The 72,089-nt window shown below is 42.3% G+C and overlaps 1 protein-coding gene across 3 annotated transcripts; it reads left to right on the top strand.

The window, feature by feature from the left end:
* The first annotated feature begins 14,257 nt into the window (after positions 1–14,257).
* On the top strand, positions 14,258–51,560 carry HS3ST1 (heparan sulfate-glucosamine 3-sulfotransferase 1). Of its 3 annotated transcripts, XM_005554487.5 has the most exons (3): positions 15,169–15,362; positions 42,994–43,165; positions 44,844–51,560. In XM_005554487.5, the coding sequence occupies exon 3, from the start codon at positions 44,952–44,954 to the stop codon at positions 45,873–45,875; it is 924 nt and encodes a 307-aa protein (XP_005554544.2). In that variant the 5' UTR covers positions 15,169–15,362; positions 42,994–43,165; positions 44,844–44,951; the 3' UTR covers positions 45,876–51,560. The 3 variants fall into 3 exon arrangements, with proteins under 3 accessions (XP_005554546.2, XP_005554544.2, XP_005554545.2); XM_005554489.5 differs by lacking the exons at positions 15,169–15,362; positions 42,994–43,165 and adding an exon at positions 14,258–14,638; XM_005554488.5 differs by lacking the exon at positions 42,994–43,165.
* Positions 51,561–72,089: the final 20,529 nt, after the last annotated feature.

Genomic DNA, 72,089 nt, shown 5'->3' with positions numbered 1-72,089 from the left:
CCCATCAACTCGTCATTTACATCAGGTATAACTCCCAATGCAATCCCTCCCCCATGCCCCCACCCCCATGATAGGCCCTGGTGTGTGATGTTCCCCTTCCTGAGTCCAAGTGATCTCATTGTTCAGTTCCCACCTATGAGTGAGAACATGCGGTGTTTGGTTTTCTGTTCTTGTGATAGTTTGCTAAGAATGATGGTTTCCAGCTGCATCCATGTCCCTACAAAGGACACAAACTCATCCTTTTTGATGGCTGCACAGTATTCCATGGTGTATATGTGCCACATTTTCTTAATCCAATCTGTCACTGATGGACATTTGGGTTGATTCCAAGTCTTTGCTATTGTGAATAGTGCCGCAATAAACATACCTGTGCATGTGTCTTTATAGCAGCATAATTTATAATCCTTTGGGTATATACCCAGAAATGGGATGGCTGGGTCATATGGTACATCTAGTTCTAGATCCTTGAGGAATCGCCATACTGTTTTCCATAATGGTTGAACTAGTTTACAATCCCACCAACAGTGTAAAAGTGTTCCTATTTCTCCACATCCTCTCCAGCACCTGTTGTTTCCTGACTTTTTAATGATTGCCATTCTAACTGGTGTGAGATGGTATCTCATTGTGGTTTTGATTTGCATTTCTCTGATGGCCAATGATGATGAGCATTTTTTCATGTGTCTGTTGGCTGTATGAATGTCTTCTTTTGAGAAATGTCTGTTCATATCCTTTGCCCACTTTTTGATGGGGTTGTTTGTTTTTTTCTTGCAAATTTGTTTGAGTTCTTTGTAGGTTCTGGATATTAGCCCTTTGTCAGATGAGTAGATTGCAAAAATTTTCTCCCATTCTGTAGGTTGCCTGTTCACTCTGATGGTAGTTTCTTTTGCTGTGCAGAAGCTCTTTAGTTTAATGAGATCCCATTTGTCAATTTTGGCTTTTGCTGCGTTGCTTTTGGTGTTTTAGACATGAAGTCTTTGCCCATGCCTATGTCCTGAATGGTACTACCTAGGTTTTCCTCTAGGATTTTTATGGTATTAGGTCTAACATTTAAGTCTCTAATCCATCTTGAATTAATTTTCGTATAAGGAGTAAGGAAAGGATCCAGTTTCAGCTTTCTACTTATGGCTAGCCAATTTTCCCAGCACCATTTATTAAATAGGGAATCCTTTCCCCATTTCTTGTTTCTCTCAGGTTTGTCAAAGATCAGATGGCTGTAGATGTGTGGTATTATTTCTGAGGACTCTGTTCTGTTCCATTGGTCTATATCTCTGTTTTGGTACCAGTACCATGCTGTTTTGGTTACTGTAGCCTTGTAGTATAGTTTGAAGTCAGGTAGCGTGATGCCTCCAGCTTTGTTCTTTTGACTTAGGATTGTCTTGGAGATGCGGGCTCTTTTTTGGTTCCATATGAACTTTAAAGCAGTTTTTTCCAATTCTGTGAAGAAACTCATTGGTAGCTTGATGGGGATGGCATTGAATCTATAAATTACCTTGGGCAGTATGGCCATTTTCACGATATTGATTCTTCCTATCCATGAGCATGGTATGTTCTTCCATTTGTTTGTGTCCTCTTTGATTTCACTGAGCAGTGGTTTGTAGTTCTCCTTGAAGAGGTCCTTTACATCCCTTGTCAGTTGGATTCCTAGGTATTTTATTCTCTTTGAAGCAATTGTGAATGGAAGTTCATTCCTGATTTGGCTCTCTGTTTGTCTGTTACTGGTGTATAAGAATGCTTGTGATTTTTGCACATTAATTTTGTATCCTGAGACTTTGCTGAAGTTGCTTATCAGCTTAAGGAGATTTTGGGCTGAGACAATGGGGTTTTCTAAATATACAATCATGTCATCTGCAAACAGGGACAATTTGACTTCTTCTTTTCCTAACTGAATACCCTTGATTTCTTTCTCTTGCCTAATTGCCCTAGCCAGAACTTCCAACACTATGTTGAATAGGAGTGGTGAGAGAGGGCATCCCTGTCTTGTGCCAGTTTTCAAAGGGAATTTTTCCAGTTTTTGCCCATTCAGTATGATATTGGCTGTGGGTTTGTCATAAATAGCTCTTATTATTTTGAGGTACGTTCCATCAATACCGAATTTATTGAGCGTTTTTAGCATGAAGGGCTGTTGAATTTTGTCAAAAGCCTTTTCTGCATCTATTGAGATAATCATGTGGTTCTTGTCTTTGGTTCTGTTTATATGCTGGATTATGTTTATTGATTTGCGAATGTTGAACCAGCCTTGCATCCCAGGGATGAAGCCCACTTGATCATGGTGGATAAGCTTTTTGATGTGTTGCTGAATCCGGTTTGCCAGTATTTTATTGAGAATTTTTGAATCGATGTTCATCAGGGATATTGGTCTAAAATTCTCTTTTTTTGTTGTGTCTCTGCCAGGCTTTGGTATCAGGATGATGTTGGCCTCATAAAATGAGTTAGGGAGGATTCCCTCTTTTTCTATTGATTGGAATAGTTTCAGAAGGAATGGTACCAACTCCTCCTTGTACCTCTGGTAGAATTCAGCTGTGAATCCATCTGGTCCTGGACTTTTTTTTGTTGATAGGCTATTAATTATTGCCTCAATTTCAGAGCCTGCTATTGGTCTATTCAGGGATTCAACTTCTTCCTGGTTTAGTCTTGGAAGAGTGTAAGTGTCCAGGAAATTATCCATTTCTTCTAGATTTTCCAGTTTATTTGCGTAGAGGTGTTTATAGTATTCTCTGATGGTAGTTTGTATTTCTGTGGGGTCGGTGGTGATATCCCCTTTATCATTTTTAATTGCGTCGATTTGATTCTTCTCTCTTTTCTTCTTTATTAGTCTTGCTAGTGGTCTGTCAATTTTGTTGATCTTTTCAAAAAACCAACTCCTGGATTCATTGATTTTTTGGAGAGTTTTTTGTGTCTCTATCTCCTTCAGTTCTGCTCTGATCTTAGTTATTTCTTGCCTTCTGCTAGCTTTCGAATGTGTTTGCTCTTGCTTCTCTAGTTCTTTTAATTGCGATGTTAGAGTGTCAATTTTAGATCTTTCCTGCTTTCTCTTGTGGGCATTTAGTGCTATAAATTTCCCTCTACACACTGCTTTAAATGTGTCCCAGAGATTCTGGTATGTTGTATCTTTGTTCTCATTGGTTTCAAAGAACATCTTTATTTCTGCCTTCATTTCGTTATGTACCCAGTAGTCATTCAGGAGCAGGTTGTTCAGTTTCCATGTAGTTGAGCGGTTATGATTGAGTTTCTTAGTCCTGAGTTCTAGTTTGATTGCACTGTGGTCTGAGAGACAGTTTGTTATAATTTCTGTTCTTGTACATTTGCTGAGGAGTGCTTTACTTCCAATTACGTGGTCGATTTTGGAGTAAGTACGATGTGGTGCTGAGAAGAATGTATATTCTGTTGATTTGGGGTGGAGAGTTCTATAGATGTCTATTAGGTCTGCTTGCTGCAGAGATGAGTTCAATTCCTGGATATCCTTGTTAACTTTCTGTCTCGTTGATCTGTCTAATGTTGACAGTGGAGTGTTGAAGTCTCCCATTATTATTGTATGGGAGTCTAAGTCTCTTTGTAAGTCTCTAAGGACTTGCTTGATGAATCTGGGTGCTCCTGTATTGGGTGCATATATATTTAGGATAGTTAGCTCTTCCTGTTGAATTGATCCCTTTACCATTATGTAATGGCCTTCTTTGTCTCTTTTGATCTTTGATGGTTTAAAGTCTGTTTTATCAGAGACTAGTATTGCAACCCCCGCTTTTTTTTGTTCTCCATTTGCTTGGTAAATCTTCCTCCATCCCTTTATTTTGAGCCTATGTATGTCTCTGCGTGTGAGATGGGTCTCCTGAATACAGCAGACTGATGGGTCTTGACTCTTTATCCAGTTTGCCAGTCTGTGTCTTTTAATTGGAGCATTTAGTCCATTTACATTTAAGGTTAAGATTGTTATGTGTGAACTTGATCCTGCCATTATGATATTAACTGGTTATTTTGCTCGTTAGTTGATGCAGTTTCTTCCTAGCCTCGATGGTCTTTACATTTTGGCATGTTTTTGCAATGGCTGGTACCGGTTGTTCCTTTCCATGTTGAGTGCTTCCTTCAGGGTCTCTTGTAAGGCAGGTCTAGTGGTGACAAAATCTCTAAGCATTTGCTTATCTGTAAAGGATTTTATTTCTCCTTCACTTATGAAACTTAGTTTGGCTGGATATGAAATTCTGGGTTTAAAGTTCTTTTCTTGAAGAATGTTGAATATCGGCCCCCACTCTCTTCTGGCTTGGAGAGTTTCTGCCGAGAGATCTGCTGTGAGTCTGATGGGCTTCCCTTTGTGGGTAACCCAACCTTTCTCTCTGGCTGCCCTTAAGATTTTTTCCTTCATTTCAACTTTGGCGAATCTGGCAATTATGTGTCTTGGAGTTGCTCTTCTCGAGGAGTATCTTTGTGGCGTTCTCTGTATTTCCTGGATTTGAATGTTGGCCTACCCTACTAGGTTGGGGAAGTTCTCCTGGATGATATCCTGAAGAGTGTTTTCCAACTTGGTTCCATTTTCCCCCTCACTTTCAGGCACCCCAATCAGACGTAGATTTGGTCTTTTTACATAATCCCATACTTCTTGCAGGCTTTGTTCATTTCTTTTTCTTCTTTGTTCTTTTGGTTTCTCTTCTCGCTTCATTTCATTCATTTGATCCTCAATCGCAGATACTCTTTCTTCCAGTTGATCGAGTCGGTTACTGAAGCTTGTGCATTTGTCACGTATTTCTCGTGTCATGGTTTTCATCTCTTTCATTTCGTTTATGACCTTCTCTGCATTAATTACTCTAGCCATCAATTCTTCCACTTTTTTTTCAAGATTTTTAGTTTCTTTGCGCTGGGTACGTAATTCCTCCTTTAGCTCCGAGAAATTTGATGGACTGAAGCCTTCTTCTCTCATCTCGTCAAAGTCATTCTCCATCCAGCTTTGATCTGTTGCTGGTGATGAGCTGCGCTCCTTTGCTGGGGGAGATGCGCTCTTATTTTTTGAATTTCCAGCTTTTCTGCCCTGCTTTTTCCCCATCTTTGTGGTTTTATCTGCCTCTGGTCTTTGATGATGGTGATGTACTGATGGGGTTTTGGTGTAGGTGTCCTTCCTGTTTGATAGTTTTCCTTCTAACAGTCAGGACCCTCAGCTGTAGGTCTGTTGGAGATTGCTTGAGGTCCACTCCAGATCCTGTTTGCCTGGGTATCAGCAGCAGAGGCTGCAGAAGACAGAATATTTCTGAACAGCGAGTGTACCTGTCTGATTCTTGCTTTGGAAGCTTCCTCTCAGGGGTGTACTCCACCCTGTTAGGTGTGGGGTGTCAGACTGCCCCTAGTGGGGGATGTCTCCCAGTTAGGCTACTCAGGGGTCAGGGACCCACTTGAGCAGGGAGTCTGTCCCTTCTCAGATCTCAACCTCCGTGTTGGGAGATCCACTGCTCTCTTCAAAGCTGTCAGACAGAGCTGTTTGCGTCTGCAGAGGTTTCGGCTGCGTTTGTTATTGCCCTGTCCCCAGAGGTGGAGTCTACAGAGACAGGCAGGTTTCCTTGAGCTGCTGTGAGCTCCACCCAGTTCGAGCTTCCCAGCAGCTTTGTTTACCTACTTAAGCCTCAGCAATGGCGGGCGCCCCTCCCCCAGCCTCGCTGCTGCCTTGCCGGTAGATCACAGACTGCTGTGCTAGCAATGAGGGAGGCTCCGTGGGTGTGGGACCCTCCCGGCCAGATGTGGGATATGATCTCCTCGTGTGCCTGTTTGCTTAAAGCGCAGTATTGGGGTGGGAGTTACCCGATTTTCCAGGTGTTGTGTGTCTCAGTTCCCCTGGCTAGGAAAAGCGATTCCCTTCCCCCTTGCGCTTCCCAGGTGAGGCAATGCCTCGCCCTGCTTCAGCTCTCGCTGGTCGGGCTGCAGCAGCTGACCAGCACCGATCGTCCGGCACTCCCCAGTGAGATGAACCCAGTACCTCAGTTGAAAATGCAGAAATCACTGGTCTTCTGTGTCACTCGCGCTGGGAGTTGGAGACTGGAGCTGTTCCTATTCGGCCATCTTGCTCCGCCGCCAGCTAACCTCATCTTAATTTCGTTACCTCTGAAAACACGTATCTCCAAATTTAGTCACATTTTGTGGTATTGTGGGCCACAACTTCAACATATTAATTTTGGCAGCATACAGATCAATCCATAAAACCATGTAAAGTAACATTTCGTAGGTTCTGGAGATCCAGATGTGTATGTCTTTGTGGGGGCCATTATTCTGCCGACATCAAAAGTGAATGATGAAAGAGAAACCATGGGGACCTTCCTACTGCTGCAGTATGAATGGCATGTCACCCCTGTGAATGGGACACAGCTATCAACTACAGAAATAAAATAATGTGCTCTGCACAAGGAACACCTCCCAGCCTTGATCATTCAAACAAAAATGGACCAATTGTTTGGTTTTCCATTGAGGGCCTCTTCTTCTTGCTCTGCCCGTTCAAGGTCACTTGCTTTGCAGGTAAATACAAGTCAACTCAGGAAACATCCACAGCTCTGGGTAATGGCACTATTTGAAACCAGTGGCAGAAGGAATATTCTCTGGATTCAGTTATTCAACATATATTGATGTACAATATGAATACATATTGAACCATGAACAATGAATAATGAACAATATTGAATACAACGTATATTGATATACAATACAATATATTGATGTACAATATGCCATAGGCCATATACTATTAGTGACTTTCAACTGAACATTTACCCTAAATCTCAAAATATTCTATTATATGTAAATATCATTGTATTATTTTATTTAAAAAATGAGGTTCAGGGAGGATATGTAAGTGGATTTGAAGGAAAGAGATTCAAACATAGCAATATCTGACCCCAAAATCTTGTTCTTTGACAACATTCTTCTTTCACTATGATTTTCAAGCACCAGTGACCTCTGGAGCAGATGTTGTTTGTTCTCAAGAACTGTTCCCTTAAAGCAGGTGTCCCCAGCCCCCGGGTTGTGGACCAATACTGGTCTGTGGCCTGTCAGGATCTGGGCAGAACAGCAGGAGGTAAGGCAAGCCAGCACTGCCTTCCTGAGTTCTGCTTCCTGTCAGGTCAGCGGCGGCATTAGATTCTCATAGGAGCCAGAACCCAACTGTGAACCATGCATGCGAGAGACCTAGGTTGTGCGCTCATTTATGAGAATATAATGGTAAATGTAATCAGCTTGAATAATCCCCAAACCATCCTCCACCCCACCCAGGTCTGTGGAAAAATTGTCTTCCTCGAAACCAGTCTCTGGTGCTAAAAAGGTTGGAGACTGCTGCCTTACAGAGTCTGCAATACAGAGGTCATTCATTCAGAGTACTTAAGAGAGTTGAGGAGCTTTTTTTTTCTGTATTAATTCTTTCTGAGGAAGGTAGAACCATCTGATTTAATTCCTTTTTGTAATAACAGCACACATACATTCAGTGTGTACTCTGTGTCGGGAACATTATGTGTGATAATATGAGAAGGGTATCATTATTTTCCCCATTTTCCAGAGGAAGAAACTGAGGTTAAGTAATGTGGGTGAAGTTATAGAGCTAATGTTGCAAAGCTAGAATCTGCTGGTTCCAGAACCTGTCCTCTTGGGGTTTGTGATGTTGACTGCATGTCTATTTTGGGGGAGCTCACTTCCTGTTCTTTTTCTACTTATAAGTAGGACCTAAAAGACATAGGCTACAAACACGATAGACTCACAAAAACATCAAGAAAAAGCCATAGCCATGGTAACAATTAAAGAACAGGACAGTGCATAATGAGTGCTAATTATGGGCAAAGGATAAGTGAATTAGGAGCCAGACAAGAAAGGGATACAGAAAGCTCATCGGTTTTGCAGCTTTAAATCAGCCACAATGAATGATACCCCTCTTTCCTGCTAATGCAACAAAGACTGAGACAGATGAGAGCTAAGTATCTCCTTTATTACCAATAGAGGCTGTGATGGAGGGTATAACCGTGACAGAGCCAAGATACCCACTAGCTGAACCCCAGAACTAGGCACACTGACCCAGGGAGGAAGAGGCCACCCCAGACCCAGGTAGATCTCTCTCCTACAGGGAAGCATCCCTGAGGAGCAGCAGAGAAGCCTCGCAGGCTAAATGCTCCCTGATGCATCTCATTCCCAAGAGGAAGGACAGAGCTGATGGAAGCATTTATAGCCATTCTTCCCCAATTTATCAATAAATAAGTCCCGCTATCTCCTGAGGCAGGCACAGTGTTTCTGCCAACTCAAAGTGGCTTCCAGGAAGAGGTGAATCCATAAAGACAAGCAGACTCCATAGCCGGAAAGGGCATTATATACTCCAAAGAATACACCAATACTTCTCTAATGTTTAGCTCCATGAGAATAAGGATACTGTCTCTAGCTTGCTTATGCATCTCCAGGGTCTACTCTAGTGCTGGACGGAGACTAAGAGCTAAAGAGTTAAGTGATGCTGGAATGAATGTGTGACCCTCGACAAAAAAGCTGATCTGAAACACCACATAAAATCAAGGGCCTCAACGTGAGATAAAGTTTGCTGGAAACTGCATCTCTATAACAGCTTTTATGTTTAAAGGATGATTATATGTGGGGAGAGAAAAATAATTACACTGAGAACTGAAATTTTAAGCATAGCATTTTCCTTTGTCAATTAGTTGACTCACGGCAATTATAAAAATATCATGAATATGGGATTTAAATACCTTATGGATAGTTAAATTCCTGGAATGTAAGTACATGTTGAAGGTGTGAAGAACTCAGATCTCTTCTTCATTTGAAGAAATGACGTAAAATATAGTGGAGTCCTCTTTCTAGTTTTAGGAAGTATATATGTGCAGGTAGAGAATGGAAGGAGAGAATTCTATCATGAGACAGGAAGAAAGCATAGAACTTGACTTTGACCTGTTTCTAAATCCAACACTATTAGTTGCAAGCTGGAACATAAAACCTTTAAGAAGTTACTTCTCTGTACGTAAAACTAGGGGAAAGGAAAGGAGAGTATTCAAATCTCTCAGCATACAGCTACTCAATAAATGTCATGTTTTTATTTGCCTCTTCATTTCTCTTTCTTGTTTCCCATACCATCTAATAGATTTTTCTAAGATTGCACAAAAGAGTTATTTTTCATTAGTTTACAGAATTACTTTACAATAATCATTATGGTGCATATATTGAAATATCCTAACTTGATTATTTTAAATATGAAAGCTTTTTTTTTTTTTTTTTAATTTAAGAACTAACTGCTGGTACATATACACCATGGAATACTATGCAGCCATAAAAAGGAGCCTGACAGTGTCCTCTGCAAAGACATGGTTGGAGCTGGAAGCCATTATCCTCAACAAACTAACACAGGAACAGAAAGCCAAAAGTCACATGTTCTCAGTTATAAGCGGAAGCTGAACAATGAGAACATGTGGACACAGGGAGGGGAACAACACACACTGCGGCCTGTCAAGGGGGTGGAGGGAGGGAGAACATCAGGAAAAATAGCTAATGCATGTGGGGCTTAATACCTAGGTGACGGGTCGATTGGTGCAGCAAACCACCATGGCACACGTTTACCTATGTGACAAACCTGCACGTCACATCCTGCACATGTATCCTGGAACTTAAAAGAAAATTAATTTTTTTTTTTTTAAAAAAAGAACTAATTGCCTAAGCTTCAAAGCATTCTACAAAATATTTATTTCCACCACAAAGCAGGTTTATATATGTATATAAACTATATATATGAACTATATATATAAACTATATATATGAACTATAGATAAACACTATATATATATATATATATATATATATGTATATAGCCAGCTCTTATAAGTGTCATTGTAAACATTTCCAAAAGAACAGTGTTCCAAAGTCTATGGAAAGAGAACTCTACTATTGTCTAAGAGACTTCTTGTGGCATTAGTGCTATTTCAAATCTAGAATTAAAGCAAGGCTTTGAAAGGAAAAGCCAGCACCAGTGGTTTTCAGGGACAATACGGACATACTCTAGAGGACTTCAGTGGGGACTCCAAGACAGAAGGCAGCTGCTAGAAACAGCATGTGCTGACTGAAGCTGAGAGTTCAGAGTAGGAGGTAAGGGTCTGAGAGTCACAGTTCAAATGCTCCTTGGACCTTCCTATTACAAACAGAACTGGGAACTCATGAGAATGATTAGACTGAATTGTAATTTTTCTGTTCATGCACATCTGTGAGCTCCTAAATAAGGGATTGAATTTCATTCTTCTTCATAAATCTCTACCCACGTACCTAGCACAGAGGCTGCTGTTTGGGAGGTACCTAATACATATTGATTCAACTGAACTGATGGGCCTGCCAGGAGAGAAAACTTTTTTTTCTTCCTGAAGAGTGTGAGGTTCCCAGTATCCTTGAATAAGGCCTAAAAGAGCAAATCATCAAGATCTACTCATCAAAAGATCAGCCAGCTTTGGTCCCAAAATCTAAAATCAAAGAGAGTACCACAATTTGCCATTGCCCTGAAGGTATTCCAGCACTCAGCAGGCGCTAGTAATTTGAACAAGGGGATCCCTTCAAGCCTGCAATACTGCAATTTTTGTAGCACTGATATGTGTAATTTTGACCACAGTTTAACACAGGATAACAAATAAAAGCAGTATTTTATTTGTCTATGGTTGTTTATCTAACACAATAGACTATAAGCTTTTTTCTGAAATTGTATTTACTGTGATACTTTATCTAAATTAACTAAGTGTTCCTCCTCTGCAGTATCATCTGCACAGGGCCAAAGTCTCCATTAGAAGTCTTAGGCACATTGCCCAGAGCTTATGGTGCCTTGAATGCTTCCCAAAAATGATTTAATTTCTTTTAAAAATCAGAAAAATATAAACTTTTAGGTTAAAGAAGATATTTAAATAAAGAAGAAAATATATTCACCTGTATGCTAATGCAGTCATAAAATATAATTTTAACTTGGCAAGGCAGGGAGCGGGATTCATAAAGGAAAACATCATAAAAGTCATAACTGGACCTTGTAACCACATCTGCCAAGATGTGTCAAAGTTGGTGTTATAAAGTAGATAATCTTGAAAATCCTGTTTTTGGGGAAAAAAAGTCAGTCCATTTGTCACAGATGGATGGATTGTTGTTACATACACAGAGACAAAATCGGGAGTTGGGATGGGGTGGTGGGGGAGGCAGGAGATGGGTGAGCTGAGTTGGAAGGAACAATGATCCTCCGTGTTTTATGACTGTGACCCTCATTTCCTCTCTCACTAGCAGACTGCTGTAGCTAATTAGCAAATCAAAAGAAACAGAAACAATTCTAGACCTCAGCACAATCAAATTAGTGGAGTTATTTGAGAATATCATTTTCACACAGTGCAATCATGCTCTCTTTGTTTTGGTCAAACGAGTGAAAATTATCTTTCAAACCCGACGCCCTTCCCTCTACCCAACTGGCTCTGTGGATAGTGGCATTTCCTATCTGCTCTCATAAGTTTTACAGATGATCTTTTTCTATTAAGACAGGAATGTACAATGTACAATTAAACAATACCCAACAAGCTTCCCTTTTAAAAATACATTTGACTTTTAAGGTGATTCAGCAGTAAGAGCCATTAGTACATCATCTAAATCAGGGCTTGGAAAGTTTATTAAAATTGGATTTTTAACCTGATCCCAATTTCCTTTGCAGATAAAGAATCCCACTGGAGTCTTTAATATTCATGCTATTAACCTGAAAGATTCAAACAACCATGATGGGAAGAGAGGCTATACAGGGCTGCCCACTAGACTAAGGTTACAAATAAAATCCCATTGAGTCTGGGCAGGTAGACTACTGTGGATTCTGTGCATCTTCAAAAGGAGCAAATTCTCTCTTTTTCTCCTCTCCGCTTTACCTGACTTCCCCCTCTCCTATTACATATTTTGGGGGAAAGAGAAAAACTACAAAAATAGCAAACATAAGCACACTACTCAATTACATAGAGCACTGGACTAGGAGTCTAGTTTTTACTGGAAGGGTGCTTTCCTCCTCTAGGGCTGTAATAAACTCCCTCAATTATAAAACAGGGAAGTCTGGGCTAATAATCTCTAAGATTGGTTGAGAAGATGCACTTTGGAGTCAGGTGAGAACTATTTGAATATCAATCCTACCCCTTATTAGTATGTCACCTTGAATGTGTCACTAAACTCTTCTAAAGCTCTGTTTCCCCATTTATAAAATGAACAAAAGGTGCAGCTCATATGATTCATTTTGCATCGTACCTGGCACTGGAAGCCTTAGATACACGTTAGCTGGTATTATTACTGATCACTGCCCAAACACATAGGTCAGTTGCTTTTGTTTCTATTTCATGCCTTTTCACTCCTTGAGCCTTTATCTTCTTCAGAACAATTTACAACTGTGTTAACTGATGCCTGTGAGTTTCTGTAAAGATAGGCTATGAGTGCTAGCCTTGTTTTTCCTTGACATAAGATTTTATGCTCCCTTAGGGCAATAGAGATGTCTTAATTTTTCATCTCTCCCTTGGTAACTGGCATAGTGTTATACACATACCAGGTGCTCAATAAAGACTTGGAGATCTTAAAATATTAGCAGTACAGAGATCTTCCATGAAAACCCTCTCATTTTTCAGTTGTTGGCACAGAGAAAAAGAGTCTTGGGCCACACATCTATGACTGACAGCCACTTCGCCAGTCCACTACCACCGTGTCTTCCAGGAGCCTCTATTCTCATGCCTCTGGCTTTGAAAGGGAAACATGTTTGACTCAAACCCTGCCTCCTCGAGGGAAGTTCCATTTACAAACTTTGTTTTTTCTTGAGAGCATAGTATATTTCAGATACCATACAGGATTCTGGGATTCAGATACCATGCAGGATTCATCATTAAATCATGATACCAGAGCTCAAAGCATTTATAATCTATCAGGGAAGACAGATCCCTAAATAGATGTTTCAATAATGTGCTTGTGTTGTTACAGGAGAGCTAACCTCTGGTACTATATGAACTTCTGGATAGGAAACCTAACTCATGACCAGAAGACTTCAGGAAAAGCTATTTAGGAGCAGTGGCAAATGCCTGGACTCACACACAAAGCTAAGTAAGAACAAAATAGGCAGTTGATATTTTTATTTATCTGAATGTAAGAACATTGATTATTGAACAATGAACAATTGCTCAGATTTTAAAAGAAATGAGGAAAAGTAAAATGCTAGTCCTCAAATTCCTGTCACTTCACACATGTGCCCTACAATCATTTCCTGCAAATGGAAACTTCTAACAAAAACTCTGGGCTGGAAACCTGGGGTTCCAGTTTCTTTCAAGGTCTTGTGGTAGGGAACTAAGTAGGTCAGTAACCTGCGTTTGGCTTCCAGGGTGCAAACAGAATCATTGCTAACCCCCTTTGTGTCTCACAATGGGTAATGAAATTCATACTATGGCACCAAAGCACTTTGAACTCTTTAGAAAAAGTAATCATATCAACTTAGAGCATCAAAACTGCCCCGTATTTTGAAGGACTCATGATCTGCACTGTGCTTGGCTGCTGGTGGAAGCTTAAAGACACCAGTAATTGGCAGAGCTTTATCTTAGACTTCCATTTGACCCTCACAACCTCACACATGATTTTACACAGCTTCCTGTAATGGGGGAGAAAAGCACTTCTTTTAAATCTAATGTTAGTTGAAATGCTAAGGCTTTCAAAGCGGGGCTTTAAAGTCACTTTTTAGAAATTGTATTTTTTTTTTTTTTTTTTTACTTAAAATAGACATGCCAACATTATTCTGACTGAAAGAAGTAGACAAGGTCATTCAACTCCTAAAAGCTTATTTTCCAAAAGCACAGTTAGGTCTCAGCTTTCGGGGTGCTTCCGGCTTTATCAAAAAGACAGAAAATACTGGTCACTGTGTTTCTTTCTCAAAGTGCCGACGGTAATCTGTGTATGAGATAAGGGGCCAATTTCCTATAGGAACCTTCTCTTAGATGGGAGAATATTTTTAAATTAAACAATGTTAGTGTAATATATTTAAAGGTAAATCACAAATTCTAAGTCTTCCAACTATTTATTTACTAATATGTAAGACATGGAAACTATAGAAATCTCATTAAAGGAAGTTACTTTGATGAAATTTGCTTTTTGGGGGGTATGATTGCTGTTCGCCCTTGAGGGCAATTTGCTTTGGCTCAGGTAAGCAGGCAAGCCCGTTTCTCCAAGGCGATTCCAACTCCACGCCCCTCAAAACCTTAAATCTTCAATTGAGTTATTGGGTGCAGGTCGGTTCTCCCACAGAACCTCCCAGCTTCCGGAACAGAGGGGCGGGGAAGAAAGACTGCTTTTTATTTCAGAGCTGACGTTTGCAATCCTAGTGCACTAGCAAAAAAAAAAAAAAAAAAAAAAAAAAAAAAAAAAAAAAAAAAAAAAGAAAAAAGAAAAAAAAAGAAAAAAGAAAAAAGCTGAATTTTCCGCGCTCTTCTGGCAAATTGGCGTCCACTCTCTGACGCGAAACCAAAGGAGGAGTATTCAATGGCGACAGGGCGCTCTTTGAAGCCGGCTCCTCGCGGGGATTCCGGCCCAGGCCGCCGCCGCGGTCCCAGTCCGGCTGCAGAGAGAATTGGAGAGGATGGAACCTCCTGCTTCCCGCGGGGCGGAAGGAGCGCCAGCGCCTAAGGTGGGTCACCTGCCGGGAAGGGAACACTGGTGGTGCAGACGCACGTGGGAGGAGCACAGGTCCCGGGTACAAGTGCCGAGCTGGCGACTTGGGGAAGAGGTAGGCTCCGGCTCAGACCAAGCAGGCGTGAGGGAGTAGACCGGACGTCCCAGGTTTGCAGTGACGGCGGAATCACCCACCCAGCCGCCTCACCTTTCTGGAGCGCTGGTCCTTTCCCTTGGACTGAAACCCGAGGGGCCGCCGCACCGGGTGGGTGGGACCGACTACTCCAGGACCCGCTGTTGGAGCTGCGTGCCAGGCGGGGCTGTGCCGAGCAGCTGAGCACAGAGTGGAGCACCAGGCACCTAGCGGGCCGGACTCGGGTTGGCACCCAAGCCGGCCGGACAGCAGTGGGCGCTCGCGATCCTCCTCTGCCCAAAGCGCTCTCCCTCCGGGCCCGGCCTCCTCCGTCCCCTCCTTCTGCTCCTGCTCCTCCTCCTGCTCCTCCCCTCCTCGGGATTGAGCACCAAAACGCCCGCCTGCAAGGTCCTAGGCGCGCTGGCAGCCAGGAGTCGCCGCCACCACCACCGGGTCTCAGTGGGTGCCTGCGCCTTTTCCCCGCCCGCCTGCCCCGGGCCGTTCAGAAACTTGCTCCACCCGCCGCGGGTGCTCGGCAGTACTGCCCATGGCCCAGCCCAGGAGCCTATTTAGGGCGCCGGACGGGCTGGACAGAGGCGCGGCTCAGGTGAGTGCGGCGCGCGCGGGGTGGGAGAGTGGCAGGACGCAGGTGTGGGGGGCTCCGAGGAACCTTAGTCTGGCGTTCTGGACTTCGGGCAAGTGCAGAACCCAAGAAGAATCGGGGCTGGAGCAGGTGGAGTGGATGCAGAGGGAAGCAGGAAGAAGAGGCTGGGGATTTTCCCATCCTCCTCACCTCTTACCCTAGCACCTCTGCTCTGGAAGTCCCGAGGGACCGGTTGATCTGTAAGGACAGGGATCCGGATTTCTGACTCTTACTGGGTTGGGTGTTTTTCCCCCCAGCAGAGTCGGGAGGTTCGCTCCTGCCAGCTGCTTGGCGACCGCAGCTTCAACATAGGACCCTGTGGGCCAGCGAGAGCGCAGCACTCAACGGAACCTGGGTACCACCTGGGGCCAGAAACTGGGGCGATGACACAGCCCGCAAAAGTAACTCGGTCGAGGGAGCCTTTGGAGGTGGAGAAGCCTTGGTCGGGTTTGCCTTTGCATTTGGTTGGAGATAGGCATCTCCCAAGCGAGAAATTGAGGCGACAGCCCTGACAATAAGTAATCCCCAATGCTAATTACGTGAGGGTCTTTTTTTTTTTTTTCTTGTTACTTTTTACTGATATTTTTTCCCCTCGTGGGTTTCTATTTCCGGGCCCTTGGGCAGCGGATGGAGGTGAGGGATGGCGGGGCGCGAACCTGCGGTTGGAGCGCCTAGCCCCCAGATCCCAAGAAGGGTTTTATTCGCGGAACTTGACCTCGCCAGGTGCGCTCTACCAGCCAGGGGGCGGACCACGCGCTGCTCCTCCTTCTGGCCCCAGCCCGTCCCGGGAAGCGGAGGACAGACCCAGAACGTAGGCGGATGATGGGAAGAAGCAGCTAGAGCCAAAGCCGGGTGCCGGCGCGGGATGGGGTGTGCTGGACTCTTGCAGTTATTTGCCGGCGCTATAGGGCTTCCATCTCTTTCCCTCCCCCGGGAGCCAGCGATTCATCGCACACTCAGGGTGCTCTCTTGGGCCGGGGGTTGCATCCTTCTCTCTTCCTCCTCCTTTGCAGAGCCAGTGGTACCCTTGCCTCGCCTTGCGCGAGTCTCGCTCCTCCCTTCCCCACAACGTTATCATGAGCTATTTTTTATCTACAACTTATGCCAAGATGCTTTTGGGGGGATTCTAGGGAGGCCACTCCAAATCCACTGTCTTTGCGCTGCGCTCCGAGAAGCAGTCCCTTGCTAGCATGGAGCAGCCTCAAGGAGTGGCGGGGAGGGGAGCCGAGAACGGAGGAACCAGTCCGCCCTCTTCTCCTCCCTCAGCGCTAGCCCCGGAGGGAAACCCCACCACCACCAGTTCGGCTGCGCCTTCCGCCACTAGCCCAGGAAGAGGGTCCCCAGACGAGTCCCCACGCTCTCGCTCTCAGGCACTGGGTGCTCGGGGACTGCTGAGGCAGCAGCCTGGCACAGGCAGGATCCTTCATTTCCACCCGTGCGTTCTCGCTTTGCAGGCAAATCTCATTTTATGTTGTTGAAATGCTTCCACCCAAGGGTTAATTCCAGGAATTCCATCTTAAAAAAAAAAAAAAAAAAAAAAAAAAAAAAAAAAAAAAGGAGGGAGAAATAACCCAACTTCTTCTGCCGCCCTGCATTTCTAAAGCAAAGCGCATCCTTTGGCGTTCGGATTTTTTTCTTGCTTTCTGCATTCCTGGTAATTTTGGGTAACACTGGGTGCAATTAGAATAAGACTTACCTACTAAAATTCCAAGAAACGCGCGCTTGGCTGCAAATCCCTGCCTTACCCTTCCCTTTGTATATCCAGCGCTTAGATTTTCCCCCACAGGATTGCAGAAATAACATATTGAAATGGACCATTGTGTTACATAAGGTTTTCTCCAGCGTTAAGCGGAGAAAGAACAGCTTCTAAAAGAGTCTCTCCAGGTTTTTGGTTAGCCCATCTAACTCTTTCAGCTGAGTTTGACAGGGATGGACAACTTCATGACTAAGCACTCTTAAGTGAAAGTGGTTAATTACAACAGCAGCATAGATGAAGATTCCTTAGTGAGGCTTATTAAGCTGTGCTTCTAGACTGTGGATCCTCTGTGAAGCCACAGGGTATACAATGCTCTGCAGTTTTAAGATGGGAGATTTTTGTTCTGAGAAGCTGGTGAGAAAGTGGCACCTTGAGATGGCATCGGAAAAAGCAAAGGGTTCTTTACTTTCCTGTCATTATGTCTAGGATGCAGCCTCAAGTCCTCCCAGGGTTCCCCCAAAAGTTGGAGCATGTACTTTTCTTATTAAAATAAGAAATTATTTTACTGGAAAAATCCGGGGGGCGGTGTCTCTGAAGGGAAAAGTCACATGGAAGCTTTTCTTGCCTTGAATTGAAACTTGATGTTGACTAGGAAGGGGCTGGAAAGATGGCCTGGGTGGTGTAAATGGTTTCATCCGTGCACAGTGCCTTTCGAGACCACGGCATCTACCCATGATGGCATATCCCCACTGTGGTTGCTAAATCGTGTCTGTCTATGGGGGCTAAGGTTTGGAGGAAGGCACGATAAGATGTATTGGGTGTCCTGATGAAATTGAGCCTGTCCCCTGGGTCAGTGCTCAGGCACCAGGTTTCGGGGCCTGCATCTAAGCCTGGGTCCCTGTGTTAGAGACAGTTGTTGTAGGAGGAGTGGTAACATTTTAGCAGCTTCCAGGGAAATGCAGTAACTTTCCAGCTAGTGTTGGAAAAAATCAGGGCTAGTCCTCATTTTTTCCCTCAACCTGGCTACTTGACCTCGTGCTTTCAATTGAGGCTGCTCTTTTCTTACGGCAGAAGGCAAGAGAGTGCTAGCTGGATTTAAAGTTAACTTCTTAGCCCATGACCTTGGGCAACAATTTCTCCCTCCCTGAGCCTAAGTTTCTTCCTCTGCAAAATAGTGATGAAAAGATTATTATAAGAAAGTGAGAAAATGTATACGAAATGCATCTTGCTGATTATAGGACACTTGTGCAATTGTAAAGGGTAAAAAATACAAAAAAAAAAAGTTTTATCGTAGATCTATTTTAATGTTCATTTTAATTGTAGTTTGCATATGTCTGAGTAAATTACATATGCTAAACATTAAGTGGGAGAGATTTCATATAATTGGCCAGTGTCTTCTTGTGATCACCCCACCTGAATGCTACAAGCAGCGGACCTCACTGCTTCTCAGAATGATTCCTTTCTTGTTTTCAGGATCACAGTCAATTTTTCGAGTTTTTTTCCTTTTAACATAATACATGTGACGTGTCTTAAGAAAATCTATTTGAAGAGAAGGCCCTGATGTTAATTAATCAAAAAAAGGAGAAAAGTCATAAATGGGCAGTGACTCCACTGGGGAAAAGTAAAACACGACCAGTGTCACGAGATGACCCGGGCCCCCCTGGTCTAAATCTTTCATCAGTATAATGCACTGACTCCCCATTGCATTTTAGGTGTTGTTCCAAACTGTCTCCAGAACCTAACTCAGTGCCTGCCTGGCACTTAGACATTCAATAAGTATGTTTGGAATAAATTGAATGAATGATTGGACTGAATCTTCACAGCAACCCTGGAGAGCAGATGGCGTCATTTCTATTTTAAGGATTTGGAATCTGCCGATTGGAAAACTTAATTAATTTTCTAAAGGTACAAAGGATTCCAGACTAGAATTCAGGCCTGTCTGTTCTTATTCCACTCTGCAGTCGTGCCTGTAGTGCCCTCTCTCTTCAGACTCACTTAAAATCCTTCTAAGCAGTGGGAACCAAACATCCTATTGAGGAAACACAAGCTTCCCTTCGTAGAAGGGTTTTTTTTGATGGGAGATGGGCCTCTTTCTCCTTGTCCATATCTCCCAGCCCTGAACTAGGGCTTAGTTGAATGATCCCACCTGGGGCCTGGAATCTTGAAAGACTAGCTAAAGGACACAGGGACACTGGAGTGTTTGTTTACCACCTTGGGTCATGGATCAAGTGGCATTGGCAGCGGTAGGCATGTCCCAAGCTGTGGTCCCAGAGGTGCCTTTTCTGCAACACCATCTTGACGTGCCCCTGGTGCCCAGGTTCCTTTCATTCCTTGTCATTTTCCAATCCTGGCTTTTCAGCTTCTCGGCAATTCCTAGAGGCAACCCACAGTCTTCAAGTGAATTCCCTTTCTCCCTGACTTAGCCAGAATTGCAACCTGCTGATGTACAGCTTCTCCCCATTCATCTTCAGGCCTGTCTCCAGCATGAAGCATCCTTACCTTCCTTTACCCTTGGGGAATGAAGTCTATAGCTTTTTCAGATCGTTAGAATAATATCTACTGGGCCGTAGTTTGTCAATAGTTATGTGCTACTACAAGAGGTCTAGAAAAATGAATACATTATTCTTCCAAGCGATAGCCTGAACATAACAGAAATAGATCCCTGTGGGCATCTTTCTTTTTCTCTAATACATGCTTTTTGGTATTTTCCAGCAGGGGTCGCAAACTCTAATGCCTTCAGCCAGGCAAGTAACAGCTTGAGTGGAACAGGACTTGGGCCCTGTGCCTGAGTAAGTGGGGGTTGTAGTCCAGATCCAGCACAGGGGTTGCAGGCGGGACTTCAGGTCTGCTCTTGCCAGATCTGGTTATGTTTTTTTTTTTTTTTCCAAGATAGACTGTCAATTCACAGTTTTATGTGAAATCTACTCACTTTCAAGTGCCAGCAGCTAATTCAATATTCCTCAATAACACCATGTGGGCCAAACCAAACATTTCTGTGTGTAAGCCTTATATCTGTCACACAGGCCTCCAATGTATGGCCTCCCAGTTTCCAGGGACATAAGGGAAATTTGGAATATGAAATTCAGGAGAGTATGTTATTCAGAATATCGAGGCAAGAGTGTAGGGGCATGGAGTGCAGACGGTGCTCTGGTTAGTTACTGTTTACATTTACAGAGTGAACCTCTGTTCGGGATGTTCCTTCTTCCTATCTCTGTGACCGGTTACAGCAATCGCATTTACTCCTTTAACACATGTTTATTGAGTTCCAGCCATGTACCGCGTATTGTTCTGCTCACTGGTGACACAGTAAGGAACAAAACAGATGGAAGTCCTAGCCCTTGTGCTTATCTTCCAGCGGAGGAGACAGACAAAAAGCAAGACAGATAAGCAGAATCTCTCCTAGTTAGATAGTGATGTGCTAAGGATTAAAAAATAAATAAAAACTCGGGGAAAGTGATAGGAAATATCAGGATACTGGGGAGGAAACTTAGGCTGTTAGCCAGGGAGCTTGCAGTTCAGGCTCTGGCTCAACATAACCCAAAGTTAAGTTTCATTATCCAACATAAATATTTTCTATGTGGGAGTTTGATTGTCTCCTGGGACTATCATCTGGTGCGTAGTTTTGGATATTAGGCTATACTCTCAATTTTAATAAAATTGACTATTGAGCACGTTTATTATCTGCCATGTACCTGGCATTGCATTACGTATTAGAGTACATTGATGAACAAAACCAATCAAGGAGTACTCTGCAAGGAAATTACAGAACAGCATGAAATACATTAAACATGATCTCAAATGATTAGGCAACTAAAGTGATTGAGGACTGTGGTAAGGATGCCTTAACTGTTGAGTTTTCATACTCAGAACTCTGACGTTCAGCAACCTTTTTTGACGGCATCTCACTCTTGTCGCCTAGGCTAGAGTGCAGTGGCGTGATCCCAGCTCACTGCAACCTCTGCCTCCTAGGTTCAAGGGATTCTCCTCCCTCAGCCTCCCAAGCACCTTTTTAATTGATCTTTTATTTTGTTCCAGGAACAGTTTACGTCTGTGCTTATTAACTTACTTTAGGCCTGCTCCCATCGTCCATGGAAATTTTTTTGAGGCTTCCATTTCTTTATCTGGCAATGATATTTTTATTATAAAGTTTCATTTTGCATTATGAAAAGTATTTAGTTTTTAAAATGTGTTCCAAGTGTAAAGTGTGTTTGTGCCCTTTGAGACTCTGGTACACCTTCTTCCAACTCTGTCCCCACCTTTGCTATTGATTGCTGTTCACAAGGCAGTTGTGCAGGAGATTAAAAAAAAGTTCTTGTCATTGATGAATCTGCCGTTGAGTATGGGAGTCGGATAAATAACCAAGTCTCTGCCTGTCTCATGAGATGGACCATCTCAAGAATATTTCCCTTTCATCACCCTATTTCTTTCTTTCATAGTAACAATTTCTTCAGTAATGTAATTTGGTAGCAAGTATGTTTATCTGGAGTCACCTTTTTACTTGATTAGCTTATTTGCTTACTTTCTCACACTCTCCTATCAGAACATGTGCTCCAGGACAGCAGGGGCCTGGAAGTATATGTTTGCTCCAGTTCCTAGAACAGTATATTGCTCAGAAAAGAAGAAACAGGCAGCATTTCTGTCTGGGGGAGTTAGGAAACGCTTCAAGGTGGAAGAAATATTTAAGAAACGAGAGAGACATGGTGAGAACAGCCAAAGAAGAATGATAAAACACAGTCAAAATTGCATAGCCCTCAAGCCTTTGTTGAAAACTCATTTGTCTATTTTAGGGATTCCCAATACGGTCAGTCCAGCTGAATAACTGGCGTATTAATACAAGGCCTTTGCTGAATAGATCCTGGTCTGCTTGTGCAAAAGCACTCTGGCATGAAAAGAATGTGGTAGATAATTCCTTACTTTCACATAATGTGACAATACCCACCGCCTATTTTATCTCTCGTACCCAGTCCTGCGAGGGCCACAGGGGAGCCCTTACCATCTTCATTTGGTATTGAGGGAAACTGAGGTACAGGACTGAAGAAACTTTTCTTAGAGATGCCCAGAGTAAAGGGGGCAGACTTGATCCAGGGACAAGATTCTCTACCTGCTGTGAGCAGTTGGCTCAAGGTGGAGATTTGTTAAATCCCTGGAGAACTGAGTAGCCTACATTTTCTATAGGCAAAGAAATACATTTAGATGTGAAATATTCACATCTCCTTTCATCCCTCAAGAACTTCTATTTCAGCATTTTAGGTCTTGTCGAATTTCCCCTAGAATTCCTGCAGATGAAGTACTTGTACACCCTGCAGTAGGTTGTTTTATGTAAATGTCTTCATTCTTTAGTTTAGGAGGGTAAATCAAAGTTCTGTATCAGCAGTTAAAATACAGGGAGAGAAAGGTGATTTCAGATGCAGCTGAAATGAAAAGACACGCTTGCCTAGCTGTGCTCCGGAAAACACATACTTGTGTGGCAGGGAATGAGAGTGGGCTGGGAGCCTCCTCTGGAAAACTGGCTTGCACTTTACTTGAATTACTTCTAAAACCAGATCTTTCCCAGTGTCCTGGGTAGGAAGGAGGGGGAGGGTGTTGGTTACAGATTTCTGAGATTAGATTTTGCAGCTATTTTTGTGGTTGAAAGAGCATGACTTTGGAAGTCATTTATATTTGAATTTCTGGCCTTGTTCTTACTGGTTGTGTCACTCTGAGTAATAGACGATTTTTCTGGGCCTCAGTTTTTTTCCATACTCCCATGAGGATTGAGGGAGATGGCCAATATGTAGTGCCTAGCACAATGCTCAATGTGTTTTGTCTTGTGTAGATTTGCCAGATTTAGCAAATACAAATACGGAACACCTAATTCAATTTGAATTTAAGACAGACAACAAATAATGTTTTAGTATAGTATGTCTCAGATACTAAAAAGTAAGAAATGTGTCATGTTTATCTAAAATTTCAATTTAACTGGACATCCTGTATTTTATTAGCATCCCTATTCTCCTAGCAGAAGTTCTGAAAGATTCTTTTCTGAAAGTTCTTGTGCCATAGGAAGATAAAGAAAGCAGTGTAGTCTTCAAGATGAAATGACTTGTCCAGGGAGTACGGTCCAAGGGGAAAGAGAAGGGCTGTTTTCCTTGGTGAGCTAAGCAACAGAACAATCAAACCAAAGCAAGCTTATTTCTTTGCTTAAAAGGACCAAAAGAAGTGTAGACCAAAACAGAACTCTGGGCATTGAAGAAGTGAGCCCGATTCTTGCCTATGTCACCAAAGCACAAGCCAGATTATTCTCAACACCCTTCAAGAAGAAGGTATTTCAACCCTGTGAGGCCACCAGGGTAGTGTTCATTCCGCTAAGATAGAACCTGATTAAATACTAACATTGCTCCAAGCTCGTTACTGTAGGGCTGGAATCAGGAAGACTAGCCTCACACAGGGTTCCACTAAGTACACTGAAGGGATCCTTTGTGCTTTGAAAACTCACACCTGAAATTGCCCCTGCAATAAAAGCTAATAAAACTGTTAGAGAGCTTTTCAGACTCGCTCCCCACAAATAGATGAACACAGATTATAAATTGAGTCTGAGATCTCTCCTGACTCCATGCTGTTCTGAGGAGGGCTGTGAAAATGTTGCATTTCCGTTTCAGGCGATAGTCTAATGCGGAACTAAATTAACAAGAGTTTTGTTGCATGTGGACTTTCCAAAGCAGAGTTTCATGCTTTCTTCAATAGTGAGGTATTGCTTATGCCAAAATAACGGGTTCCTCTTGCGTGTAATATCAGTGACTCCTCGTTTAACCTGAACTTCTTACTAGCAGGGTGTTTACGTGAAATATGGGCCAGAAAGAAGGTAGAACAGCATTGTGATTAGTGTGAAGGCTTTACCAGCCAGAGAGATATGGTTAGAATCTGCTATGCTCCTTTGCAGCCATGCCGTAAGAGGCGAGCTACTTTACAGCTCAACATCTCAGTCTCCCCCTCTGCAAAATAGGCTTAATTAAAATTATAGCACAGATTTTATTTCATGTGCATTAAATTAATAAGTTATGTCATGCACTTATACAATGTCTGGTTCACTGTCAGAATTTGTTTTTTTAAAGATGCCATTAATGATGAGGGAAAGCAAGGAAGGCCTCTGGATTGCAAACTCAATGTTCTATCACAAAGACCACAGACTAATTTGTTTTATCAAATTATATTTTTAATGGGTTAAACGTGCCCCTACCATATATGTTTTCTTACTAGAAGGCCCCTACTTTTTCTTTTTTAAAAATTTTATTGTATTTTATTTTACTTTAAGTTCCAGGATACAAGTGCAGAACATGTAGGTTTGTTACAAAGGTAAATGTGTGCCATGGTGTTTTGCTCCACTCATCAACCCGTCATCTAGGTTTCAAGCCCTGCATGCATTAGCTATTTGTCCTGATGCTCTTCCCCGCTCTCCCGCACCCCCAACTGGCCCAGATGTGTGTTGTTCCCCTCCCTATGTCCATGTGTTCTCATTGTTCAACTCCCACTTACGAGTGAGAACATGCGGCGTCACAAACTAAATTTTATGCGTCATATTCATGGGAGAGCGTCTCAGTCTTTTGCCCTTTGTTTCTTTAGTCTTAATTTATATCATGCAAGTAAGCACTGTTATTCATTTTCTAGGCCAACAACTGAGATGCAGCAATGTAGCAAAATATGGAAGGAACAGTGAGAGGAAGATGCAGAAAAAGTACAGGGAGAGGAAGAGAAGTGGGGAGATAAGATGAGATGGACGGAGGGTGAGAGAAAGGAAGAGATACAAGACAAGAGAACAGAAAAATCATGAAAAGCAGAAAGAAGGATTTGAAGAGCATAGAAGTCCAGTGACGTTTTGTGACAGGGTGGGCTTCAGCAGCCCCTGAGTAAACCCCAGTGCAGCCAGGCCACTCCCTCTCCCTGCCTCAGCAGAGCTTCTCAGAACCCCAACACAATGCCTCATGACCTTGAGGGAAAGACATAGAAACTGTCGGACTCCAACTAGAAAGCATATGGAGCATGATAGGAAAGGGAGCCATGTACCTTCTCCACAGTCTGTTTCTGTGACAGCTGAACATCACAGAGGAAAACTGAAGACAAGGAACCTGAGTGCCATCTTGTGGAGGGACAAGCCATGGTGCCCCTGTGGGTCCTCTCACTGTGTGTGGGTTTGGTTTGGTTTTAATGGTTTGCATGGTGTATCCTGGCCTTCCTCCTGTCCCTAAGCCCCACCTCCTGCTCCGTGGGAACTGAGTCTTTCTGGGGTGATGAGTACATTGATGCCAGTCATTCTGTGATGCAGGATCATTCTTGGGGCCAGAGCTCCATTCGCAGTTTGAAATTCATGGTGGCTCTGGGCACAAGAGACTTTTCCCTGATCCAAAAGGGAGTGTAGTATTTGAAGCATTTGACGATGGGGAAATGACTTGGCATCATTGAACTTTGGTCGCCTTATCTGTCAAATGGAATTATATTTCCTTATGGACTTTTGTTGTGGGAACCACATTTTATGATGTATGCAAAGCACCCGTGAGAGAGCTTGATATGTAGTTAAGTGTCTATAATGTGGCACTTAATAGTAATGATTATTTTTCTTGCTGGTAAGCCTGATTTTGATTGAAAAGCAGATTACAAATGTCATCATAGATCTATCTGCTTATTGCCTTCCAGTCCACCGCTGCCTTCTGGCCGATCCTCCCCTCCAGGTGGCTAAAGTGCCACAGTGTCCCAAAGCAGCCGATCTCATCACTCTGCTCTAAAGTAGGAGGAGAGCAAGGTGCAGGGGGGCTGCGAGGAGGGGGGCTCTCTTTTAATCGCAGAGGAAAATCTTTCTCAAATGACAGAATATTTTCCCCTTGTGTCCCCTTGGCCAAAAGCTAGGTCACAGGCTCATAGATAAAATAATTACAGCATAGGAAACTGAGGCAGGAAGACATTTGAAGCAATGAAAAAGGAAAATGAATCGACTATGGTAACTCTGAATTGATCCTTCTTGCCTTCGGGCAACAATTACACTTCTGTTCGTATATTACAATTGGAGATTGATCCCGCTTAGCTTCATCACTTCTCTTTTACTGCCGTCTTCAGCTAAAACACAAATCTTATATCTTTCTGGCTTCTGTTTTGTTTTTCCTTCCCAGCTCTGTCATTTTTACAGCCATTTGCAATCTGCAATATTTCTCTATGTTAATCTCTCTTGCTAACCGGAGAAAACTTTGTAAAACACAAATATAATCAGGTTATTGCCCAGTCCTGTAATTCAGAAAGTTCCATGGATTTCCATTATTCATAATATTAACGTTTAACTGCAGGACTTTTAGATGCAGGAAGAGGTCAAGTCCCAGCCACATTGCTTCATCACAATATCACCTTGGGCGGGTGAATAACCTCTCTAAACTTCAGGTATTCTTCCATGATTTTTAATTATGAATTTTTCATACACTCATTTATTAACATTTAATTTGTTCTAATAGATAAAATTGTGGGAGGATGGGGACTTTGTCTAGATCTCCCCACTCCAAAAATCTGTCTCTAATCTGAACCAATGCCTGGCAGACAGTAGTCACCCAGGAAATAATTGCGGAGTGAAAAACCATGCAACCTAATGCCCTCCATTTCGTAGAATAGCCAGGATTAAATACGATAATGCATTTATTTATTATTTTAATTAGAATGCATTTTATTAACTTAGAATGTTTAATACACATAGTGGGTGCTTGAAAGCTAGCTCTCCTTTTAGTTTTTTTTTTTTTTTTCAGTAATAAAAGTATTGCTGAAATTCAAGTTCTGCAGGATGGCTCTCACATTCTAATTTATTAAGCCTCATCATTAGCCACTCTCTGTTCTGTACACATACCTCATCATCTGACCTCAGGACCACCCTTTGTTCCCAGATAAATCAGGAATGTGAGCATTCACACCCCTGCACATGCTGTTTCCTATGCCTGGAACTTCTGTACGTTCTCCCTTTTCTTATCAGGTTCAGACTGTATCATTCTTTACGGGCTGTCTAGCTCTGTCCCAATACACTGCTCCCTCTCCATGGTAAATCACTGCCTGTGTGCCTTTTGCCTTGGATCGCTCTCTTCCAGGTACTTGATGGAACGTGCTTTCCTTCCTATTTGGAGTTCAACAGGGCCATGCAAAAGCGAGGGGAACTGATATGTGGTCACCTGGCCTGAAGCTTTTAAGAGCCAGCCCATGCTTTGTGCCTGATCTCCTCCCCACCGGCCTGGTGACTGGCACTACGCCAGAGAGTACCTGCTCTGTCTTTCTGCCTCTCTGAGAGACAGAGCGGTGTCCTGCCACCAACCCTCATGAGACAAACAGCAAAGGGGGGAGGGACAGAGATGTAGGTGCTGATCTCAGGCTGACCTGACATACCCTGAAGGAGGCACCACCTCTCCAGTCCTGGAGCTCTCCGACTTGTGCAGGTGGCATTGTTGTCATTGCTCATTGACTTGGCTGCGTCCCTCAGGAGACAGCTCCCAGACAGCAGGACAGAACCCCGGTCATGCCCCTTCATGCCCCTTCACACCTCTTGTCCAGAGTATAAGTCCTCGATCCCTGAGTGAAATATGGATTTATGTATGGATTTATGTGGTGAGAGGGGATGAAAGGAGGGGTCTTTGGTCATGGTTGTTAGGAAGTGAAAGTACCATTATGATAAACAGAATTATCAGTCTTTGAGGGGAGGCGGATCTTTTCGCTCAGATTGCCTGAGTTCAGATTGGCAGCTGTCTTTTGTCATCTCATGAAGGGTTTAAAGTGACCTGAAAAAATGTCACCTGGGTAAGGTCAATGCTACCTGCACTCTGCCCTTCCCTGGACTCTCTCATAGGAGTTCGTATGTGCATCAGCCCTTCCCCAACCAGGAAAGCACCTGTTCTAGGAACGTTTTACACTTTCAGTCGTACTGGAGCAGCCTGCTCCTGCTGGCTTCTCACCCCCAGACAAGTCTCCTTAGCTGCACATATTTCCGCAGAAACACTCTCTCTGCAGTGTCATCGGGTCATGTGGTGACACAGACCACCAGGCCCTATTCATTTAGCCAAACCCATGTGTTTGGTTTAAGATTGTCATCACCTGCTACTTTTTCTTACTTTAATTCTTAAGGTTCTCTGCTAAAGGCAGCACAAAGGCTAATTACCTTATAATAGTTGTCCTTTAGAAACACTAGATTAAGAGCCACTTTATGCTTTTTATTCTGCTTTTCCTTTGTCATCTGTCTCTGCATAGCTATCAATAGAGCAGCATTTTTGTGCTTTCACTGGAGAATGTTTCTTTCTTACTCATCAATTTTCAGAATGTTGTTTCTTTCTTTACTTATGACAATTATTTAAGCAGACAAAAATAGCTGTCGTTAAACTTAAATTATTACTGATATTTTTCTTTCACTTTTCTCTTCAAGTTAGTATCATTGAGCTATTATTGATTGAGTGAATACTATTGAGCAATTATTTACTGTGAGTCTATCACATGTCAGGTGGGCTAAAATGTTTTTTCTATAATATTTTACTTAATTCCACCTAAGAAAACAGGCAAGACAGGGAAACTAGGCCCAAAGTGAAAAATAGCTTCTTCAAGGGCATGTAACTAACCCAGAATGTAAACCCAAGATAATTTAAACATGATTGCTTTGATCTTTCTGCCCCATCCATTTATTTCTCTATTTCCCTATTTACATACTTTAGCATGGACATTAGTTCAAAGCGTTGAACTTTGTTTTTGTCCTCACCAGACCCCTGAGCTTTCCTCAGGTGCCTTCTCCATGAAGCATATTCCAAATTTCCTTGTCCCAACCTCCTTAACGTTGATGAAATAGTGTCTGTTCCACAGTTTCCTTCATCTGCTTGGAATGGTAGCGTTTGCTTACATATCCATCTTTCCCCCTTACACAGTGGGTTCCCTGGGATGGGACCTAATTTTCTTCCTGTATTTCTGGGCTTGGTTACCTATGACCCAAGCAAGTAACATCTAACCCTCGGGAGTGTCTGAATTTGCTGATCTTACATTGTGGGAGTGAAGAAAGGGGATAATAATTGTAGAAAGAAATCCTGGATCCTAACTTAGTGACTCACAGTATTAAAATTCTCTCTCTCTCTATGAATCTAAGCATTGGAAGAAAAACTGTGAAAAACCAATCCAGAAATTTCAACACAATTTCCAAGGCTTTATTTAACATGAACTACTGTTCTTTGGCCAAGCCTACTCATCTTCCTTGGCATGTTGGACACTAATCAATCTGTTGGTTTAGATTTGATATCAATCTGCAATACAAAGCCAGGCCTGAGTGTTCACACTAGCTAGTGGGGGAAGTAAATATGGTTGTTAAAGCATAAAAGCAATGGGACTGATTTGACCAAGGCAGTCACAATCAGTTTTATTCTTTTTTTTTTTTTTTTTTTTGAGACGGAGTCTTGCTCTGTCACCCAGGCTGGAGTGCAGTGGCCGGATCTCAGCTCACTGCAAGCTCCGCCTCCCGGGTTTACGCCATTCTCCTGCCTCAGCCTCCCGGGTAGCTGGGACTACAGGCGCCCGCCACCTCGCCCGGCTATTTTTTTGTATTTTTTAGTAGAGACGGGGTTTCACCGTGTTAGCCGGGATCGTCTCTCTATCTCCTGACCTCGTGATCCGCCCATCTCGGCCTCCCAAAGTGCTGGGATTACAGGCTTGAGCCACCGCGCCCGGCCAGTTTTATTCTTTAGACGCCTCTGAAAACTCATCTTTATGGTAGCGTGCTATGGGCTGGAACATTTCAGGACCTCTAGGCATTGCTTCCTTCATTAATGTACTGATGACCTTGAGAAGGTTGTGAGAAGCAGGAAGTCTTGAAAACTTAGTTCATCATTGGAACAATCACACACACGTGTATATGTGTACACACACACACACACACACACACACACAGAGACACAGCAATTATATGCCACAGGCCCCTCCTGAAAGGAGATGGAACCAGGACTTGATGAGTGAACCTTGCTGAGGTCCCGTCAAATGTAATGAACGTGATAGAATAAAGATCTACATAGCCAAGGCTCTCTTGCCTGCAGTTATACTGCTCTGCAAGTGCCTGAGTGCAGAAGCTAAGCATGGTCAGGCCTGGTTAGTACTTGGGGTGGGAGACTGCTCAGGAAGATCCATTGTTTTATGCTTTAAAAAAAAAGAAAGGAAAGAAGCCTATCTCATGCAGCCTCCTGATTGTCCTTCATTTCTCCTCCCAATATCTTTGCTTTTCCTTCTTTCTCATTAAGAGTTAGAGGAAGAAATGCAGTTATTAACAGATGATAACTCATGTTCACATGGTTTTTGTTTTTATTTTGAAACACAAAGCAATCTATTTCTAATTGTAGCTCTGCTATCATTCTTCTTACCTCATAACACATGAATAAGACCAAAATGGTTTTCATGCAGATCTCTCAGTCCATTGTCTATGAGTCTCTGTGTTCTTCCCACAAGCATCCTGTCCTTAGCCCTCTCACAGCCCTAACCCTAATGTGATCATGGCTGTTTGTGTTTTGTTTTGTACCTTCTCTCTCTATTGTTCCCTCTCCACACCCTATACCCTGCATGGTCCCAAGCTGTTTGAGGGAAGAGACAGGGTGGGTGTCAACCGTGTCTCTAATTTCTTAGTGCCTGATGCACCGTACACTTATTTAGGCCTTGACTCTGAATTGTGGATACTCTCACACCCTGATACTTTACAAAGTTTGCTTCTCCATTTGCTAAGGAAGAGGCTGAGTGTCATATGTGGCACAAACCAGGAAACTAGACCCCCGTGGCAGCTCTCAGTCCTCGGCTCTTGTCCTAAGCAATTCTACTCACTCCCAATCGTCCATACCTCATTTAAGCCAGCAGAAGCCTTAGAGCCAACTGCCTTCCTCCAGCCTAAAAGGTGATTAAGCTGCATGTTTGGTGTGGGGATAAGGGAAATCTTATCCCACCACATGCCCCAGGTTGAAAGGATTCTCTTCTAATGGTTATTGTCACTGATAAACTTTTTATAGAAAACTTATCTTAGTTAATTAGGGCTACTATGACCAAGCACCATAGGCTGGATGGCTTATGAACAACAGAAACAGACTTCTCACAGTACTGCAGGCTGGAAGTCTGAGGCCAGGATGCCAGCATGCTTGGGTTCTGGTGAGAGCCCTCTTCTGGGTTGCAGCCCCTGCTGAATTCTCCTTGTATCCCCACATGGCAGAAAGAAAATGAGCCAGATTTCTGGCCTCTTATAAGGGCACTAATCCTATTCAGGAAGTCTTCACCCTCATGACCTAATTACCTCCCAAGGGCCTCACCTCCAATACCATCATGATGGGGATTTGATTTTAACATATTAATTTTTAAGGACACAGACATTCAGTCCATAGGAGTACAATGCTTTCTTATTTGCCTTGTTTCATTCTAGTAATGGTTAAGCATTCTTCATAGATTATTTCTCAGTCTAACTGATCCACCTCTCAATCAGGTCCTAGGTTCAATGAATATTCAGTGAATGAGTGCTAAGTATGATCTGAGTAGAATCAGAGCAGCAAGTGCAGGTCGAGAGGACCTACCCAAGGAAACAGCCTCTTTTCCACTAAAGGCTGTATTCTTCCCCCTCCCCATCAAAAAGAACTCAGCAGCTTAGAAGTTTGATATATGGTGCTACCTTTAACTTATAAAATGTTAGACTGATGCCCACACTGGTGACAAAACTCTGTGGTTAGCTTTTAACAACAATCACTGTGGCTAGGAATTTTGGATTCCGTAGCTCTTGGAAAATCCTCTTGAAATTTTGGATTCAGGCCGGGTGTGGTGGCTCAAGCCTGTAATCCTAGCACTTTGGGAGGCCGAGACGGGCGGATCACGAGGTCAGGAGATCAAGACCATCCTGGCTAAAACGGTGAAACCCCGTCTCTACTAAAAAATACAAAAAACTAGCCGGGTGAGGCGGCGGGCGCCTGTAATCCCAGCTACTCGGGAGGCTGAGGCAGGAGAATGGCCTGAACCCGGGAGGCGGAGCTTGCAGTGAGCTGAGATCCGGCCACTGCACTCCAGCCTGGGGGACAGAGCAAGACTCCGTCTCAAAAAAAAAAAAAAAAAGAAATTTTGGATTCCAAGAGAGCTAAGCTCTCTTGGGGTGATCAGCCCATATGTTTCTCAGTCCTCTAAAGCATTCATGTTTTAGATTGATCTTATATGATCTTAGAATTTATGACCCAATCATTTTACTCTGTAAATAAGTCTTAGAGTATCCCTGTGTCTTGCTCACCGTCACATGGAAGTCAAGACAGAACCAGGGACTAGACCCCAGCTCCTATTTCCCAGTTCAGCACCCTATTTACCCTGGTGCTTTGGCCCTTTCAAGCAAAGAAGACTTCATGGATATGCATATTATGTGTCTGAATTATTGATGACCTGAATTGAAGCTTTATCAGTTATTGGGATATGGAAGTCTGACAGTGACAAAAACTGAAATTTGGTGGGAGTTTTCTACGCCAGCCCTGCTCTTTAACAGTTTACACAGTCACATCTCCTTTGATCCCCATGACAATCCCACGAGGTTGGTGCTGTTACTATCCCCACATTTCAGATGGGAAGATGCACATAGAGGTCGCATGGCTTGCTCTTGGTCATATGGAGTCAGTATGGGTGCAGCCAGGACTCAAACCCAGGCCCTTAATCACCAGCCTCCCCACTCTGAACTCCTGTGATTCGTCTTGATGATTCCTGAACTTCTCCTTCTGGCATTACTTTATTTAAGTAATCATAAATAACATTTTAAAAGTATAAAATGTAAATCATTTTGCATCCACATGCAGAAAGAACGAATGACCAGGCCACTGATGGTTTAACTTGACATACACCATTGCATTTAATCTGAAGATAGTGTAATTATAGTAAGAGATAACAAGAAATTACAGAGAGGGCTGTGTGGAGTGCACGATCTAGGTGTTGTTTCTCTGGATAGATTACATGGCGTTTAAATATTTCAAGATTAGCAAGATGAAAAAAACAAGCATCTCCTGTTTAAAGTAAAGCTTGAGTCAGAAGCAAATGAGATACTAATTTATTTGTAGAACCTGAGCATCAGTATAATGAAATATTCAACTTGAATGACACTTTAAAAAAATTTCAAGCAAGGGACAAATGGAAATCACAGTGGTGTGTATAGGTAGGTGGGCCAGAGGAAATAACCATGTACTATTGCTTTATTCAGTGCTATCATATGAACTGCAACAGTGTTTTCAGAAAAGGAAAAATGTGGTCAATATAAAATCAAAACCCACTAGGGAATTCTACTTGTATTATTTCTATGCCAGTTTTCCCTTTGAGCTCTTTCAGGCATAGATGCCGCTTTGTCATTGCTCTACCCCTGGTGTTTTTCATGGTGCCTGACAATACGAAGCACTCTCTTAAATGTTTGTTTTTAAATGATCATGATAAACCAAGACCACACGTATCTAAAAAGAAAGATAATGAAAAGCTCCTGGGCCAAAACTGAACAAAAGTTTCCAAGTTACGCCATTAACTTTTCTCAAGTCAGAGCCTGTACATAGTGAAGCGACATTGCTGAGATTTAAGTTCAGGACTGTATGCTTCATCCTAATGCCAGGGCTATTTTTCCTCTCCTTTTTTTTTATTTTTCATTTTTTATTTTTTATTGTTTTTTTTTTTTTTATTTTTTTTTTCTGGAGATGGAGTCTCACTCTGTCGCCCAGGCTGGAGTGCAATGACGTGATCTTGGCTCACTGCAACCTTTGCCTCCCTGGTTCAAGCAATTCTCCTGCCTCAGCCTCTGGAGTAGCTGGGATTACAGGTGTGCACCACCACGCCTGGCTAATTTTTGTATTTTTAGTAGAGACGGGGTTTCACCATGTTGGTCAGGCTGACCTTGAACTCCTGACCTCATGATCCACCCGCCTCAGCCTCCCAAAAGTGCTGGGATTACAAGCATGAGACACCACTCTCGGCCTCCTCTACCCTCTTTCTAAATTTCTAGGCAGAGGACTGAAGCTTCTCAAGCTGTGGGTCCTGTAGCCTCATCCACACCAGCACCTGCCATGGCAAATCTTAGCATAGGCTGAGGTTTTCCTTGTACCCCATTTAGCTTTGTCTCCTACTGCCCTGAATGAATGCTCCCATGGGACTTTCTTCTGAGCACGGCCAAGTCTTCTCCGAGATTGTGTTCCAACATGGCCTTTGCTGTGAGGTCCTTCCAGGCCCTCCCTGACCCTCTGCCAGCTCCCATCTCTCTCCTCTGGGCTCTTGAGTTTCCACGGATGGATCTATGTCTACTCTGAAGTCTAGTCATTCATTCCTTCCACGTGCATCTTCCACATTATAAGGTGCTCCTTGAAGACAGGGACGGGATTATTTCGGTGTCCCCAGGAACTCAGTACAATTTTAGAAACATCGTAGATGCCTTGTAAGAGTTTGAGTGATCACCTACGGGCAATGCATAGACCTTAGGCATTGCTCTCTGCAGACTTGCCATTCAGTCTTTTTTATTTTTATTTTTTTCCTTTTCTTCACTTTACTTGGCAAGTTATATCCATTTATGAGATTCCTAAAAATCAGCACTTTTCACATAAGTATCCATAGTTGAGTTTTGAAAAATGTGAAGATCAGACCACTCTGGTCCCTGGTCTCTGACAAAATCTGCCAGAGTTGGCAGCACCTGCTTCTTTAGCCAAACCACACACACAGCTGCTTGCCACCATCTCCCACCAGCCAGCTGGCTTCATACATAGATGTCACCTGCCTAAACCTGGAAGCATTTGAGTGCCGCCCCGGAAAGACACACAATGGAGGAAGTCCCAGCCAAACTGTTTTGCTTTCCTATTTATTCTGAGGACCACGTACTAGTCAGCTAGGGCTGCTAACATCAAATGTCATGCAATGGATGGTTTAAACAATAGACATTTATTTCCCACAGCTTTGGAAGCTGGAAGCTCAAGATCAAGGTGTCAGCAGAAGTGGTTCCTCATGAAACCCCGTTCCTGGCTTGCAGAGGGCCACATTTTGGCTATGCCTTCACATGGTAGAGAGAATGAGAGAGAGAGACAGAGTGAGCTCTGTTTTATCTTCCTCTTCTTATCAGGACACCAATCTTGTCAGGATCGAACCCTGCCCTTACAACCTTATCTAAACCTAATCATCTAAACCCCCCACCTCCAAATACCATCACACTGAGGGTTAGGGTCTCAACCTATGAATTTGGGAAGGGAAAAAACATTCAGTCCATAACAACCTGGCTCAAGGAATGAGACAAATCATCTCTCCCTATTTGCCCATTTCAGGGGAAACAATTTACTTCGGTTTGTATAAATTTATTTTCAGCTGTGAATTATTCCAATCTTCATTGCCCCCCAAAAAAGGACAGATTTTGGAGGGCACATAACCTCCATGTGTATGGAGGTTAGTAAGATGCAAATTGGGAGACCCATGTTTCTGAGTCAGTTCAGTCCCTGCAGGCCTGACCTTGGGGTTCTTGTTCTCTGCTTACCTCCGTTTCTCTATCTGCAAAATGATGAGACAGAACAAGATGATGGCACGTGGCTGTTTTGCCTCTGATGCTTTGTGTGTCTTTCCTGATCATTTCTGGGTTAACACAAAAGATTTGTGGGTACTCACCATCTGCAGTGTGATCGATGACCATCCACCCCATCCAGGGGAGCTTCTTTAGCTAAGATGGCACCTCTCAGAGGCTCAGTCACCCCTGGAGCAGGGGCTGAAGCCATGCACCCCAGAGTGGGCCCAAGGCAGCCCAGCTCCTGTCTCCTGTCTGTTATGGGGTCCCTCTTCCACTCAGTCGCACTGAGTAATAGGAGAAGCCCTGTCTGTCCGCCCTCCTGTCACAGAGCTCTGCTGCGCAGTGCCTGAGCCAGTGTGTTTCTGCTTCTAATGAAGGATTTATTTAGGTCACTGCTGCCTTCTGCGCACAGCAATGCAGATTAAACATGTTGAGAAGTAACTCTTCCTCTTCCTTCACTGGGGGCCTGCCTCACCACTGCACACACCTGGCTGCTCATCATTCATTCAGGAGCCCTTTCTGAAGGACCCACGGCCACTGCGTGCCCTTCCACAGAGAACTGAATTATTTCTATGTGTCACTGTCCTTTCTTCTTTGAGCCTCTGTCTGGTTGAGTCACTGCAGTACTTTGCATCATGAACAAATGTGTTTGACTAATTATCATCCCAGGATCCCATTTATAACACCCAGGATTTTTCTTTTTAAGGGACAAAAATAACTACCATGATTTGAGAGCTTACCACAGGCCAGACAGTATGGCAATACCCTAAGCATGCCACATGTACTATTTTATTTAATCCTCACAGTAAATATGTAGGGCCAGTGCATTCAATCTCAAACTCCAAGTTTCAGGGCTGTCTTGCAGATTTTAAGTTACAGAGCTAAGATTTGAGACTGGGTTTTTGGCTGTAAATCCTGTTAATTCCCAGAGTCTTCCCTCCATCTCCTGCCTCCCAAAATACAAACTCGGCAGCCAAAATCATCCCTGTCTATTTTGTCTACCACAATTGTTTTCAATCCTAGAATTAAAAATATACTACCCCAACAACAGTAGGAAACAAACAAATAAAAATCAAAAGACCTTGCCCATCTCTCCCCCGGGCCAAGAGTATCAGAATCTGAATTGGCACCGATATTCTAAGCTCACAGGGCTCTAGCCATTCCAAAGACTATCGAGGGTTAGATTAGCTCCTCTGGAAATTTATGAGGAATACAGAATCCCAGGCCTCTGCTCAGGCCTCTTGCATGAGAATCTGCATTTGTAACTGGCTTTCTAAGTGGCATGCGTGCATATGCATGTTTGGAAAGCACTTTGCCTGATGGTTGTAACTTGCAGCCACAAGTCTCTCCCAGGAGGAAATCTTTAGTTACCTCTCATGTGAACTTTTTATCCAAATCCTTGGGCCCTAATCCTTCACCTGATCTGGGGAATAATGTTGTGTGCGTTGACTTCAGACTACCTATGGGACAGGTTGCATTTATCATTCTCATTTTATCAAGGAGCACTTAGAGGTTCACAAATAACACTGAGATGGGAATCCTTCTCCCAGTGAGCACACCATGCTACCTTCCTTGGCTTGCCAAGGCATCTCCTTCCTTCGATTTCAGAGAATTCAATTTATTATCCAGTTAAACTTTTGTAAATATGGCACCTCTCAGACATGCAGAGAATTCAAGGAAGCATAGAAGTCTAGAGGAGGAGATATTCGAATAGTCCTCCTCTTTTTCAAGGAAACAATGGGGCCAATTACTCTAACTTATCCCCCACTGCATAGTAAATTGGTCCAAGAAAGCTTATTAACATTATGTGGCCTGACTTATGATCCTTTCTACCCTAAACTCTTTTCACCCCATCCCACCTCACAGCAATTACCATAAGGAAATCCAAACAAAAGTGAATGTCAACATTCGTTGAAGATTGACATGTATAAGCAATTTCAAGAAAATAAATATTTATGTAGGTCTTGAAATATCACTGTCCTCTCATAGACTGACAGGCACAAACTGAATCTATTTCCAATTTCACTGTTTCCAAAATGACTGTCAAGGATGAAAATCTGACACCACTGCGAGGTGCTCTTCAGTAGCTGTGCAAAGATGAAAGTGAAGACATTTCTCGTTCTTAACAATGAAAAAATAATCTTATACTGTTGATTGTCCAGAAGTTTGGTAGACTAAAAAAAATGACAGTTCTGTTGTTCAACCTGTCTTTCTCATGTTTCAGTGCGTTCCAGAAAATTAAATCACTCAACACCATGGGATTCTTGGAAAGAAGCAGTTCTTGCATAACAGTATAATAAATCTCACACTTCTTCTATCTCATTGTGGTTTTAAGTAAGCTCTCCCTCGCCTGGAATGCAATCCCCACTGCCCAAGGGAAAGCATCACAATTCAAAGGGGACAAAGGCACACCATGGACTTTGAGGATGGCCAGTGGAATATTTTAGTTTGATATTACCAGGTTCTGTGACCTTGAGGAGGTCATTTAACCTTAACAGCATGTTTCCATTTCTGTCATGGCAGATATGAATATGAAAGGCAGGCCATTAACATTTGTTGAATGACTGTGTGCCAGACACTGTGCCATGTATTTGGCATGGGTCATCGTATTTAATTATGATGACACCCCTATCAAGAAGATTTAAGCTCATACTTGCAGAGGGGAACATGGAGCCCCAGAGAGGTTAGACATTGACTGAGGTCAGTTAGCAATAAGAATTCTAGCCTGGATCTACCTGATTGCAAAAATCTTCTTTGTTCATCTACTACTCTCCACCACATTTTTATTGCTTAAAAATATAAAATAAAATGAGAACAATCACCTCTTGTATTGTTGCAAGTATTAGAAGAAATAATTTATACTCAAGTGCTTGCCACCTGGCACCCAGTGAGTGCTCAGCAGGTAATCTCTTCCCTTCTAACCCTTTTGTTAAATCCTATAAGTGACTTATGGTTGTATGTTTTGATCATCCCTGCTACCCTACAGGAGATTCCTACCTGTGACAGTGTGTCATCATCTCTTGTTGAGGGGCTGTGAAGGTGTCCTACAGACCGACAGATGGCAGGCATCACTGTTCCAGATTCATTAAATGTACCTCTTGTAAAATATCCTAGTTATTTCATTTCATCTATGAATATGTTCCAGCAGTGGGACTGAGAGAATATATTATAGTTAATTACATTTGAAATCTAGGTCATGATGTGAATTATGTAATAAGGAGACATAAGGAGAAAATGAAAATATTTTTGAAGGGTTGTTTCATAGCTTCCCGTCCTTTTTTAATCCAAATATTTTCTAGGCTCTCAGGTGATGTCGCCCAATCACGATTAGAAATGCTGAGTCCCCCTTTCAACTTCTGCTTTCTGCTTGACTCTCTAGAGACAGAAGTTTCAAACCCTTAAAGTTTCTCTTGCTACTGTGTTAAAATATGTTCCCAGTACCTTCCAGCTATTTGCCCGTCTACTGCATTTGACAAGTTCATTCAGCAAACAAAATGTCTAGAACGTGCTATATACCAGAAATCATGCCAGGCCCTAGAGGATAGAGTAGAGCAAGGCAAGACCTCCATTTGGAGGAAAGGCCTCCTTGGAAAGGAGTTTGGATTTAATTCCAAGTGCAAGGGAAGCCTCCATCTGGAAGATTCTGTGGACTCTCCATTGGGTTTCCCATGCCTGGCATGTGGCTACTGTCTTCACAGTGGGACTTGAGGAAGTTCACTGTTGCTGATAGGAAGGACTTTAATCTTCTCAGTTCATGAAACTCAGGCCTTGGGTTTTCACCGTAGTACCCAGAAAACAGCCTCCCTGATAGAGGGAAGTAAACAGAGAGGTAGCTGGATCTCCCTTTGGGACCTATTAACCTATCTATAAAAGGAAGGCGGAGGTTCATTGTGCCCATCTTAGCAAGTCTCAGGTTTCATAGAAATTCCGTCCTTCATCAAAGAATTGGTGCAAGGCACAAATATTCAACAGGACCAAAGAAGTCGAGCCAAGTTCATTAACAACTTGCTCACTATCTCTAGACATTGCCAAGAAAAGTGAAAGGGACAGTGAAGTACCTGGCTAACTTTCTAGACACACGACTTCATTTCTCTGAACCTCACTTTTTAAAATAATAACATGACTTACCTTGAGGACTTGCAGTGACGATTACAGCAAGCCCTGCATGGAAAGTTGCCAGCCTAGTGCCTGCTGAGTAGCAATTGCTGCAGACGGGAGCTGCGATCATTGCTTTTGCCAAGGTTGTGGCCTCTGCTTCAGGTGCTATGGAGAATTCTGTATCCATGCCCATGTCAGCCAAGGGCTTCAACTGTCAAAAGTTCCCATTTGTTTACTTTTATCTGGTTTGTTTCTTGAGGGAGAAGATCGAATTTGCCTTTGTGCTGCCTGCAGGTTCAAACCTGTCTTCCTGGTTCTTCTCCTGTTTAGGAAGCTCCTAATCTGTGAATGGGTAGGGAATCTTGCTTTCAGGAAAGTGTGTTCCACACTTAAAGAGCTCTCAGATCAAGAATTGCAAATGTGCTCAGTGCTCTCTGTCTCTATGCTCTCTAACTCAATTGCCACCAGTCATATGTGTCCTTGATATGTGCTACACAGGTAAATATATACACACTTGGATTTCGAAGACTGGGTAGAAAAAATGCAAAATCCTTCATTAATTTTATATAGTGATTAGGCCAGGTATGGTGGCTCACGCCTGTAATCCAAGCACTTTGAGAGACCGAGACAGGTGGATCACTTGAGGTCAGGAGTTCGAGACCAGTCAAACCCCATCTCTACTAAAATTGTAGTACAAAAATTAGCCAGGTGTGGTGGCACACAACTGTGGTCCCAGCTACTTGGGAGGCTGAGGCACAAGAACCACTTGAACCCAGTATGCAGAGGTTACAGTGAGCTGAAATCATGCCACTGCACTCCAGCTTGGGCAACAGAGGAAGACTCTGTCTCAAAAAAGAGAAATTATATAGGTGATTATATGTTACAGTGATAACATTTTAGATATGTTAAGCTATGTGAAATATATGTTTTAAAATGTGACCCTTAGAAAATGTCTGAATGCATATGTGATACAAAATATATTTATATTGGACAGTCCTGACACACATTGTTTCATTTCCGTCTCAAAGTAATCATTTGAGGCAGGTGGAATTATTACCATTTTACAGATGAGGCAACTGAAGCTAAGAGAGGTTAAGTCACTTTGACCAGGGTCCAAACTGGAGACAGGAATCCTGACTCCAGAGCCTGTGCAATTCATTTGGACCCTTCTACTGACCAGAACAAATGAGCAAGTTTGACCCTGTACTGCATGTACCCTGTGTGTCAGCTGACACTGGAAGTTGGTGGTCAGGGAGTTGTCATTGCTGGGTAGATTTTGTTGGGTTTTTCTTCTTTGGAGTCCCCAATACATTGTCATTATTTTACATTACAAGCACTTACTCGAAAGACAGTAATAACAGCAACTAGACTACAGAACTGGAATTCAGGAGCCAAAAGTCCTGGGAACAGATTTACTATGTGACACTGGGCAAGTCATCTTGGGGTGTGAAAGGCAGGGACTAAGTGACCCCCTTCTTCCCTGATGTTTATAATTTCACTGTCAAGATCAAGGTGGCCCACAGGAATGGCTTTATAGGTTCACCTGAGCTTAGGAATCTTTTTGTTTCTGAGAGTATTACAAAAAGGACCAAAAATCCTTTCTGTGACCCTGGGAAGTCCAAATTATAAAACCACAAGAGGAAGTTGGCTCCCAATGCCCATGGTGTGCATGTAATATAAAACAGGTTACACTATATTTCGATATTAATATATGTGTGCATACATTTACACACACACATATATACTTACACACGTTTTTACATATATACATAAAAGATACACATGGGGCATATTTATAAACATGATATATATGCTATATATAGTATGTGTGTATGTATATGTGTGCATATATACTTGCATATGTGTATATAAGATGTTAGCCAATTTCTTTCTCTATAAGTCTCAAATATTTTTGAATGAAAAAGGTCTAGACATAAGTAAATACATTTTTAGAAAGGATTAAAGTACAAACAAGGAACTTTTAAGCTACTTAACTTCCCAATATGTTGTTATTGTTTTCTTTCATGAAGGACAAACTATATTTAGTTTCTTCTTTACTGTGTGCTGGTAATTCCCCTTCAGGAAAGAAACCTCAGATGTACACTACACTAACCAGGATGCCTCAGGTTAGAGTGGAGGGAGCATAAACAGTCAGATAATAGGAATTTCAGATCTGGCCTCTGCCTCTACACTTAGGTATCAAATAATATGAATGTGTTGTTCCCTGAGTCTGAACATGGAACTATAAGATGGGGATAGCAGGCCGGGCGCAGTGGCTCACGCCTGTAATCCCAGCACTTTGGGAGGCCGAGGCAGGTGGATCACGAGGTCAGGAGATCGAGACCATCCTGGCTAACACGGTGAAACCCCGTCTCTACTAAAAATACAAAAAAAAAAAAAAATTAGCCGGGTGTGGTGGCGGGCGCCTGTAGTCCCAGCTACTGGGGAGGCTGAGGCAGGAGAATGGCGTGAACCCGGGAGGCGGAGCTTGCAGTGAGCCAAGATCACGCCACTGCACTCCAGCCTGGGCGACAGAGTGAGATTCCGTCTCAAAAAAAAAAAAAAAAAGCTGGGGATAGCAGTGAGCAACACACAGCATAGCTCTCTAAAGGGTAGTAGTTTGTCCGTCTCTCCCTTGACCAACCTGTTATACCTGCACACACACACACACACACGCATACACACATACAGACACACCCAAACATGCACATACAATTGCATACATTCTCACATCTCAAATATGTAAGAGCCAAGCACAACTGGTACATTTGGTTGAACAACCTGGATGACTTGAGAAGGAAATGAAATTCAACCGAAACACCCTGAAACCATCAGTTGACTAAAGCAATTGACCCGTTAAATTGAGCTCACCAATCGGTAGAACCAACCTGAAACATCATAGTTCGTGGTTATCCTTTCTAAAGCATTCTTGATTTTTTCTTAAAGAGTTACATCACTGATCCCTCAGGTCCCTTCTCCAGTGCACTGTGGTTCTCTAAAGGCTTCCGTCTGTTTGATTACTTGCTCTTTAATATGTTTTTCTAAACAGATAACACAATATCTGAGAAAGATAGATCAGCTGGTTGATCATAAAAATGGATGTCCTGGAATTTGTTCTTCCTTTATTCATTCTGGACAAGTTTTAAACTGATGAAGTAAATTTTGAAGCTACTGTACAAAAGATGATGGGTCCTCTTGATGGAGAACATTTTTACTACCTTTGTAAATCCCACAGTCCCCAAGCCAGGCCTGTCTCTTACCCTTCCCTTAATGTGTTTTAACAGAGACGACTCAAGTGAGAGCATCCAATCACTTCTTTAGAGGACAACATGACAGACTGAGTATCAGCTCCTTGAAAACATAAACCATGGACTGGTCTGTCCTGTGGAACCCTGAAACATCTAGGCCAGCAGTTCCTGTGTCCTTTACTGCCTAAATGTTATAAATCTTAAATAGGTAAAGAGGAGAAGTTTTGTGAAAAAGAGGTGGTTGTGGATAAAGAACCCTGAGTTTAGAGTTTTCAATTTGGGCTCTGAATTTTGAAAGACTAATAGAATTGTGTCCTTAGACAAGGCTACCCTCTATAAAATGGTGGTGACAGGCCAGGTGCAGTGGCTCATGCCTGTAATCCCAGCACTTTGGGAGGCCGAGGCGGGTGGATCACCTGAGGTTGGGAGTTCAAGACCAGCCTGACCAACATGGAGAAACCCCATCTCTACTAAACATACAAAATTGGCCAGATGTGGTGGCACATGCCTGTAATCTCAGTTACTCAGGAGACTGAGGCAGGAGAATCACTTGAACCCCGGAGGCGAAGGTTGCAGTGAACTGAGATCGCACCATTGCACTCCAGCCTGAGCAACAAGAGCAAAACTCCATCTAAAAAAAAAGAAAAAAAATGGTGGTGACATCTGCCCTGCCTTCCTACCTTACAATGTAGGATTGTAGAGACAATAGCTGAGCATAGTATGAGACCACATTATCAATAGTAAAGCTTTGGACACTTGAAGGCTTTTTTGTATGTTGTAGTAATTTCACTTGTTTATCCCTCCAGGCCTACTTCAAATGTTTCCACCACTGTGAAACCATCCCCAATTATTTCAGGCAAAATGAATGAACATGTGTCTTCGTAGTACCCTACCTAAATTACAATCATAACATATATCACCCTGATGCCTATAATCAGGCTGCATCAATTAACTTTTGCCAATTTCCTGCTGCAATACAAATCACTCCAAAACTCAGTGGCTTAAAACCACAATCATGCATCTTCGCTTATGAGATGGGATGGCCGTATGTGTCTCTCATCCTCCCCCGGGACCATGGGCTAGCCAGGGCATATTCTTCTCATGGCAAAGGCAAGAGTGAAAGAGGGTGAGCCAAAACACACAAGACCTCTTGCAGCCAGGCTGGGGACTGATATGTTGTCACATCTGCTCATATGCTAGTGGCAAGGCCAATTCAAGGGTTGGACATAGGGTGAAGAATTGGGACTAATCATGAAGTCTTTCATACTAATTTACATGCTTTGTTAGATTACAGCCCCTGGCTGGAAGAGCAGGGGGCAGGAACAAAGCCTGCTTCTATATCACCTACCCCTCTGCCAGGGACTGGTGAGTAGTAGCTATTTTATTGATTTTTGCTGAGTTCCGAAGGGTCTTCCCAACCCTTTCCTTTATAGTAAGGGTTAGCACGCTCTGACTGGGGGGCCAAACCTGGCCCGGTTGTATGCAGCCAAACAGCTAAACATATAAATGATTGCAAAAAATAATAATAGTAAAAAGGAAAATAATATTTAATGACACGTGAAAATTACATGAAATTCACTCAGTGCCCACAAATAGAGTGTTCTTGGAACACAACCACACCCATTCCCTTGTGTGTTGTCTATGGCTGTATTCCATCTATAATAGCACGGTTGAAGTTGGAGTTGGCCTAAAGTATGTCCCTTAAAGCCTAAAATACTTACTCTCTGGCCTTTTGCAGAAAATGTTTGCCATCTGCTCCTGTATAGGATAAGAAACAGAGTCCCGGGGGGTTGAATATAGTCCTCACTGCAGAGTGGCTACAGAGTCGTTAGTTGAATTATTCCTGTCTTTGTTATATGTTAATATCTTCCCTTTTTGTTCCCTAGTAATTGAAAGCCTGAAACTCCCATGTGCCACTGACTAGGAGGCTTCCGTCCTGCTGCGCTTCATGACCCAGCGACGAGCGGCCCAGTGAAGCCACCGTGGTGTCCAGCATGGCCGCGCTGCTCCTGGGCGCGGTGCTGCTGGTGGCCCAGCCCCAGCTAGTGCCTTCCCGCCCCGCCGAGCTGGGCCAGCAGGAGCTTCTGCGGAAAGCGGGGACCCTCCAGGATGACGTCCGCTATGGCGCGGCCCCGAACGGCTCTGCCCAGCAGCTGCCTCAGACCATCATCATCGGCGTGCGCAAGGGCGGCACGCGCGCGCTGCTGGAGATGCTCAGCCTGCACCCCGATGTGGCGGCCGCGGAGAACGAGGTCCACTTCTTCGACTGGGAGGAGCACTACGGCCACGGCCTGGGCTGGTACCTCAGCCAGATGCCCTTCTCCTGGCCGCACCAGCTCACGGTGGAAAAGACCCCCGCGTACTTCACGTCGCCCAAAGTGCCTGAGCGAGTCCACAGCATGAACCCGTCCATCCGGCTGCTGCTCATCCTGCGAGACCCGTCGGAGCGCGTGCTATCTGACTACACCCAAGTGTTCTACAACCACATGCAGAAGCGCAAACCCTACCCGTCCATCGAGGAGTTCCTGGTGCGCGACGGCCGGCTCAACGTGGACTACAAGGCCCTCAACCGCAGCCTCTACCACGTGCACATGCAGAACTGGCTGCGCTTCTTCCCGCTGCGCCACATCCACATTGTGGACGGCGACCGCCTCATCAGGGATCCTTTCCCCGAGATCCAAAAGGTCGAGAGGTTCCTGAAGCTGTCGCCGCAGATCAATGCCTCGAACTTCTACTTTAACAAAACCAAGGGCTTTTACTGCCTGCGGGACAGCGGCCGGGACCGCTGCTTACATGAGTCCAAAGGCCGGGCGCACCCCCAAGTAGATCCCAAACTACTCAATAAACTGCACGAATATTTTCATGAGCCAAATAAGAAATTCTTCGAGCTTGTTGGCAGAACATTTGACTGGCACTGATTTGCAATAAGCTAAGCTCAGAAACTTTCCTACTGTAAGTTCTGGTGTACATCTGGGGGAGGGGAAAGAATTTTAAAAAAGCATTTAAGGTATAATTTATTTGTAAAATCCATAAAGTACTTCTGTACAGTATTAGATTCACAATTGCCATATATACTAGTTATATTTTTCTACTTGTTAAATGGAGGGCATTTTGTATTGTTTTTCATGGTTGTTAACATTGTGTAATATGTCTCTATATGAAGGAACTAAACTATTTCACTGAAAAAAAAAAAAAAGATTTTTCTGGAGACGCTATCTTTTTTTGAATATAATTAACTTGCCCCCAACTCAAAATAGCTGTCTGTGTTGCACTCATTGCAAAATCTAAATTCTTTTGTTACTTAAAAAAAAACCACGTTTTTTATGGCTGTTATAGTCGTCTCTCTCCCCTCTCCTTTCTGCATTGCTCTTTTTAATTTTCAATGTCTCATTGTGATCATCAGATTTATTTTTACTTGGATTGTAAGATTTATCTCCTTGATGATTCCTTGCCATTTTTGGAGGTCACGGTTTTACCCATTCCCACGTGTAAACTTCAAGTAAACGAAGCAATATTCAGGATGGAGAAGCAGTTAGTGACTGGCTAGAAGTCCCTTGGGATCCATCTTGACCTCAAAGAATATTTGCATACGCTTCTGATCTCAGCAGTGGTTGAAACCTACAATAAAGAGGATTAAACCCTTGGCCTTCAGAACGATCTTGGGCCTGGGTACTTTGCCCCAAGTGGCAGTTGGCCTCCAGAAAGCCAATTAGAATAGAAAAGAGAAACTGCAAAATCTATGTGTGTCTTCATCCTGTAGGTTCTGTGAAAGGCTGACTAAAAGGGTAGTAGTCTTTTGCTTAGTTTAAAAGTGCTTACTTCCTGAAAGATACATTGGCATTATAGACATATATTCCATATGCACTGAGACATAAATATGTGTATGTTTCAAAATCAACTCTAAATTTGGAGTCCTGAATGTGAAAGAAAATGTAAACTCCCAAGGGTTGAAGTTAAAAAGAGAAAAGGGCAGAGTTGAGGGTAGCACCGAAGAGAGCCACTGTACCTGCCCCCAGAGGAGAGGCTGGAGTTCATTTTCACTTCTGCCCCCGAGCAGCCAGGTTGTTGGAGATGGTCACATAAACCCGTCTTATCCTCAGTTTTTTCATGCATTCTTCATGCAGTCAGCCTTTTACAAAATTAAACACATCGGATTTTAGTAAAAATAAAACATTTATTACAGTAAAAGAGAAAATACAAACAAGCAAAATAGACTGGTTTCCTGACATAGTTTATACCGAAGGAAAATGACAGAAATGGATATTATTAATCACCTCCTACACTTAAGAACTCATTGAAATTTCTCCAAGCCACCCCAGGATGCAGATATTATTATGGAAATTTCAAATAGGAGAAAATAGGTCCAGAGAACATGAGAAACTTGCCCAAGATCACATTGACTATAAACTCAGGCTTAGAGGCTACTCAGAGTCAAAGCACAGGTTATTTATGTATTTACTTTTTACCCAACTCTTTCTGAGCTCAGAAGGAAAAGCCCAGACTCAGAGCCAGTTCTTCCTGACCTGACTTGACATTTCTTCCCAGGTGCCAAGTATCTTCCATCCTAAGAGGTGTGTCCCAGCTACAGGAAGGGCAAGAAGCAGCCTCCATTTTTCTCAGCAGTGTTATCAGGGAAGTGAGTCACCTTGGTATGTTTCAGCAGCTCCAGCCTGACCTGACCTTAGCATGGCCTATGCCTCACCCATATCATGCACAGAGAGCAGAGAGGATGCCTTCCTCTTTATAATCCATTAAAGTTGTCATTAAACCATCATCTCCCCCGGAGGAAGTAGCGGAAATATTTACAGCAGGCCCCTGGTGGACTGGGTACTTCTCAATAGGCAGACAGCCTCCCTCTGCAGCACATCGTTGGACCTTGCTTGTACCGTACTCGTTGAAGAGCTGAAGAAATAAGAGGGCTCAGAAAGGTTAAGTCGTTTCCAAGCCTGTTCAGGAATATGGTGACTGAAAGGAAACTGCAATGAGAGTCTCTGACTCTGAAGAAGATGCTCTTTGCAAATGGCCTGTATATTCCTGTGCCCTGACAGGGATGGTCTGGTTGAAGCGTGAACTGTTGTTGCAAGAGGCAGCGGGGAGGAGTGGAGGAAGACAGGACCGGCACATGGAACATAATCTAGCTGCTGGGACTGGCATAGTTGATGGAGGGCATGGTCCAGTGTAAAATGATTAGTGAATGTAAATCCAATGTTTTCATTTGGGGGTGCAGAGCTGTGGCTAAAGGAATGTTCAAATGAGTCTACCATGAGCAAGGGGTCAGAGGTCCTAGTGGCACTGTATGTTCATTCATTTTTGGTACAACCCCAGCCAGTCATTGAGAAAGTACACAGGGTAAGAAACCTTCACTCCAGATTTACCCAAGGTATTTATTAATAGATATCACCGAGCACTGTCAAATTCAAAGGAGGCCCTGAAGTAGACCCTGGCCTGTCCTGATAGGGCCAAAATGCAGTGACTCGGGAGCCTAATAGACACCCAGTCCCTCCCAAACATGCCTCCTACCAACTCCATTAACAGAGACAGATGTCAGTGGAAGGGGTGGGGCTCCTGTCCAGACCACTCCAGCCCAGGGACAGCCTGGGGGATCTAGGTGGGTCCTTCCAGAGAGGCAGCTGAGAGCAACTGAACCAAGCCTCAGCTATTAGATTTGGAATATTTACACACTTGACACTCCAGAGTCAGAACAGCACCTTCCATTTCCCTTCCTCCTGGAATCAGATAGGGTTGAAATCCTTTTAACACTATTTGGTTATCAGCTCACAGCCTGAAGGTTTGCGAGTTTAAGAAAAGTGACATGCCTCTGAGCACAGGGTGCTTTACTCCTTCTGTGCTGGGAGGCTTACCCAACTGAAAGGAGATGCAGGGTAGGGGAGGCCAATGCCTAGTGTGCCTGCTGCTTACAGGGGTGGAGTCACAGGTCACCATTATCCATTAAAATTTTACTTTTTTGAGCCCCTACCATATGCTCAACATGGTATTAAGTCCTCAAGAATATAAAAAGAAAATACAACAGGAACTAGTAGACATTAACTGTTTGTTCTGGACTTTAACAAAAATCCAGAGGGTCTTGGAGTACAAGGGGAAAGACATTTAGCTGTGTATAGACTGGGTGGGGCGATATGTTCCATGGTTTGACATTCAGTTCAGCAACATTGCTGAGAGAAATCAACTAGCCCCCTTATAGAGAAGAGGAAACTGAGGTTTTAAAAGTGGTCCTGGCCAGGCACGGTGGCTCACGTCTGTAATCCCAGCACTTTGGGAGGCCGAGGTGGGTGAATCATGGGGTCAAGAGTTCAAGACCAGCCTGACCAATGTGGTGAAACCCCATCTCTACTAAAAATACAAAAATTAGCCAAGCATGAAGGTGCGTGCCCGTAATCCCAGCTACTTAGGAGGCTGAGGCAGGAGAATCACTTGAACCTGGAAGGAAGAGGTTGCAGTGAGACGAGATGATGCCACTGCACTCCAGCCTGGGTGACAGAGCAAGACTCCATCTCAAAAAAATAAAATAATAATAAAAAATAAAAAGTGATCCTGACCTCATGTCACTTTTTTCAGAAGAAAGGATTCTTGCTCCCTCCAGGGAAATAGTCCAGAAATGGGAAATGTTGACATCACGTATCACAAAAGAAGTTGAAAAAGATCAGAGACCCTCTCCAGAATGTCATTTGTCAGAAATATTAAGAAATAGAGAATCTTCCCAGAGGTCGCATGGCAGGGCAGGTCACTTAACTTGTGGGCCACAGAAACCCTGACCCTCCTATGGGAAGGTTTCATGGAGGAATCGCCATAAAGCTGGGGCACGAATGGCAGTGGTGTCACCAGAGCAGGGCATTCTGAACAAGGGAAACTTGAGACATGAAGACAGTGGTCATTGGGAGAGACCGGGGGTAGAGGGTAGAGGTAGGCAAGAGATTTGTCTAAGTGGCATGTCAAATGTGTTAAACTCAATGAGAAGCTACTGCTTTCCAAGGCTGGAGTGCTGAAAGCTTACTTAGCAGGCACCCTTGTGAATTTGGCTCCTGTGCAGGTGTATCTGTTGCATAAAAATAACTATCATTTGTTGCACACCTGCCATGTGCTTGGTATTTTAAATATATTGCTTCTAACCTATATAACAACTCTAAGAAGTAGAACATGGGCTACTAATTTTACAGAAAAATAAACTCAGAAATTAAAGGGCTTGCCCATGTTGATAGAGCCATTGTTTCTTACAAATGAAATTTTGTCTTGGGTGTCTCTGTTCCTTTTCAGTCCATCTGTTTGTGGGTAAGTGGGGGATGACATAAAGCATATGTATCTGTCTATTAGGCAGAGCTGTAAGGGAAATTATGGGCATCTAGGATTTGGAGTTGGACAGTTAGGGTGACGCCAAGATCACCTTCAAGCAAAGCAGTGGCTGGGATTTGATGCAACAAGGATGTGACAAAACATGCTTCTAACTGACAGCAGCTCATTTTGGAAGACTGAGCCTGAGTTAAAGGCCAGAGCAACGTAACAGAGTTCTCCAAACAGCACACAATGAGAGAAAGCCAAAGCTAAAGAGGACATCACCAGATTTAGCTGCTTCACTAAAGTGTTTTGATGTAGAAAATGAACTTGGTGCTTTAGTTCTCCCTGATGTCAAGACCTTTATTCCATTTTGCCCAAATTTCCCAGTTAGATAACAGTAAAGAGAGAGAGCCGGAAGACCTGGGTGTGCATCCTAGCTGTATCAATCACTGGCCATGGGATCTTAGATTCAGATTCTGAGAACCTCCATTTCCTTCTCCATAAAAATGGGCAGATATGTACTATACTCTGTTTTGGGGAAAACTCAAATTCAATGAGATAAAGTAGGTAAAAACTATAAACTCAGTACATATGTTGTTTAGTGGTTAAAAACATTTGGGACTTTAGGAGACAGACCAAAACTGCTTTTGAACCAGTCGGCAGAAATGCACTGCCTTTTTTCCTCCTCTGCTTCCCAGCTATGTGACTGTAGCTATTGCTGTTAGTGCTTCATCCAGACCTCATTTACCATGGAACTGCTCTCAACTGCGGCTGCCACAAAGATTGTCTTCTGGTGACTCACCCTGACTATTTTCTGAAGGATTTCTCTTAGTTGGTAGGAGTTTCCTTACCTGAAGATGCCCGGGAAGTGTTGCCCACCCTACTCTCCTGCTTTCCTAGGGTTAGGGCATGACTAATGATTGACTGATCGATGTGGGATGGGGCAAGGGGGGTAGTAGGGTAACTGTTCACCCTCATTGCCTCTGGGCAGGACAACCTCTGTTGCGACTCGTGCTCAGAGCTCCTTGTGAGATCAGGCTGAGGCTAGACTTCTTCTGAAACCCTACTTTTACTTATTTCTTCTCAAACTTCATCCTTTTCCCACATTACCTTACCCATTTCTTCTGCTACCCTATTCTCAGAAAATGTGTTTCCCAAGAATACAGGAACCCCCCCTCAGGCTTTGCTTCCAGAGCATCAACTCTAAGGTTTTAACCTTGCATGCATGTTTTCTTCTCTCTGTATTTTAAATGCATAATGTGATCAACCCACAGAGTTATCAGAATTCTTCCAATTAAATGAGATACAGCAGAGAATGAGTCTATTTTATTGGCTAGCAAATAGCAAAGTGTTAAATACAATAATGGATGAAATTGTTACCAAGTAGTAGGCTCTTTAATTAGCTTATCAGACTACCAAAATAGTATAATGCATCAATATCAAACTTAAATTCCAACTTCATAAAACAATTCTGGACCCAACAAAGATGAAGGTATTACTCCATCTTATGTAGCAATATGTTGTATTTCTATTGTTTGATAGATAGTCCACTTAGAACTAACACATGGATGTCTCTTCCTTTTGATTGCAACCCTCTGGCACTTAACACTGTGCCTGGCACATGGTAAGTAAGGAGTATTAATGCTTGTTTGTGGATTGAAGGGTAACTCTAGGTCAGCTGTCAGTTTTATGCGAAAGCCCCTTCTACCACATCCCAGTCTCATGATCTGGCCCACCTCCTGGAAGTACCCTTTCTGGCCCAGACACTGGTAGGTACTTTATAATATGCTGTTTTATGTAATCTTCACAAACCTCAGGGGAAATAATCAATTCAAGCTTCCTGTGTTTGCTTACCATTAGATCCCCAATAAATAGTAACAATACTTGACATAGGAGCTGTAAATATTTATTAATCAAAAAATCACCCTAATACCCAAGCTCTTTTCACTATGCCTTACTATATGACCTCTTCTCGAATACTGAAACAGTGGATAGTTCTCCAAGGTAACCCATGATATCTCCAAACTGGCTATTGAAATTCATACCTACTGTACCTCGACCTACATTCTCTCCTGAATCTGAGTTCTACCACACAGTGCCATAATGAACAGGTCTAATACCACTTTCTCACGTTGGCCTACTGAAAAGAGCTCTGACCTTGGATTCTGAAGACCTGAATTTAGAAGTTTATCTCCCAGCCTTTTTCACAGCTATGTGACCTTGGGCAATTTCCTTAACTGCCCTGAACTTCCAGTACCTTTCTGTAAAATAGGGATAATGATGCCTTCCTCACAGAGATTCTATGAACATTTTATGGAAAATGGACAATGGACATATAAGAGATCACAATTTCATAAACTCTGCAAATATGTAAAAGTAAGTCTTTCTAATTCCTATTTAGCTCTCATGACTGGTATCATCTTTGACAGAAAGTAAAGGAATAATACTCACGTTTATTAAAACCTAGGTATTATCTCATTTAACCTTCATATCGACCTATAAGATAAATGCCACTATTTCACTTATTTTATATATGGATGGGGAACCAATGCACGTAGACATTAAGTAATTCGCCCAAGGTTACATGGCTAGTAAATGGTGCAGCCAGATTTGTCTCCTGCGTATTCTCTTCATAACTAAAATGCTTTACCTCTAGGCTATAATGCCTGTAAATGCAAAAGAGAATCTCTTCTCCAACATGTCTGTTCATAGAAAGAGCTAGAAAACAAAGAAAGCAAAGATAGAGATCAGAAGCTTAATATAAATATCAGAAAAAAAGGCTGTGGCAGGCAGAATTCTACAATGGCTCCCTTGGTTTCCACCTACCTGTATACAAACCCTGCATAGAACCCTTGCCTTGAATGTGAGCAGAAATTATAAATAAGATGAGGCATTTACTCTCTTGGTTAGAGTACTGTACATGGCAAAGGTGATGGGCTATAAAGACATTGTGTTATGTAAGACTCCAACTTATCACACTGGGAAGATTCTTCTACTGGTTTTGAAGGCATCACCTGCCATGTTGCGAGAGTAGCAAGGGACTGCAGTGGCCAGTAGTAGCTGAGAGTGTCCCCAGCCAATATCCAACAAGAAAGCAAAGATCTCAATACTCCAGTTTCAAAGACTAAATTTTTCCAACAATAAGTGAGCTTGGAAGATGGCCTCAAGCTCCGTATAAGAAAGTCGTCTGACTAAAATCTTGATTGCTGCTTGGAAAGGCTACAGCAGAGGTAGGATGTGCTCGAACTCCTGTCACAGGGAAATTGAGATAATAGGTGTATATTGGTTTAAGCTGCTAAGTTTGTAGTAATTTGTTACGTAATAGGTAATTAATTCAAAGTGTAAGTCTATTATCTGGTCTATTCATCTTACCTCATGCTCACTTTTCTATATGCTCCCTTGAAAACAAACAAAATGTATGGATTTTTGTTGCCCAAGGCTTGCATTCCCATTGTATACTAACCAGAGCCTAATAGCAAGGTTATTCAGAGATGACAACTGTCAAATTTTTATTTATATTCTTTGAGATAAAACACACACACACACACACACACACACACACACACACGACTGCGGCTTCATCAGTTGATAGAGTTGAAAGGGAACTTACAGGTCATTTTAGCCAAACTTCTCTTTTTATAGAAGGATTTGAGGTCTGGAGGAGTAAAGTAATGTAGGTAGCAGCAGAATCCAAGGGAGATCTCAGAACTACTTTGTAATATCTATCACACTGTGTATCTGTTGTCTAATCCCTTGCTCTCCAAGTGAAGGTCTGTTGCTTACTGTGCAAACCAATGCGCCACACAGTTCTCTGCATAAAGCAGATACTCAGCTGAGAGTTGATTGAGATTATGCTCCTCATTTAGTAGCGTTTTTGGTGCAGCAGGAAAAACAATAATGGCTAAACAGACCGGGTGTTCCAGTTACCTAAGGCTATGTAACAAACCACTCCAAAACTTAGTGTATAAAGAAACAATCTATTACCTCTTATGGTTCTATGGGTAAATTGGAAACATCTGGGAAAGTCTTGCTTGGGGGTTTATCTGGTTGTAGTCAGGTGGTGGCTAGGACTGTAGTCATCTGAAGACTAACCTCATCTGGATGGCCAAGATGGCTTCTTTAATCACATGTTGGGATGACTGCAACACCTCCATGTGGCCAACTTGGGATTCCTCACAGCACGGCCAACTTAGAGTTATTGGTGGAACTTTTTATATGGTAGCTGGCTTTCCCTAGAATGTTCCAAGAAACCAAGGCAAAAGCTGCAAATGTTACATAGTGAAACTATTGCCACATTTAATGTTTCAACAAGGCCAGCCCAAATTCAGTGTGGGAAAAGACCATATAAGAGGCAGAATAATAGGAGGAGTGTTCACAGGGAGGCCCTCTGTGGAGACTAGCTTCCATACCTGGTTGTTCCTCGACAATAAAATGGACAGAACACCTGCTTAATGGTTATGTGGTCATACTTAAAAAGGGAGATTAATATAAGTGTAAGCTTTCAGGATATTAGTGTCCATTACACAAATGTAAGTTATCATTATTATAAGTCCTTGGGCTTGCTATGTAATTTCAACTATTTTGACCTAAGGAATGTGGCCAGTTCACTCCTCTTTTGATACTGTGTGATGGTGATTAAGTGATTTTGCATAGATCAATTTATTCTACAAGTAGAATCAGGCATGCACAGTATGTTGCTTCCCCTGAATTTTTTTATGGCTCCACCAAACCACGTGAAGAAAAGATACACTTAGAACAAATTACAGGCTGGAGTCAGCTTGGAAAACTTTGTGTTATATGAAAGCACAAACCCTGACAGACCTGCAAAACCTCTTAGACAATTTGTCAGACATAAAAGACTATTGCTGAGACATTTAACACTGGATATTAAAAGCTGTGCACAGCATTCAAAAGACAATATATGGCAGACTCTATTTCCACTTTCTTTAATTTGGAAGTTCTATCTTTAGTAGCAATTTACATTTTCCACACAATTAAAGACTGTACCTAGTTCTGATTTGCACTTCAAGTATCCAATTCGACTGTGATTTACATTTTCTTCTCTGTTTATCTGTTTATTTTCCTCTCAGTCAGAAAACGAGGTTTTAAATTTTGGCATCATCACTTAAAATCTGGGTAATGATGGGCAAATTTGATTAACCATTTCAGAGGGTCAGTTGGCTGATATGTTAAATAGGAATATGATTTTATTTCAGGAATTGTGGCTCTTGAAGCCTATGAGCATAGCCAGGCATGCAGTAGATATTGAACATGTACATATTCACTGATCTTTTAATACACTTTTTATTGGTTCATTCAAAGGGTCTGTAAATAGGAATTCACTTGCGACAATAGAACAGCCCTTCAGATATCATTGTACCACCATGAATGTCAAGGCCAATACATCTAAAAATCAATGAAATTTTATTGTGCCTCTAATGGTAACCACTTACATAAGTTCAAGCCATGGGCAAATGTGATATAGTGGTATAGTAAGAATTATGCACAAATGCTCCTTGACTTACAATGGAGTTATATCCCAATAAATCTGATTTATTGAAATATCTTGATAAGTTGAAAATATTGTAAATCAAAAATACATTTAATATCCTAATCTATTGAACATCATAGATAAGCCTAGCCTACCTTAAACATGCATAGAACACTTACATTAGCTTAAAGTTGGGCAAAATAATCTACCACAAAGCGTATTTTAGAATGAAATGTTGAATATCTCATGTCATTTATTGAATATTGTACTGAAAGTGAAAAACAGATTGGTTGTACGAGTACCCACCACTAGCACATACAGCTGAAAGCACACTGGGCCTGAAATATGTTTGAAGCATTGAACTAAAATTAATTTTTGAATGATGGGGATGCTACAACACCAGGGTCATCAATTTCTCTCTCTTCCAGTGAGGCTTAAGAAGAGCTGATAGAAGGCACTGGAACATGGACGCTTGTTTATGGGTCAGCAGCAATAGGATTTTTCAGGACTATACTAAATGTCAGTTTACCCCGGTGAGCATGTGGCTGAATGGGAACTACTTCTCGCTGCCACTGCTCAGCCTTGCTAGAGAGTATCTTACTGAATATCACTAGACCAGGAAGATACCAAAATTCAAAATTGGAAATATGGTTTCTACTGAATTTGTATGGCTTCTGCTACTATCACAAAGTCCAAAAATAGTAAGCCAAATCACTGTAAGCTGAGAACCATCTCTGTGTTGGTCTTCAACTTGTTCTTGACATACAGCTTCTAAAACCCTTGGAATTTCCTAAGGGATAAAAAGCAATAAAGCACAGAAAGGAGCCTTTTGTTATTCAGAACAGGCCCCTTTCAACCACACCTGAGTTAACATTGATGAGAAGACTTTTGTAAAACTCCTGGATAACCACAGGATGGGAGGTGGTTGCCAGGGGAACCAACCACGTGATTAAAAGTTCTGAACTTTCAGCCCTAGCTCCCACACTCCCCCACTTCCGATCTCCATGAAGGAAGCGGGTGAAGAGGGACTGAAGATTGAGTTGATCACCAATGGTCAGTGATTTAATCAGCCATACCTACTTAATGATGTGACCATAAAAACCCAAAAGGACAGAGTTCAGAGTTTCCAAGTCGATGAACATTTGGGGGTGCTGGGAGGATAGCAAGGGCAGAGAGGCCATGGACACTCTGCACTCCTTCATTCTGCATCTTCCCATGGCAGAAGGTGGAAGGGCAAGGGACGGTGAGAGCAAGAGAGCAAAATATGCTGAACTCACTTTTAAAAGAAACCCACTCTTGTAACAGCTATTTCACTCCCTTGATAATGACATTAATCCATTCCTTCAGGCTGAGCTCTCATGACATAATCACCTCTTATGAGGCCCTGCCTCCCAACAGTGTTGCATTGGAGATTAAGTTTTCAACACATAAATTTTGGGGACATATTCAAACCATAGCATTCCATTCTTGGTCCCCCAAATGTATGTTCTTACAGTGCAAAATACATTCATTCTATCCCAATAGTCTCAGAAGTCTTAACTTGTTCCAGTCATCAACTGAAAAGTTCAAAGTCCAGAGTCTCATCTAAATCAAATATAAGTGACACTAAAGGCGCAATTCATTGGAGGCAAATAGTTTTTCAGTTGTGAGCCTGTGAAATTAACAAGGTACACGGTTCCAAAATACAATGGTGAAACAGGCACAGAACAGACACTCCCACTTCAAAAGGGAGAAATAGACAAGAAGAAAGGAGTAACTGGGCCCAACTAAGTCCAAAACCCAACAGGGAAAACAACATTCAGTCTTCAATCTGGAGAATCATTTATTTTGACTCCATGTCCTGAATCCGGAGAACAAAGTGGGTTAGGAACTGGGTCCCCAAAGTCTCAGGCAGCCCCATGCCTAGGACTTTGCCGAGCACAATCCATCCAGAAGCTATCATAGGTTAAAATTTTGCACCTGCAACTGCAGGGCTCCTGGAGCTGCATTCCAGTGGCTTTACAGTTCTGGGGTCTCAGGGGCTGTTCCACTCTCATAGCACCATTAGGCTTTGCACTAGTGTGTGCTGTCTGTAGTGTCTACTCCTGTGACAGGTCTATGTCCCCAGACTGTCCAAGACATCCTTTGAAATTTAGATGGAGGCCATCTTGGCCACACAGCTCTTGCATTTTGTTTGTCTGCAGAATTAGAATCGCATGAGTTCTCCTGAAGTTTATGGCTTGTAACTTTGGGAACGGTGGGCAAAGCCACACCTGGACTCACCTGAGCCACAGCTGGGGTGGCGGAGGGATGCTGCACCAGAATTCAGGGATCCCTGAATTTTAGATGTCACAGGGCAGCAGATTCTGAGGTTCCATGGGCACTTCTTTGAAAACCTTGCCTTGAAGTTTCTAGCTCACCTGGGATATCTCTGAAATGCTTCCAAGAGCATTCTCTCATTGTCTGGTTAAATGGAAGCTGGCTTCCTTCTATCCATATTAATCACTTTAGCAAATGGTCACTTGGCCACACTCTTAGTGTTCTCTCCCAAGCATGTATTTTGTTTTTTGTTTTTTGTTTGTTTGTTTCTTTCTTTCTTTTTTCTATTCCTGACATGTCAGGCTAAGCTTTTCCAAGTCTTTTCATTCTGCTTCCCTTTTAATTATAAATTTCCTCTTTGCATCACTTCTGACTTCTATCACTTCACTGTAAGCGGTTACAAGTAGCCAGGCAAGTCTTTCAATATCTTGCTTAGTAATTTCTTCTACCAAATATCCTATGAGGTTGGTGCAGATGTAATTGCGGTTTTGCCGTTACATCCAATGGCAAAAACCAGCCTAAGAGTTTATCACTCTTACTTAAATTGCACCTTCCATAAAGCCCTTGAAAATGGACACAGTTCAACCAAATCCTTTGTCAATTTAGGACAAAGATAGGCTTTATTTCGGTTTCCAATAAATTATTCCTTGTTTCTATCTCAGTCCTCATCAGAGTGGCTTTTACTGTTCATATTTCTACCAACATTCTGATCATGACCACATAAATAAACTTTAAGAAGATTCAGACTTTTCTTACAGCTATTCTCTTCTTCTGAGTCCTCCCCACAACAGCCCTTAATGCTCTGTTTATGGCAATCTAGGCTTTTCCTAGCCTGCTTTCCTAAATAATTCTAAACTGTGCACATTCCCCAGTTCCAAAGCTGCTTTCACATTTTCAGGTATTTGTTATAGCAACATCATCACTTGTTCAGTACCAATTTTCTGTCTGAGTCCATTTTATTTTGCTACAGCAGAATACCACATATTAAGTAATTTATAATAAACAGAAATTTATTTGGCTTATGGTTCTGAGGACTGGGGAGTCCAAGAGCACTTGAGAGCCTTAGTGCCATGTCATCCAATGGAACAAGGCATATAGATGAGGGTGGGAGTGAGAGAACATGAGGGGGGCAAACTCACTTTTCTAATAAATTTAGTCTTTGGTAACTAATCCACTCCCTTGATAATGACATTCATCCTTTCATTAGGGCAAAGCCTTCATGACCTAATTACCTCTTGTTAGGCTCCAACCCCAATCATTGGAGATTGAGTTTCCAACATATGAATTTTTTGAGATACGTTCAAACTATAACACATATCTCCCATTTGTCAGCTTCTGAGTTGTATCTTTTATAATAAACTTGTAATCTTATGTAAAGCACTTTTCTGAGTTCTATACGCTATTGTAGAAAATTATTAAACCTGAGAAAGGGGGTTACTGGAACCTCTGAATTTGTACTTGCCAAGTCAGAAGCAATGATGACACCCTAGATCTTGATACTGACTTTTGAAGTGGGGGCAGTCTTGTGGGACTGAACCTTAGCCAATGGGGTCTGATACGATCCTGAGATCGTACGAGTTAAATGATTGAGTTAAATCATAGGACACCCAGCTGTTGTCTGCCAAGAATTTAAAAATTGTTTGGTGTGAGGGAGAAAAAAAGCACACATTTGATGACCAGAAGTGAAATAGTGGTGTGGAAGTTGAGTAAGTATAAAGAAAAACAATTTGTTTTATCCTGTGTAACAAACAAACACCATTTTTAAGATAATTATCAGGATTATAAAGATCATTTTGTTTTTCTGAAATATTCCAATGATGAAGCAGAAAAGGCTGATAATTTTCCTGTTTTTCCTTCTTACACACAGACAGATGCCGATTAAAGATAATTTTCTTAAAAAACTTGTTCTACTAACTAGTCAAGAAATTTACTTCTTCTTCTAAAGATGATTGTTAACTGTTTTTTAAGGATGTAAAATGACTATTTTCAATTATCTATCTTTTTTTTTTCATTTTTACCAAGGTGATTCCTTTAAAATTAAGTTTTTTCCCTCTCCAAAGGAAATAGCCCTACTTATTATTATTATTTTTTCTAGAGAGGGGGAGGATGGCAAGTTTGAAAAGGACAAAAAGAATTCTAAAGGTCAAGGGATATCTCAACCTTGCCCATCTATTTATTAAAATCCAATCTTACCCTTATTCACAATTGTCAAAATGTAGAAACAACTTATGTCCATCAACTGATGCATGAATAAACTAAATGAGACATATTTATACAGTAGAATATTATTTAGGCAAGAAAATGTATGAAGTTCTGATAATGCCCTGCAGCAAGGATGAGCCTTGAAAATGTTATGTTAAGTGAAATAAAACAGATAAAAGAATAAATCTCATATGATTCCACTTATATGAAATATCTATAATGGGAAAATCCATAGACATGGAAAGTAGATTAGCAGACACCGGGGCTGGCGGGTGGGCAATAAAGTGTTACTGCTTAACACGTCTAAAGTTTCTGTTTGGGTGTTGAAAACTTTTAAGAAATAATGGTGACAAGTGCGCAACATTTTGAAAGCAATTAATGGCTCTGAATCATATATATAATCATACACATGAGATTAAAATGGCAAATGTATGTTATATAAATTTTACCATCATGTGAGTGTGTGTGTGTGTTTCTGTGTGTGTGTCCCAAAATAGGGGAAAACATTCATCTTGGGTTCTATGTGGACTTTGAATTTAATTGCAAGCAAGTCAACTATGTTCTTGACTCATTTGTAGGATATGCATAAAATCTTCTATAAAAATACTAAATCTATGCATCACTGTTGCATGACAATTTCAGTTTCCAATTGCTGCATTATTTATCAGTTTATAGATGGGAAATAAACATGGTACTTAATGTGAAAAGGCCTAATTACACCCACATTTCATGTGCCTAACTTGTGACTTGGCTTCAAACCAAATAAATCATTTACACTTATAAGTTAAACTACTGTACAAGCAGTTTTCAATTTCTCCCGTCCTGAGAACTATATTATTGCCTCTCTAAATCACATTGTTCCCAATCTACCTGTGAAATGTTCAGCAACACAACTTCAGCGTGAATGCATCATCAGTCAGCAATTTCCAGGGTGGAAATTAACCCCTTGCCCTCTCAGTTCTGTTAAACAAAAATTCCTGATCACGGGTTGGGCATAGCTGCCCAAACTGGAATAAGTACTAAATAGATGAGTTCCTTAATAGTCGAAAGCAGATAGTATACTTGAGCTGTAATAAAATTAACCAAAAGAATACATTAACAAGGGTTGGGTGTACCTTGAAATTCTTTTTGTTTTGTTTATCTCCATCTGACACACACAGGCTAATTGAGCAGGTATCACTTTGTCTTGTATGTCAACTTCCTGCTAGATAGTAAGTGAAAAATGTTATATAATTGGAAATAAGACTATATATTTAACGTTACATAGAGTTAAGTGTATATATATGCAGTCTTACATGGAGAAAACTTGACAACTTAGAATCTGATTTGATTCCTTAAATAATAGTTTAGTTGTTTAAAGTAAGTCCTGGGCAACTCTGGGCATTCTCCTACTAGAGGCCAGTAAATAGGAAGTTCAAGGGATTTGGAGGCTGATCAAGAAATAGGATACGATCCTGAAAGGCTGTAACACCCAACAAGCCTTATGGGGCAGTACTTGGACAGGGTTGCATAACAGGAAAGTCCTTACAGCACGAGACCATCTAGTGGTTTGTGTGCCCAGTTGATGTTGCTGAACAGTAAGGCTGGGTCAGAAAGCTCCCGAGGGTAGCAGTTCATTCTTCTGAATTTGTAATTACAAGGCCCTATCTTATCAATGGGTAACGACTGTCTGGTGAGGTTTCCCGGAGTATGCAAAACAAACAGGCTACAAATGACTTGTTTGGGTTATATTTTAAATAACTGGATATGCAAAACATTTGACTTTGGAGCGAGTGGAGTTTTGAGCTCAGGGATCTCAGCTTTCTGCGAAGAAATAAACAACCCAGTAGCCAATACGTAGAGGCCATCTTTGGCTCACTTATATAACCACAAGAAACTAGAGTGTCTACCTTATATAGGAATGGATGGTTCATCTTTGAGTGGACTTCTGTCAACTCAGAAGATCCATCATATGGCTTGTATTAGTTTTCTATCACCACGGAAACACATTACCACAACTTAGTGGCTTACACAAGACAAATGTATTATCTTACAGTTCTGAAATTTGGATGTGCAAACTCAGTCTTGGTGAGCTAAAATCAAAGTGTTGTCAGGAATCTGTTCCTTCTGGAGGCGATGGGAAGACTGTTTCACACAGTCTTTTCTAGGTTTTAGAGTCCATTCTCATTTCTTGGCTAGCAGTCTCACATCAAGTCACCTTCCTTCAGACTCTGAACTACCTCTGCTTCCCTCAAGATTCTTGGGACCACATTGGGTTCACCCAGATAAGTTATCTCCCCATTTCAAGATTCTTACCTTTGTCATACCTGCAAAGTCCCTCTGCCATGTAAGGTAACATATTCACAGGTTCCAGGGATTAGGATGTGGACATCTGTGGTGACATTATTCAGCCCCCGCAAGGGGTGCTGGGAAAGACACAGACTCCAGGTCTGTGAGGAGCCTCAGGTTCAGGACACAGATAAAAGGAAGATCAGTGGACTCCATTCAAGGCAGCCTCTCAACTGCACTGAGTGACATCTGGAAGAGGGTATAGCTATTTTCAAACATACAGGTAGTGAGGATGAAATTTATGGTTTTAACAACTCAAGTTCTCCTAGCCCATGGAAGCATTCTGACTCCCAGCTCTCGAACAGTTTAAGAGATGGAGCCAATCAAGTCAGGCTTGTCTTCCTCAGGTTTCTTCCTCTTTGGACCATACTGTTCTGTGTTCCCTTTTCAAAGTTTGGGCCTCTCTGTACCCTAAAATCCCAGTGACTGGCAGGTGGCTCAGATGCGGTTCTTGTCCTGGTGGAGCTTATGGCCCGGTGGGAAAGACATAAATATAAATGAAGACTCCATTTCCTTCCAGGACCCTGAGCATCTTGCCAAACTATTGGTTCTGCAGCCCATGCATTGATGCATAATTGCATGTCTAGCCATTTCTTCTTCCAAGTGAAGTGCACAACCAGGTGCACTGCTCAATGTTCTGTTCACTGGGAGGTTTTCCCTTTACTACTGTCCTTCATGGATGTTCTGGAAAGAAGCTGTGGTGCTGCAGCTGTCCACATTTGGTGGTATCTGCATATTATGCAAAACCATCTGAAGCCAGATTCAACTGTTCTCATCCTCTGTCAACTGATCATAGGGTACTATCCATGAAGCCACAGGTGCAGGTTAGAAGAGAGAAGGCAGGGTAGACAGAGTAGGGACCATGGGCATTTGGGTCACTTCTTCATGTAATTTACTTATGCCTTCAGGACCTTCTTGGGCCTGAACCAGTATACAGAATTTCCTTTGGTGATGAAGTATTGTACTGCATGCCTAACCTTATGGCTTGGTAGGTCAGGTAACACCCAGTTCATGATAGGTAGCTCAGATACTTAGTGGCCCATAGTCAAGCATTCAGTTTCTACTAAGGCCTAATAGCTGGCAGAGAGGTGTCTCTCAAAAGGAGAGGAGTTTTCTGTGGATGATGGCAGAGCTTGCTCCAAAATCCTAAAGCCTATACTATTTGCCTATGGGGGCAACAAACATTTCCATCTGCTACTAACACTTCGAGCATAGGTTATTGTGAAACACACAATATGATTGAACCATTATTCTATAATTTGGATCTGAGGGGTCCAAGGCTTGAGAATGTCACCTAACCTGATGGAAGTAAGCCAGTGCCACATGAGGGCTGAACACACAAACCTAGAGTCAGGGTTATGGGTTCAAATCTCAACTTCTCTTCTGTCTATCTAGAGTGGAAATGTCACTAGACAGATAGAAGAGAGTTTGACCCTGGACAAGTTCTTTGACTCCCAGTGCTTCATTCCATTAGTGTTAGGATGGCGATGATAATGGCAATCTCTCACTGGATTATGGAGAGTTTAATAATTGAATGTATGGAAAACTCTTAAGAACTCTTCTCGTATGATTAGGTGGTGAATAAATATTCATTATGATTGCTGCCTCATTTTAACTTAGCTCTCTACTCAAATACCTCCTCCCTATAAAGGTTTCCCTCACCACCTTATAACTTCTGATAACTTTTGATTTTCACTGTACTTGATTTTTCCTCATAGAACTGATCATTACTAGATATAGTAATAACGTATACTTATAGAATAAATAATATTTTAAATGTTGCCTCTTATGTTTAATTTTTTTTTTTTACCAAATGTAATTCATTTAAATCATTCTACAGATATTAACTGACCATCTACTATGTGCCAGGAACCATTCATGGAACTAGAAATTTAACAGTAACTAAAAGGTAAAATTTTGTTCACTTTCTTTTCTGGTGTTGACTTACTGACCTTCACTACCAGGAGCCTGTCTCCATGAGGGTAGGCACGTTGTGTCTTCGGGTCATTCCTGAAAACTCAGAACCTAGAACAGTTGACTATCCCATGAAGTCAACACTTAGTGAATAAACAAATGAGTGAATGAAAAATATTTTTATCTGGCACATGGAAATTGCCACCAGGGAAGAAAAGAGGAGCAAACCTTGAAGCTCTTTAACACAGAGAGAGCTGGGTAATGGAATGCATCTGAGATTTCCTCCTTATGATTCTGCAGGGTGTGCACTTTATGTCTATTCTTAGTGTGGAAAGTGAGAATCAGAGACAGCAAACAACTTCTTCAAGGACACACAGTTAGATGCAAACAGAGTCGGAATTCTAATCCAGGTCTATTTGACCAGCAGCTCTGCACTTTACTTACTATATCTGTGCAGAAGAGCACTGAGTTACAGACCAGTAATGAGAAGAAATAGTGAAGGGTTGGTAAACACCTCAGTTACATAAGGAGCTTCTCTAGGCTGTGTGCATCACCCCACACTCCATCTAAAATAGATATTGGAGATTTTAAACATCTAGGGTTTAGATACCTGAAAAAAATAAATCATTTTAGTGGTTTATGAAAAAAGGAAGGAAGAAGAAGAGAAGCAGCAGCAGGAGGAGGTGGAGGAGGAGGAGAAACAGCAGGAAAGGGAAGAGGAGGGAGGAAGGGAGTGGAAAAGAAGAAGAGAAAAAAATGAGTAACCAGGCGGACATTTAATTGGCCTTTTGCTCACATCAGTATTTCATCCTTGGCCACCAATTGCACACTTGAAGTTGTTTACCTTCCTGGAGGGATTTCTCAATCGTTCATTGTGAAGGATTCCTAGCCTCTCCTCAGTGGACAGCCAAGAGCCTCCTCTCAGCTGGGAGCCTTCCTCCCCTTCACTGCAGTCTCCCTGAACTGCTTCCAGAGCCCAGCTTCTCTGGCCAGTGGCCAAGGACTCAAACAGGCACTGCTCTTTCAGCACAGAAACACAGAAACCAAGTGCCTTGGTACAAACAGAAAGCTGCATTCTTTGGCTGGGATCTGGGTGAGATAATTACCCCGCAAGGTCTTCCTCTCATCTAAGCTGTTGTTTAGCTAAACAGCACAACAGGGTTTGTGGAAAGTGCTGCATAAAGGTTCAGTTCATTCATTTGTTGAGCCTGTGATTAGTGACGGTGAGTCTCACCTCCCTGAGCTACAGATTTCCTCCTCTGAAAAGGGTCATAGAACTAGATTATCTTTAAATTTCTGGAAAATTCCAAAACATGATAATTTATCCTAGGTATGAAAGAGGAAAATGTAAGAAAAAGAGAAATTTGGTTCCTCCTCCCTGCCCCCTTCCCTTCCCTTCCCTTGTCTTCTCTTCCCTCCCTCCCTTCCTCCCTCCCTCCCTCCTTCCTTTCTTCTTTTTCTTCTCTCTGTCTCTAATGTATCAAGATTTTAAGTAAATAATTTCTGGATGAAATTAGTACCTTGAAATTTTGAAGTTCTCTTGGGTAGAAACCAGAAAGATATCCTCTAAAAAGCTGTAGACATTTTATTATGCTCTTTACATGACGAAGCTTGAGGACTCCTTTGCGGTCACCTTTTTCTCTGTTCATTATTTACAAATCTCATTTCTTGAGACATCATAGAGGAATTCAGCGATGGGTTTGGTCATGGAAACCTATTTTCCGTTTTCCGTTTTCCATGCTACACTTGTTAGTCGTTTCGGTGGTAGGAGTTGCTAAGACAGTGAGTTAACCTTGTCTTGGCCTAGAGCTGGAGCCTGGTAAAAACTGGTGAAATTGACTTAGAATGTGTTCTGTGGTCTATACCTTATCATTGTAGAAATGGATAATCTTTTTTTTTTTTTGAGACAGGGTTTAGCTCTGTCACCCAGGCTATAGTACAGTGGTATGATTTCAGTTCACTGCAGCCTCAAACTCCTGGGCTCAAACCATCCTCCTGCTTCAGCCTCCTGAGCAGCTGGAACCACAGGTACATACTACCACACCCAGCTGGAGATGGTTTTTGAAAGTTTGTTTACTGATATTTCCATATAGGAGAAAACACAAATGAAAGAGAAGCTGAAGACTCTGATTTCATTAGAGATATCGTGAAGTTCTGGGTAGAGAAAGACTTCTCTGGGGTCCAGTGAAAAAGTAGCTCCAAATGGGGCAGAGCCAGTGTCCACATCCCAGCCCCCTTCCTCCTCAGATTTGGAGACGGTGGGGGCAAGTGGCATGAGGGATAATTGTGCCAACGTCACCTGGATTCTCTGTTGATTTTGTGTGAGCTGGAAACACACTTTTGTGTGTAAACCCTTTGGGATTTAGGGGTGCTGCTGTTGTAACACAGCCAAAGCTTTACCCAATTAACATAACCCATAGGACAAGGGCAACGAGTGGACTAATCGTAGGCACAAGGTATTCTCTTTTTGCAAATGAAAGAAAGAATCAGAAGATGCTGATGAGAGGAAGGATACCCTGTAATCAAGTGAGAAGGGCTCAGTGTCACTATCCGTTTGGATTAAATGTCAGTGTGACCTTGCGTGGACAGAATTCATGTCTTTGGTGTATTCTGTCTCCTTGAAGCTTAGCAATGATTCCTTAGAAGGAAATGGAGGCTGGGGTTTGAGCCCAGGACTGTCTCACACTAAAGCCAATGTTCTTTGGAGCATGCAACACTGACTCTTTTTTTCCATTTTGCTCTGCTCTGGACTCTGTGCCTGCATATGCATCATTTTAATATATGTATAATTATATCATGTTATATATTTTATTAAAATAGCACTAGAGATAATCAACTTTCCCTACTAAAGACTTTGACACATTCATAGCTTAAAAAACAACACAACAATAACTAGTGTTTGAAATACTTCACAGTTGGTCCTTCTATAAAAATATTCTTTTGAGTTTGAAAATCCTTAATCTCTTTTTCCATAGCTGTGGGGGCTGGTAGGACTGAAAGGATTTCAAATGTAGAGGAATTTTTATTTCCTTGGCAATCTCATAATTCAAACAACTTTAACTTTTAAATGTCACACTTGTGATGTACTATAGGTAGTCATTAATAAACATGAATGGGTTTTTGAGGTTCAGAAAAGTGGCAGTAAATAAAGGGATGGAAACATTGACGGAGAGAGCAGGTGCATGCTATAGGGAGCTCCACTTTCCTTGCTGGCTGACATTTGCACAGAGTTAAGGTCAGCCATGTTGGCTGTGATCTTCACAGCCAGCAGGGGAGTTTTCTAAAAGTAAAAGGCTCCTGGTGTCATTCCCCACTTACACACCTTGATGGCTGCCCATTGATAGAAGATCATTTTGCTTTTTTTGTTTCTTGGCTTTTATTTTCAATGTAGCATTCAAGGCCTGTTGTATGCCTGGCCAAACTTAACCTTTACCGTCCTCTTTCCCTGCTTTTCTATATGTTGGGCTGCAGTTCAAGCCACAGGAGTGCTAGACACACTAGCCTGCATTCCCAAACACGCCATCCCTTTTCACATCTCTGTGCCTCACTCAAAACATTTTCCTCCTGTTGCTTCCCAGCAATGTCTTGAGTGACTTTCAGAGCCCACCTAACACATCACCTGTTGGGATTGACTTCCCCTGGTATTCCACAATAGAAGAACTCAGCACATCTGTGACATCCACCAAGCACTTGACTCTCATCTGTAGGGAAGACTTTACCATTCAGTGTCATTGTCCCTCCCCAGCAGCTATGCCTTCACCACCTTGTTTTGTTGCATTTTACACAGCACTGGCGCATAGATGGTACTCAACAAATGTTTGTTGAAAGAATATTTAGATAGTTGATAGATAGATCATAGATATTGAGGTTCCTCCACATTCCTTAATTTAATATTTTCTTTCTCCACATTGAGCAGAAGACTCGCTTGTAAGTTCAGTGGTGTACTGCAGGGCAATGGGAACAGTCTTCCTGGGGTGCAGGCAACGAGGGGTGCAGGCAACGAGGGGTGCAGTGTTTGTGTAGAGTTTAAAAACAGTAATAAAAACAATTAAAAGTGGGTCTACTTTTTGTTATTACCATGCACTTGTAATGCTAATCAATGTCACTGGTAAAATATCCCCCTCTTCAGGCCATTCCTGCCCTCTACCCCTCCTGGTTAGGCCAGGGTCAGGATCTCTCATTATTTCCTCCCCTATGCAGAATCCTTCTATCCTGTAACATGATTCTGTAGGGCTTCTCCTAGAGATCATTCATCCATTCATTCATTCAACACATGTTTATACAGTTTTTAATATAGAGCAGCATTGCTAGACAAAAATGAGCACAAAAGCAGTACTCTTCTTGTCTTAGAGCTTGAATTGCATTTGGGGGAGACAGAAAATAAAATGAGTATGTATCACACGCACACAAATACACACACATACACACGCTTTGGGGTGGTAATTGTTTGAGAACAGTAGCCCAAGATGATGTGACCCTGATGGAGGAGGGGTGCCTTCAGAATGGTTTTCAGTGGCAGCCATTGTGTCTGGGGTGGAGCAGGGTGAGATGAGGTATGAGTGAAGAGAAGGGGCCAGAGATGTGAAGAGCAGGAATAATACTTGTAGCAGAGAGAAGAGCAAGCGTGAGGACATGGGGTGGCACACAGGTATTATAGAAAAACACCTGCCAAATACTCACAAGGACAACAGGCATTATGTTTCTGCTGTCTTTTAAATCCCATACTTAGACCTGTCTCTTCAGTTCACTTGTTGATATGGTTTGGCTGTGTCCCCATCCAAATTTCATCTTAAATTGTAGCTCCCATAATTCCCACGTGTTGTGGGAGGGACCCGGTGGGAGACAATTGAATCATGGAGGTGGTTTCCCCCATGCTGTTCTCATGGTAGTGAATGAGTCTCACAAGATCTGATAGTTTTGTAAGGGGAAATCCTTTTTGCTTGACTCTCATTCTCTCTTCCCTGCTGCCATGGGAGATTTGCCTTTCACCTTCTGCCATGATTGTGAGGCCTCCCCAGTCACATGGAACTGTGAGTCTATTAAACCTCTTTTTCTTTATCAATTACCCAGTCTCAGGTATATCTTTATCAGCAGCGTGAAAATGAACTGATAACACTTGTGCTCTTTGTAAACTCTCCTGATTTTTTACCTGGAGACAGGGTGAAGCCCGGCAAAAAGATGGAATGTGTTTTATCCCAGTGCCTGCTTTGATGTGGCTGACTCTTTTCGGTGGTAGTGCTGGGCATTTGGACACAGACAGAGGGTTCTCTGTCTCTCCTCTCAATTGCCATCCCTGGTTCTCCATCACATGGTCCAGATGTGCAAATGATAGGGCTCCAATAGCTCTCCATCCCCTCTCATCAGTATTTCATTATTAGAGTGTGGTTCATGTCATCTGGTGCCTTAATTCAACAGATAAAGCAACTGAAGCTCAGAGAAGCTGGGTTGCTGACATGGTGTCACATAGCTATGTAGTGGTAGTGATTGAGTGAATAATATGTGTCACCCTTCTCTAATCACAAAGCATATGCTGAACATCGTGAAAGTCACTTTACACAGACCATCTCTTCTCAACAGTCTTGGATGTTAGAGAAAAAAAAAGTGTAGTGAGGGAGCCTAATTAAGTGGCTTTTTATCAGACATTTCAATAAGAAAATCTCCTTCTCCTTTCTGTGTCTTATGTTATCTCCAGATACATACTCTTTTCAAAATATGTAGGTCCATTTTTATAGGTGCTTTTGAAGACAATGCTATGGAGATGTTAGTTTTTTGCTTTAATATTTTGCAAGCATCAGACCCATCTACATAACATCTGGCACAGCAGGCTACACTTTGTAACCATTAATACCCCAAGCCTGTGGGTCAGTAATCATTTGTGTAACTGATTCAGCGTTAGCCAAGACCACAGACAGTGCCAGAGAGGGTGGAACTGGAACCTTAGTGTGATATGCTCTGATAACCATTAACTAGCTGCAAGCTGAAAATTCTCCTTCTGGGCCTGCTATGCTGTTTGTTCTCTTCAGTTTGAAAAGTGATAAATGAAAGGGCTGTATGGGCAACCTTAAGAAATATATGACTAGAGTAAAAAGACTTTCACTGAGGCCCATTGTGCTAGAAGCAGGTGGGGAAAGTTTATACTCTCAAAGCTAAAATAATTCCTAAGTAAAGGTATAGATAATTACTCAGACACTCTAGGAATATTTTACAGGTAATTGTGATATAAGTGAATGACTTTCACCTATCAAATTTATTTATATATATGTATATGTATATTTTATAAATATGTAGGGTTTAACACTGATGAGGATCTATCAATCTATCAAGTTGAGGATCTATCCACTTGAATCTCAAGTTCAAGTGGTGGAAATATTCAAGAAAGCAACTGAACCATATGTATCAACGTCCTTAATGGGGTGTTTTGGTGAATAATTCTGGTTCAAGAAATCTGTTTTTAGGAAATAACAATACCTGAAGGAAAGATGTGTGAACAAATATTTTATTAAATGATAGTGTAAAGTGATACTGAAAGCAATTGAAGTATCTATTAAAAACACATATGCTCTTATATGCCTTAAAATTATATATACAGTTGAGTCTTGAACAATGTGAGGCTTGAAGGCACCAATCCCCAGTGCAGTCGAAAATCTGAGTATAACTTTTGACTCCCCAAAATCTTAACTAATAGCCTACTCTTGACCTAAAGCCTTACCAATAACATAAACAGTTGATTGACATATATTTTGTATGTTGTATGTATTATAGATTGTATAATAAGCTAGTGAAAAAATATTAGAAGAAAATTATAAGAAAGAGAAACTTTTTTACTATTTACTCAGTGGAGAAGTAGACCATCATAAAGGTCTTCGTTCTGTTTGTCTTCACATTGAATTGGCTAAGGAGGAGGAAGAAGAGGAGGGGTTGGTGTTACTGTTTGAAGAATGTCAGAGGCAGAAGAAATGAAGGAAGCAAAAGGTGAGACAGGAGAGACAGGAACCCTCAGTGTAACTTCACAGAAATACAACTTAATTTCGATTTGATATTTTACTTTTTCATTTCTCCATGAATGTTTCTATATAGTCCCAGTCCTTCTTCTGCCATTTGCTTTAGTGTCAGTGCCTGTATCACAGAAGGGTTCATGTCATAAAAAGAAAACAGAAGCAGTCTTGATTAACCAAAACTCTTCTTCCAGATTATCCACTGCCAATTTGTTTTCTGGCACTATTTTTTTTTTTCCATCTTCTTCCACACCATTGGGCACTGGTTTGGGAGCACTCAGGTCCATCGATTCATCTCTTGTTAATTCCTCTGGTGTGTTGACTATTAGCTCCTGACTTTCTCCAAGATCCATATAGTGAAACCCTTCAAAACTGTCACCTCCCTTCCTTTGCCATATTCACAGTCTCTTTCATGACTTCCTGAACTGCCTCTGTCATAAATCTTGTGAAGTCAAGCACAACGTCTGGACACAGTTTTCCCAAGCAGGAATTTATTGTCTCGGGCTTTCATGACTTTTCTCATAGCAACGACAGTATAATTCTTCCAGACTTTCGGAATGTTCTGTGTCAAAGTTCCCTTCCACAGTGTTGGCAACCCTTTCCATAGATCACTG

The sequence above is a fragment of the Macaca fascicularis genome, chromosome 5 (genome assembly GCF_037993035.2).
Source record: "Macaca fascicularis isolate 582-1 chromosome 5, T2T-MFA8v1.1".
In the NCBI taxonomy this organism is placed as follows: domain Eukaryota; kingdom Metazoa; phylum Chordata; class Mammalia; order Primates; family Cercopithecidae; genus Macaca; species Macaca fascicularis.
The sequence above is the reverse complement of the archived record's forward strand: the minus strand, read 5'-3'. Positions and strand labels throughout refer to the sequence as shown.

Excerpts from the sequence above, each read along its gene's own strand:
- HS3ST1 (XM_005554489.5), top strand. The coding sequence starts at position 44,952 with ATGGCCGCGCTGCTCCTGGGCGCGGTGCTGCTGGTGGCCCAGCCCCAG.